The 64,402-nt window shown below is 37.4% G+C and overlaps 1 protein-coding gene across 1 annotated transcript; it reads right to left on the bottom strand.

Moving 5' to 3' along the window:
* Positions 1 to 11,250: 11,250 nt before the first annotated feature.
* On the bottom strand, positions 11,251 to 51,711 carry ppm1bb (protein phosphatase, Mg2+/Mn2+ dependent, 1Bb). Its single transcript, XM_073828154.1, has 6 exons — positions 51,363 to 51,711; positions 26,989 to 27,834; positions 24,217 to 24,334; positions 23,616 to 23,727; positions 21,411 to 21,468; positions 11,251 to 13,421 (listed from the first exon to the last, which is right to left on the bottom strand). Exons 2-6 carry the CDS (start codon positions 27,817 to 27,819, stop codon positions 13,392 to 13,394), a joined length of 1,149 nt encoding a protein of 382 aa, XP_073684255.1. The 5' UTR covers positions 27,820 to 27,834; positions 51,363 to 51,711; the 3' UTR covers positions 11,251 to 13,391.
* Positions 51,712 to 64,402: the final 12,691 nt, after the last annotated feature.

The raw sequence follows: 64,402 nt of genomic DNA, 5'->3' as shown, positions 1-64,402 counted from the left end.
GATTGGCCAAACAATGTGCGTGACTGACTACCAAGATAGCAAAAAACTTTTAGGAAGTGAAGTACACCAGGCCTTAGAGTTTCCAAACACACGACTGTGGTGAAGTAAAGTGTGTGTGGATTTGTTGGGCCGGCCTCCGTAAGTGATAATCCACTCCTCTCAGCAGCAAATGAGGTACAAAGAACGAAAGAGAGAGTGAACCGGAGAGAGGGTGGCCTCAAGCAGTGATTACTCTATTTAATTCAACATGGTTTCTGAGGCATGAAACATGCTCAGCCCATAAATGACTTCCTCCTCTTCTCTCCTGTCTCCTCTACAGCCTGGTGTAGCCTGCGGACTGAGGCTCCTGCACCTGATCGTATCTGCCTCTCTCTCCTCACTTACAAAAGAGAAGCCATAATATGGAGATAGATATTAGGAGCACATTGGTCTGGTTCCCCAGGCTAGAGCACATCTGTGAAGGAGAGTATAAATACATTTTACACAATAGCATGTTCACTGATACTATGGGGTGACTGTAGCATGGCTTTTCAAAGTTCATGAGACCGAGGATCCTCAAATAACCCCTGTCTTAAATAAAATCAGCTATGAATTTTCAAGTCTACAATTGTTGCTTGTGAAGTTATTTTAAAATGTTAATTATTCAATTAATTTAAAAGCTTGATTAACAATATAACTTCATTCTAAAATTTATATATTAAATCAACTTTAAACAAACAGTAAAATATTAAATTAATGTAATCAAATATTTATTTACTTATGGAAAATATGTAAATTATATTTTTTTTTACAAAATAAAATAATACAGGAAAATATACACACTTAAAATAACTTATAATTATAAAGTTATATTAACTTATTATAAAGTTATTATATTAAATCAATATTTTTTTAAATGAATAATTTATAAGATTAATGTAATATAATAAATATATCAGTTATTATTTATGTAATTAGTATATTGAAAATTGTGTTAAATATGGTAAAATATACAAATATTTAGTTAAAACACCTTACATATATTTTCAGATAATGATACATTTATTATTAATGAAATATATGTAAGGTTTTAACTAAATATTTCTTGTATATATTATATAAACAGATAATTTAGTATACACACACACACACACATACATATATATATATATATATATATATTAATAATAATGTGTGTGTGTGTGTGTGTGTGTGTGTGTGTGTTTGTGTGTGTATACATCTTACATATTTATTATTTTTTTGCATATATACATAAAGTATTTTTAAAATAAGTAATGTAATAGAAATATACATTTACTTATGGAAAATATGTAAATGAAATGAAGTATTGAGGAAAATACACACACACACTTAATATAACTTATTGGAATTTATTATTTATTTTTATAATATTTATTATAATATTATCAAATCATTATATTAAATCAGTATCTTTTAAAGTAATTAATTAATGTAGTTAAAATAATTATAAAGTATAAATATTATAAATTATATAATTATATAAATATTATAAATAGTAGTTTTAGTAATTAATGTAATATAATAAATGGATCAGATACCATGTAATCAGTATATTGAAAATAAAAACACAAGAAATATAACACCTACATATATTTTATTATAATAATACATTAATTACTATATATTTACTTAAAACTATACACACACACAAATTATATATATATATATATATATATATATATATGTGACCCTGGACCACAAAACCAGTCTTAAGTCGCTGGGGTATATTTGTAGCAATAGCCAAAAATACATTGCATGGGTCAAAATTTTAGATTTTTCTTTTATGCCAAAAATCATTAAGAAATTAAGTAAAGTTCATGTTCCATGAAGATTTTTTGTAAAATTCCTACTGTAAACATATCAAAATGTAATTTTTGATTTGTAATATGCATTGTTAAGAACCTAATTTGTACAACAAGGTGAGTAGTAGAGTTCACGGAATGGATATCTGGATGCGTTGACTGGAGAGAACTAATGGGGTTTCTTCCTTCGCAGGAACAACGGGAGGTTGACATGCAATGCCACCCTGGTTGTGGCGATGGACCAGATGGCTTATGGCACACACACACACGCTCGAGGAATGGAATGGGCTTACGGCTCGATCACCCTTGACGACTGGAACAGGAAGACAACTGGAAGAGACGAGATACAGGTGAGTAGCGACAGGTAAGTATCTTTGAGTAGAATTCGTATTTGATAGCCTTAGCTGAGGATAGCGTTCGCTGGAGATAGCTTGCGCTAGAGTCCGCTTCGTTGAAACGAGCCCGGACAATGACTGTAGTGTGTTTTTGAAGGTGGAGTGTTGTTTGAAGACAGGTGCTGGTGATTTGCAGTCAGGTGCTCGTGATCGTTGGTGTGTGATTGCGTGAAGAACCTGGCCAATCCGTGACATATCACCCCCCTTCTGGAAAGGTGCGACCTCGCGACTGAAAAGATACAACAGAGGAGGGAGGGTGGGGGTTCAGGCGGCGGGTATAGTGCAGGTGAAGAACAGGTAATGGTCAGGATTGTAAAGCCAGGTTGGAATAGAAGGAGGAAAGAGCCAGATAGGAGCCAGATGGCGGTCCAGAGCCCAGCCAGGATGAGGCCCCAGGGCGGAGTCGAGGGAGGGAGGAGCCATGGTGGAGAGATGGTCAACGACACCCTGGGGACGAGCGAAGGAGACGAAGCCACTGGTAGAGGTGACCCAGGTGAGGCCGAGCAGACGGAGAGCCAGGGTGACACTGAGGAACCGGAGGGCCAAGGTGAAGCAGATGGCTCAGGGGACAGAGGCAGAGCTGGGGCTCCGGAAGACCGCAGTGAAGCCGGAGCGACCGAGGATTTAGGCGGAGCTGGAGGGAAGGAGGAGCCTGACAGAGCCGGAGGGACAGAGTGACGAGGTGAAGCCGGAGGAATGAGTCCCGAGGCAGCGGATGGTCAACGACTGACCAAGGCGGAGCCGGAGAGACGAGGGAGCCCGGTGGAGCTGGTGGGATGACGGGCCACGGTGGAGATGAGGGAGCCAGGAGCCAAGGCGGAGCCGAAGGGTCGGAGGACCGAGGTGGAGTCCAGGACTCGGAGGATGTAGGCAGAGACTGGGGAACAACACGCCTAGGCGGAGCTGGAGCCTGGATGTCCCACGATGGATCCACACTCCTAGATGGCGCTGCCTGAGGGTGAGCTGTGGGACTGACAGGCGACAGCCGAGACAGGGGTGAAGGACTGGCTGGTTTGAGCGGAGGCGGGAGAGGGAGGCTGGGTGGGAACTTCGGAGACATTGGAGAACTGGACGGAACCAGCAGAAATTCTGGACGGCTGGACGGGACCAGTGGAGATTCTGGACGGCTGGACGGGACCAGCGGAGATTCAGGAGAACTGGATGAGACCAGCGGAGATTCTGGACGGCTGGGCGGAACTATCGGAGACTCTGGAAGACTGGACGGGACCAGCGGAGATTCGAAGAACTGGATGAGACTGGCGGAGATTCTGGACGGCTGGACGGAACCAGCAGGGACTCAGGACGGCTGGACGGAACCAGCGGGGACTCAGGAGGGTTGGAAATTATCTCCCCAAACCAGTCTATTAAATCCACTTCGAATATCTCCAGTAGTTCTTTATGATATCATCCAAAGCGCAGTTGCAGCTCACCTTCAGTGTTAGGAGTGTGGGTGGGGCTTCCCTCTAAGCCCTCAATCTCCACAAGAACTCCCACGGTGATGCACATTGTAGCCGGCTCACACACCTGGTCAGTCGCGATGTCCTCTGTTGCTGTAATCGCGGCAGATCTTGGCTCTGCGGCTGCGGTGGGCTCTGACTGGTGCTCCGTGCTGCAGGGTGATAAAAGCTGGCTGGGCTCTGGATCGGGGTTGCACATGCTGTTAACTGTATCGGTCCGGGCTTCTGTTTTGGAAGCAGACGGACAACAAAGGTGAGTACAGGTAAGTGAGTTTATTTACAACAGCAGTGCAGATTACGTGGATTGGGTTGGTGATTCAGGTGAGTAGTAGAGTTCACGGAATGGATATCTGGATGCGTTGACTGGAGAGAACTAATGGGGTTTCTTCCTTCGCAGGAACAACGGGAGGTTGACATGCAATGCCACCCTGGTTGTGGCGATGGACCAGATGGCTTATGGCACACACACACGCTCGAGGAATGGAATGGGCTTACGGCTCGATCACCCTTGACGACTGGAACAGGAAGACAACTGGAAGAGACGAGATACAGGTGAGTAGCGACAGGTAAGTATCTTTGAGTAGAATTCGTATTTGATAGCCTTAGCTGAGGATAGCGTTCGCTGGAGATAGCTTGCGCTAGAGTCCGCTTCGTTGAAACAAGCCCGGACAATGACTGTAGTGTGTGGTGTGCTTTTGAAGGTGGAGTGTTGATTGAAGACAGGTGCTGGTGATTTGCAGTCAGGTGCTCGTGATCGTTGGTGTGTGATTGCGTGAAGAACCTGGCCAATCCGTGACAGTGTGTGTATACATATATATAATTAATGTATAAATTAATTTGTAAATAAACACACACACACACACACACACAATACTTCTATTAAATATTAATTAACATATAAGATATAATTAATATATAATACAATTAATATAATATATATATATAATGTTTAAAATAATTAAGTATTAATTCATATATAACATAATTCATATATAATATATATATACTGTATAAAATTAATTTGTAATTAAATTTATGCACACACACATAAATTTAATTACAAATTAATTTAATAGATTATTTATATTAATAAAAATTAAACCGATATGAATTAGCTATATTATAGTTTCAAGTATATTCTTTTAATTACATATAATAATATATAAATTACAAATACATAAACACACACACACACTTCATATATACTGATACTTTTTTTTCTCCTTACATTTCTTGCAGACCCCCTAGTGGATCCCTGGGCCCCAATTAGGACTCCAGAACTACAGAGACTTGTTGCAGTGAGCACTGGGATGTCCTGATCTAGTTTAACGTGCCACAGAGCGGTTACGCCACATACAATGTGTGTCTTTACACAGCAGACGCATGTTACATCATACATAGATTCTCACGCCCTATTAATTGCGAAAAAATTGCTGACAAACCAGACGAGCCGAGCAGAGGCGCATGTGAATGGGCAGGCCTGTAATTGGAGCCTGGTGTATGTGAGCGGCTTATCCTACCCTTACAAACACACGGTCCTGCCCTGACCTCACAGGGGCTCCGAGGTGTCATGTTCTGATCCGCTCTCACCGGCATTCCTGCTCTTTTCACTTGACTTGACAGTGTTTTGTGGTGAATCGCATAATTAACACAGGGATCTACAGAATTCAGTGACTAAACATAATTACTTCTCCCCTCCTATCCTCTCTTAATTCCTTCCTGCGGCCAGGGGTTTCGGCCTGGCTGGACAAACACAATGGGCTGTCATGTCAGGACAGCGCCGGCTGGTGGGCCGTTGGCTGAAAGGGAGGGTGCATTCAACTCCAATAGACGCTGCATGCTGAGACTCAGGGATATCCACTGACACAGGTGACAGCTCAGAGAGCGAGAAACAGAGAAAGACGTAGCGGGGGAGAGGCGTAATTAACGTCACTTGACAAATACAGAGTCAGATGAGACTGAGAGAAAGTTTATCACACAAGTACATTAGCCCTACAACACCTGCTGCTCGCAAGAGCTGTGGTCTTCCACATAACTACATAAAATAAACTCACTGCAACACTTGCCTTCATCCGAACGTGCAGCATTATGCTCCCGAACAATGATGTCTGAGAATTCACACAGCAACTGTGTCTCAACAGGTAGGAACAAATCCTGCAGGAATGAAGAAAAGGTGGGGAAGAATACATGCGGGTTGCTGAATGTGGTTAATTAGAGCTGAATTACCTGGCTCTCGCTCCCCTGCTCTGTCCTCTCATTTCCTCTGTAATCCCACCAATCGGGCGGCGGTTAAGCTTCGGCCCCCAGGACGTACGGCTGTTCCTGCCCTGGGTGCATTCTTTCAACAGCTCATTTACTTCTGCAGTGTAACTAGGCTTTGGAAAAGGGGGTAATCCCTAACACCCCCCACGCCCACCCTCCCGATCGACCGCTCAGACCCCCACTGCTAACTCTATACACTCATGAGCTAAGGTATTTTAGCAGGCCGTTACAAACAATGATGCTAGCCTTATATATTGGATGTTTGAAAGAGCACAAGTCACCAATGGAGAGGCGAGCTAAACATTTAAGGGACTTTATAGCTACCCAGTTATTCAATCTGCTACACCGATTACCTGTTTGTTTGTTCCATACATTTTCTATGTGGTTTAGACAGCATTAATTAGCAAAACAACATATTCAGTAGTACATTAACCATGCAACTGAGTATCTCCAATATGGCCGCGCATCTGGGTAACTGACCAAACCGTGACGTAAGTGCAAACCCTCTATAATGCCTCTATAATAAGGCATCTGTGTATACATATCTATGCTGTCTACACTGGACACGACAAAACGACCGTGGCAAATCATTTGTGACCCTGAACCACAAAACCAGTCTGGAATCTGATGGTGCAAAGAAATCAAGAGAAAATTTTGTCTTTTGTCACATCCTGACGCATTTTTTTTGTCCGTTATATTACCTGCCATCTTGTGTTTTTAAATGCAAAAGCTTTTTAGTTAAAGAAGCGTTCACACAGAACAGATTGTTACATTCCACTCATTGCTTTTCCATTGTTTTTATATGGAAACCTGCTAAATGGACCCTTTTGTCTTGAAACGGCATTCTAAAAATGCAGCACACAAATTAAAAGAGGCTCAACTTTTAGAAATGCATCCCTAGACCTTGTTTTTTTTTTTGTTTCATTAGCCAATGTCTTCTGTATTTAAAAGTAAATGTGTGTTCTGTGTAATTGGCCTTTTAGGCTGGCAAATGTTATCAAAGAGCATCATGTTGTATGGGGATAAAAAAAAAAACTCTTCAACCCCCACATCTGGTTCAGTTAACTCTTATACAGTTGAAGTCAAAAGTTTACATACAACTTGCAGAATCTGCGAAATGTTAATTAATTTAACAAAATAAGAGGGATCATAGAAAATGCATGTTATTTTTTATTTAGTACTGACATGAATAAGATATTTCACATAAAAGACATTTACATATAGTCCACAAAAAAAAAAAAAATACTTGAATTTATAAAAACGACCCTGTTCAAAAGTTTAAACTTGATTCTTAATACTGTGTTTTTACCTGAATGATCCACAGCAGTATTTATGTTTTGTTTTCTTTCTTTCTTTTTTTTTTTTTTTTTTAGCATTTTTGTGTATATAAACCCTTTCCAACAATGACTGTATGATTTTGAGATCCATCTTTTCACACTGAGGACAACTGAGGGACTCATATGCAACTATTACAGAAGGTTCAAACACTCACTGATGCTTCAGAAGGAAACACAATGCATTAAGGGCTGGGGGTGAAAACTTTTGAACAGAATGAAGATGTGTACATTTTCCTTATTTTGCTTACATATCATACTAAATATCACATTTTTTTTTTCCATTTAGTACTGCCTTTCAGAAGCTACAGAAGATACATGTTTTCCAGAAGACAAAATCAGTTAAATTTACCCTGATCTTCAAATTCTAAAAGTTTTCACCCCTGGTTCTTAATGCACGTTTGAACCTTCTGTAATAGTTGCATATGAGTCCCTCAGTTGTCCTCAGTGTGAAAAGATGGATCTCAAAATCATAGTCATTGTTGGAAAGGGTTCAAATACACAAAAATGCTGAAAAACCACAGAATTTGTGGGACCTGCAGGATTTCAACACAGTGTTAAGAATCAAGTGTATGTAAACTTTTGAACGGGGTCATTTTTATAAATTCAACTATTATTTCTCTTGTGGACTATATGTAAACGTCTTTTATGTGAAATATCTTATTCAAGTCAGTGATAAATAAAAAGTAACATGCATTTTGTATGATCCCTCTTATTTTGCAAAAATAATTAACATTTTGGAGATTCTGCGAACATACAAAATACCTTTTTTTAACTTGCAGAGGCAAAAACATTAAGGTGCACAAATGACAACATTTTCCTTCTGATGTGAACTATCCCTTTAAATCTATGTCTCCGGTACTTCCTGTTTTGCTCCACACCAGGCATTTTACAATTGTTATTTTTACATACAGCTCAATCAACAGGTGTTTCTACTAAACTAGCATCCCCAAAACCCTTCTCAGACCATTTAACCACCTTCCTTAAACTCCCAATCCACAAACCTGAGAGGCTGTGCACAATCCAGTCAAGTTCCCCACTGCTTCATCCTGATGAGTGTGGATTACCTTAATCCACACGTTTGGCATCCTGATCCAAGAAAACAATACTGTGTAACCGTGCAGGGACACTTTTTTAGATGGGGGTGGGTCAACTCTGGATCATTAAGGGGATTTAGACTTTGCAGTGGGAGACATTGTAATGAGGTACAGATGTAAAAAAAAAAAAAAAAAAAAAAAAAAAATAGCCAGTTCAGGATGTCACTGCTGTTGATTAGCAGAAAGGGTGAGAGGTGATGACCCCTCGACACTCTGCAGTCAGGTGAGCGTGTGCAGTCAGCCGTGGTGTAATGCACACTGTTCCTCATCTTTTCTCACTGCATTCACACAGACAACTAGAGTAAAGTGACATACATCCTCTCAATGAAACAGGATCTTTTCCGTTTCAAAAAGACAACGGTTTTTCTCCAAGAGGAAATACACTGCTGCCTCTAAAGCTAAACCACAGTTTCTTGTTCTATAATAAAATCAACAAATGTTAACAACTTTGGGGAAAGGAAAGACTGAAGACTGAAAAAACTCACCGCATGCTTTCTTATTCAGCATTCACATCTACTCTAATGAAAGTTTGACTCATTGAACTCAGTTATCACGCCCTCTTGTGTCAATCCACTGACATAACCGTTCACACCTCTAAAAGGGTATAGAACATCTTAGTTGTTGTTCAATCCACCTTATTTTTAACCTGTTTGCCCTAGTCTTAGCAGCTTCCAGTTGTTTTGCAGCTTGATACTGCAAAAAGGTATTTGTTATATCATTTCAAACACAGTGGTTTGTACCACAAAGAGTTTTTAGAGGGAACCTTTAAAGGTCAAGGGTTGGGTTCCAGGAATAAAAAATGCCACTCATATTCCCCATTTGGGAACTGATTTATATTTATTAACTTAAAAACCTTTGAAGACAGTCCTACTGTGAGCAATGAGGTTAATCGATGGTATCTGCTTTTATTGAAGCCACCAGCCTGCATTATTTTAACATTATTAGATGGCTGTTCAAACTGCTTAAATGTGTGTGTGCGTATGTAGTTAAGGTCAAAAGTTTACATACACCTTGCAGAATCTGCAAAATGTTAATTATTTTATCAAAATGAACACAGTTGTGTTTCTTAGTGACAGTTGTTCGAGTCCTGTGTTTGTTCTGAACTGCCAGCTGTTCTTCAGAAAAATCCTTCAGGTCCCATAAATTCTTTGGGTTTTTAGCATTGTTGTGTATTCAAACCCTTTCCAACAGTGACTGTATTATACTAAGGGACAATTATATGCAGCTATTACAAAACGTTAAAACACTCACTGATGCACCAGAAGGAAACACAACGAATTAAACTTGAAATTTGAAGATCAGGGTAAATGCAACTTATTTTGTCTTCTGGAAAACATGTAGGCATCGTCTAAGTATCTTTAGAAAAGCAGAACTAAATGAAAAAATATGATATTTAGGCAAAATAAGAAAGTACACATCTTCATTCTGTTCAAAAGTTTTCACCCCCAGCTCTTAATGCATGGTTTTTCCTTCTGAAGCATCAGTGTTTGAACCTTCTGTACTAGTTGATTATGAGTCCCTCCGTGTAAAAAGACGGAACTCAAAATCATACAGTCATTGTTGGAAAGTCATTGTGGATCATTCAGGTAAGAACAGTATTAAGAATCAAGCATATGTAAAATTTTGAACGCGGTCATTTTTAAAAATTAAACTATTACTTTTTCTTGTGGACTACATGTATTTTATGTGAAATGTCCTATTCAGGCCAGTACTAAATAAAAAAATAACATGCATTTTGTACACTCCCTCTAATTTTGGTAAAATAATTAACATTTTGCAGATGCACCTATTTGTAATAAACTTAAGCTGTATGGTTTCCATTTACTACAATCAATATCTTTCATTAAATCAAAAGTTTCATATGTTTCAATCCTTTTGATTGTCATTTGCAATGTTCCATGGGAATTTAGCTCTTTTCACCATTAAAGGAATAGTTCACCCAAAAATTTAAATTCTGTCATTAACTACGCACTCTCGTGTCGTTTCAAACCCGTAAGACTTTCGTTTATCTTCGGGAAAACAAATTAAGATATTTTTGATGAAATCAGAGCTTTTCGACCCTGCATTAACAGCAGCAACTGTACTACCACATTCAAGGTCCGGAGAAGTAGTAAAGCCATTGATAAAATAGTTCACGTGATGTCAGTGGTTCAACCGTAACGTCACGAAGCTATGAGAATACTTTGTGCGCAAAGAAAAAAAAAAATAGCGACTTTATTCAACAATTTCATCTCTTCTGTGTCAGTCCGAACATCAGAACAGCAGCACCACACGCATATGTTATGGTACTCTCATGAACAAGACAAAATTGTTGAAAAAAGTTATTTTTCCTTTCTTTGCTTATTTTTGTATTTTCGTAGTGCCATAACACTACGATTAAACCACTGATGTCACATGGACTATTTTAACAATGTCCTTACTACCTTTCATTGGAACCTTTATGTTCCAAAGATGATGATCTTATGGGTTTGAAACAACATGAGGATGACAAATTAATGGCAGAATTTTCATTTTTGGGTGAATCTCTTTAAGCACAGACTTGCACCTGAAAAACAAAAATAGTACTTATTTTAGTATATTTTAAGCACTTTCTTGCTTAAAAATCAACATTTGTAATGTTGTATAAAACATCCCTACGGGGAGAAAAAAAAAAGAATGGGAAAAAAAATTACTACTGGAAGTGGACGGTTTCACCGTTGTTCTCTACAGAGTCAGACACAAATAAATCAGAAGTCTCACACTTCCACAGAAAATAGCTTTAACACATATGGAGTCCTCCTGAATGGAGATGATGAATAATTTCACCTACTCAGATGTGAATCCTTCATTCCCCTCCTGGAACATTGTGAGATAACATTTTAAAACACAAGCAAGTCATCGTGTTAACATCAAACTTTAGCAATCCTTTATTGAGGAGAACAGATCATATTCACTGTTTGCTACTGAAACATCACAACATCATACTGGGGACGTTCATTACATAGGCTCGTCGGGTGGTTAGAGAGAATCAGAGAGAAATAGAGGAAGGACGTGAGAGTAAGAGAATTCGATCACACTCTCCAAAAACACACGGGACAGTAGTTTCCCCCTCTGGCGAAACCCTCTCTTCTTAAGCCAACAGGCTTGGAATAAATAAAATACTTTGTCTCAATTATTCTATGCATCAATAATTGTCGATATACACAACGCAAATGAATGTCCTTGAGCACTCACCGCACAAAATATATCTCTTCACCATCTCGACTGGAAACGGACTCAATCTACTCATCTTAAAATGAAGCTTTCCAGCATATGGCTACAAGTTATGTGTACCAGAAGAGGGGAAAACTGCAAAAATATATATACATACATAAACAATCATCATCTCATAAAATTCAATTAAACACTCATTTTAAAGCTACACACCAGAGCAGGTGAAGTCGATGAATAAACGAAAAAGGGAGGAAGAAAAGAAGGCCTCCAGAGCATGTCTGTGTCCGATCATCACACAGCGCAGAAAAAAAAAAAACAGAAAAAAAACCTCACATGTGAAGTAAAATGGAGTAAGAATGTGAATGTATATGATGAGGCTAATCAAATAAATGCACATATGAAAGTGTTACGCATGAGCATGTACAAATGGGTGCGTGAAGGTATACGTATTTGTGTATCAGTGTGAATAAGGGGTACATTCATTCATAGCCGACTGTCCTGTAAGTACACCCTTACAGCATGGTTCACCTTTTACAGGCACGGTTCAAAAACAATCCTACATTAAGGATTACAAAAAAATAAAAAAATAAATCAGAACCACTCATAATGAATATTCAAGTACCTATCAGCCAGTCTGAGGAGAGAGCGTCCCCTCCCACTCTTTCACTCCGCTGTTAAAGGAGAAAAAATATATATAGCTATATACACATACATATTTCTGCAGTTTCACTTTAGAAATACTCTACCTTCTCATAGTTTCTCTTTCATATAGTTTTTTTTAGTTTTTATGTTTTTCGTAATCAAATGTGAGTGCAATCAAACAATACCAATTACGCCATATAATCTGTAGTAATAAAAAAAAACTTAAAAATGCTCAGTCAAAATAATAGAGGGGGAAACTATTTGAAATTTGACCATTTTGTTAGAGAAAACCACAAACCAGAAGGCAAGCTGATGGGAGAAACTCAGTGGGGAGAGCAGGGGACAAAGAGTGCTGTGAAAACAAGGAAACGGAGGAGTTCAGTTTTTTACGTACTGTCTTTGAGGCGACTTTAAGGAAGTCACCGTGACAAGCTCCTCCATTTTCAAATTCAGAGCGGGTTTGCCATATAATCTCCTGCCGTCAAGATTGAGTCCCAAGAGCGTCCTTATATATATTTTTTTGTTTTTTAATTTATGTTTAACAGCAAGCACCAAAATGAATGACACTAGAAGAAAGTTGCCTCTGCCCCAAAAGAGAAAAAGAAAAATCCACAACAGATACATTACATTTCTGTGGCTGCTGTCCAGCTGGTGGGATAGAGCCTGTAAGAGTCGCAGGGTTAAAGTAGAGGGCGGCAGAAACGGTGAACGAGAACTGAGATCATGCCTCCAAAAAGCTGCACATGCGTGGTGTGAAGGGGTTCAAAGAGAGCCGCGGCTGAACGAGGGTCCCGGTCCCTCTTAGAGCTCGCTGGCCCTGCCCTCCTCCAGCTGAGTTCAGAGTTCACGCCTCCAAATTAGCATCCAGCAACTTCTGCTCGAGCAGTCGCGTCACTGCTCGTAATTGACACAGATTTCAGGAGGGAAGGGGGTGGGTGAGGGGGGAAGTAAAAATGAATCTCTCTACCATACAATGCAGTTCTAAAAAAAAATAATCATAATAAAGAAACATAACATTTCTGTAGTTTTCTCATCTTTTAAAAAACAAGCGTATGTATTTCCCAGACTCGTTGTTTAACATTTCCTATGACGCTCTCCGAATTGAAACCAAAAAAAGTGTGAGCAAGGGTTTTCTTGTGTGAATTGAGGACATTCTCGTGTGGATTCAGAAGCCGTTGGCTGCTCGGGGCTACCAGGGGTCGTCCAGGTCACCTCCGCTCTGTGACAGGGAGAAAACAAGAAAGGAAAAGAAATGAGCAAACAGAGAAAAATTAAAAAGAGGGTAAAACACTCGCTAGCGAGAACTGGGGATGGAAAAGAAACACAAGACAAGAAAAGGAGAGAAAGGATGATTTCCTCATTTTTGAATTCTAGAACAGAAAATGAAGCACGGACTGGGTTTGACATAGTTCTGATAGGGAAAAAAAATTAAGTTTGGGGTCAGTAAGATTATTTTTATATTTATTAATTTTTTTTGGTCCACCAAAGCTTTTTTCCCCTCCAAAGGCTTGCGCCTTTGGACACCAAACTTCCATTGATGTTTTGACTTAGAAGAGGTCTTAGTATTCAAGTTTCATAACTTAAAATGCCCTCATCATCAATAAAAAAAAAAGCATTTATGTTATAAACTTTTAAAAATGGCTCTTTTGGATCCGAGGTACGCGGTGAAATCACCTAGGTGCAGACGTTTGCATAAACACTGCCTCCAGAGCAAGGCATTGACAAATAGTCATCTTCTCACTAAAGGCTCCATTCACTGGCGTTCAATTACTGACAATTCTTTACGCTGAATGAGAGTGTCGCGACGCATCAAAAGCAAATAGAAATTAAAATCACTGCCGCTATCTTGTCCACACTGGATACAGTATACAGCTGCGCGTTTACTTTCTGAGACAGTCCACACACTCTAAAAAAATCCTAGGTTATTATTTTTTTTTTTTTTAACCCAAATGCTGGGTTGAGCCTTTTGGGTTATTTTTTTTAGTGTTTGAGTAGTTTTTGTGTTACCCAGCTCCTGGGTCAAATGCAACAACCCAATGTTTGGGTAGTTTTTGTATTACTCAGATCCTGGGTCAGACATACCCAGCGGTTGAGTTATTGCAGAGATTTTGCGTCGAGAGAGCAGTTCTAAGTGCCATCGAATTGATGCATTTCTTCGGTAAAAGCAGGTTTGTGTACATTTTATTTTATATATAAAATAATTACCGTGCAGTTTTTTAGAGTACAAGCTTGAGTCTGTTGTCAAATGGAGTGAAAGAATGTTTGCTTTGACATGTTTGGTTTAAAAAGCTTGTTCGTGTCTTTGTATAGATATTAGAGGGGTCCCAGCGTAATGGCATCCCAGATCGTGTCTGAGGATCGTTCAGAGGATTTTGTTTTGTAAACGAGGCACAGTGTCATGGAGAGTACAGAAAAAAACATTTGTTTGAAGATGAAGCAGTACTAGTTTCTGAATGTAGCTGCATCACAAATGGTAAGTAAATTATTTCATAATGCTTTGTCTTGATATCGCAGTTTTATTTTGATCATGTTGTCAAAATACTTGCGAGGGGGGGGGGGGTTCGATACCGTTTCCTATGCAATTATGTCAGCCAATCATAACAGTGGCCGATTACTGATAATATTTATTTCTGCCGATTTAAATAAGATAGGACAGTTACTTGACAGGAAGCGAGGTGAGAGAGAGCAGGGGAGGGGATCGGGAAAGGTCCGTGAGGCAGGAATTAGGACACCTGGAGCGCAACAGCGCTATGTTGGTGCACTGCCCATCAGGCAATTGCTTTTTATGCAACACCATAATTACATAATTTACTGCACATTTTGTGGCAGTTTCAAAGTGAAATGTCCAGAGAGTGGCGCTAAAACATATTCAATATGTGACCCTGGCACGTTTTTATTATGTTGGTACAAGCACGTATTGCTGAGTTTTTATTACGCTGCTAGAGGTACATATTGCAGCTGTTTAAAATTTAAATATCCAGGAAGTGTCAAGAAGGTTAATGCTCAATTGCGTTGGAAATATCCCCTACCTTAACCCTAACCGAGTGTTAACAAATGCAAAAGTGATATGAAAACACATTTGTTGATGCAGTTGTGCAATTTTAACTTCCTTATGCAGATTTGAGCGGTTTTGTCGAAACGTAGTTTCAATGGGTTCGTACCGGAGATCTTCATCTCTCAAGTGTAAAGCCTCATCACATGAGCTACCAAGCAAACCTATTGAATTTGAAAACTTATGCATATAAAGCTGTATGTGAGACGACATACTCAAAAGTATCCGTTTTCAAATCACGCAGGATGTTAAAATTGTTTGAAAGGCATAACATAATATTCTGTAAGTAATTGTGTGAAAATTAGGCTTTAATAACCAAAACTCTGTGTGTAAATCATATTTGTGTAAAAACTGCCTCTAGGTGTTCATTTCAACTGGAAACTGCAGTGATGTGCGCATATAGATACATTTTTTTCCGTTTTGCAGAAATGTATATAGAGGCACAAATTTCTAGGAGCATTACAACGTTTTTTTGCCATTGAGAGTTGAAAAATGCTCAACTTTGGGTAAAATTATACTTTTTAGTCAGCCATCCAATTACAGTGAAGTAGGGGCAGAACACATTCTACACCAACCAACTGCCACATCCTGCATCTACAATGCAGCTACAACAGCAACAGATGACAAGCACAATAACAGAACAAAATCATTTACAACAAGAGGCAGAGCAAGTACTTTGCGTCAACATTTTTATATTCATAAATAAACTACCTGCAAAAACAGATACTAGTACCACTTTTTGCTGATATTCCATGTCTTACCAGCCAAGTGGCTGAACTGAAAAAGAAAAGAAAAACACTGCTCCTTATACTATGTTTACACTAGTGCGTTTTCATTTTAAAAGTCATAACCTTAGCTACAGTTACACCGGTTGTTTATACTACTCTGGAGAGTTTCAAAAATGCTACAGATTCCGTTTTTTTTTTGAAAACTCTTGGGTTGCATTTTAGTGTAAACGGAACAAAATTTTGAAAACTTATGGCATGGATGCCCACATTTGATCTGCGTATCCTTGACAACCATGTAAACAATAACATTATGAATGGTCATGAGTTTTCGGTTGTGTAGTGTGGATGAAGATAGCATCTGAAACGCAACAAAACAAAAACATACTAGTGTAAACAGGGCTTCAGCAATGTTCACAGCTAGGAGTTTTTAGCTGGCTAAAAACACTTTGGTGGACACGCAGCCTTATTCAACAAGGATGCAATATTTCACAATATTACAGTATTTTTGATTAAATAAATGCAGTCTTAGTGAGCACAAGAGACCTTTCATGTTTTTCAAAAACATCAAATACAGACCCCAAACTTTTAAACAGTAGTGTATAGGGCTGGGTAAAAAATATCGATTCTCCGATTTTATTCGATCTTCAGTTTAACGCAACGATATCGATTCGGGAAATCCCCGAATCGATTCTTAATGCACGTGCTTCACGTAAGAGGATATGAATATTCCCCTCTCGTCCTGAAGGTGTCACTAGTGTTCCTGCTGAGAGAGGTTTCTCAACTGCTGGTGATCTAATCACAGCGCAAAGGAGCTGCCAGATCAGATCAGAACATGTTGATCAGCTGCTTTTTTTGCTGAAAAATCTGGTGATCAAAAATGATTAGGCTGTAGTTAAGAACTGTTAGTTTTATGGACAGTTAGAATGTTTTGTATATGCAGACAAGGGCTTTATGATGGGCCTGTTTTGAATTTAGAAAAATGTTTTATTTCTTAAACATGTTTGAAGTTCTTAATAGATTTCACTGTTGCACATTTAGTCTTTTTATTTTTTTACAGTAATTAGCATTTTGCAGTTTGTTTACATGGTGTACAATGGATGCACATATTTATGACTTCTTGTTACAGTGTTCATTTAAAATAAAAGTTGTTTAAAATAAACAACTGTGTGCACCCTATTATTAATGTAGATGTGTATTTCAGTAATAAACTTAAGTAGGGGAGTTTCAGTTACCAGCATTTATATCAAAATATGGATCCCATGTCTGCAAAACTAACATTTTAAATGAAATATTGATAGCTAATCGATATCGAATCGAATCGAAATCGAATCGAATCGAAACCATAAAAATAAGAATCGAATCGAATTGCCAAATTGGTCACAATACCCAGCCCTAGTAGTGTAGGTGCCTCTGAACCTACAGGTGACGCCAAAGTAGACAGTGGGCCAAAACGACCCAATAAAATTAAAACAGCAAAAACCAAACTGGGAGCATTTACATTAATTGTTATTAAAAAAAATAAATAAATAAAATAAATAAATAAATGGGTGAGAAAGACCTGTAAAGCCTGGCCAACATTCTTATTGATTTAAATTGCATTCCCAATCTAAAACCTGCTGTTAAATGATTAGGGCACATTTGAAGCTCACTTACCTCAAGCCTCAAACTTCCACTAACAAGCTTATGAGTGAGAACATAAGCCATATCTGATTATGAAAGGTAGTTATGAGTGAACAAGTTCTTGCAAGAGCTATAAAAAGCACTCATGAGACTATGAGTATTCTGTGTGGCGTGTCATCTCATATTAATAATGAATGGGAGAAAAGACAAATATCAATAGTTGAATTTGATTTATTTTGAACTTCAGCGTGAAACAAAATTAATACAAACCTTTGCCCAGGAAAAAAAAAAAAAAAAAAAAAAATTGGAAATAAGTCTGCAAATACTGCTCTATGGACAATTAAGCTTTCTGATTGTGCTGAGCCTGTATATTAGTAACATTAGTTTAATATAACAATGGCAGCATTATGCATGCACTTACGCTAACTGTTAAGAGGATTATACAGTTTGTGTTACGCATTAACTTCCAAATCAACAAAGTAATCAGCTTCAAATGGCTTGATAAATCCGCCAAAGAAAACACAAAACAAAAGCAGTTTGGAACATCAGATATTTTCGATATAACAGAACCCAAAAGGACAGAATTGAGCTTGCTTTCCAGAAACTCGGGTCATAGGAATGAGATAAGAAGCCCTGTGCAAATACTGCAGTGTATAAACATTCAAGAATGATCATGTAGCAGCGTTGCCTAATGTGTAGATTGCATCAAGTTTTTCTAAAGGTAAAGCAGTCTGTATTGTCTCCTTCAATGAATGACTTTTACATTTGCAAGTCATTGACTGATTGGATCAGCACAACAGGCGACAAGAGAATTTTGCAAGAACAAATGATTGTGTAAGCGTCTGTAATCTCATACGGTCCATACTTATAAAGCCAGTGCATTTCCATTTTGTGCTTCTTCCTCAAGGACACACCTGGATAGTAGTTAACTGTGACACAGGACAATCATATTCGAGAGGTCAGCTCATATTATAAACCAATATGAAAGAGATATGGAGAGAGAGGAAGATACACACACAGCATTGAGTTCCCTTTTAAATGGTGAAAGAATTGCTTTTGATCAGTTAATCATCTCACATTTCAAACATTTGATTCACACACACACACACACAAGCACACTACATAAAGAGCATGATAGAAGCTGTACCTGATGTTTACTACAGTACGTTAATATCCTATAACTATGATCAGCCACGAGACAACCCAGGATACGGAGTACACATGCATCGCATGGCACGAGAGCAAACAGTTGTGTGTATTCTTGGCACGGCCCAGATTGTCCACTTAGACCATTGCTATTTTAAACGTTTAACCACTTACATGGGTAAACTCTTTGGGTGTGAAATGGTGATGATCAAATCATTTGGGGGTGTGTGATAGTATTTAAATCTTCCTAAAGGGACAGTTCACCAAAAATGAATTATTTACTCACCTTCATGTCATTCCAAACATGTATGACTTACTTATGCACAACACAAAAAAAGATATTTTGAACAATGTTTTTTATCTATAGCAACTAAAGTCTTTGATTGTACAAAATAAAGCTAAAGCGAACTAAACAAAACCCCCCAAAAAAAAACAAAAGAAAAAAAGATAAGCAAAAGACAAAAGAAAATAAAAAACAAGACAAAAACTCAAAACAAAAGAATAAAAAAACTAAACAAACCCTAAAAAAAAAAATTATCTATGCAACTAAAGTTGATTTTACAAAATAAAGCTAAAACAAAACCTAAAATACAAAAGAACATATAAAAATAAGAAACAAGACAACAAAAAAAGAAAAGAAAAAAAGAGAAGTGTTTTTCATCTTTGCAACTAAACAAAACCTAAAAGAACTAAAGAAAGAAAAGATAAAACGAAACCAAACAAGACAAACTGAAAACAAAAAACAAACAACAAGCAAGACAAAAGAAAAAAAAACAAACACAAAACAAAAGAATAAAAAACTAAACAAAACCTGAAAAACAAAACAAATGAAAAAAGATAAATCTAGGCAACTAAAGTCTTTGATCGTACAAAATAAAGCTAAACAAAACTAAACAAAACCTAAAAAAACAAGATGATAAAACAACAAAAAAGACAAACTCAAAACAAAAAACAAGACAAAAAAGACAAACAAAACAAAAGAAAAAAAAAAAAAAAGTTTTTCATCTTTGCAACTAAAGTCCTTGATTGTACAAAATAAACCAAACAAAACCTAAAACAAAAGAAAATAGATCACAAAACAAAACAACTGAAAGACAAAAGAAAATAAAAACAAGAAAAAGAGACAAACAAAAGACAAGAAATCAAGACAAAAACAAAAAAGAAAAAAAAACTAGACAAAAGAAAGAAAAAAAAACCCTTAGATCTTCCGAAATATCTCTGTGTTTAATAGAAGAAAGTCATTTAAGTCTAGAACGTCAAGAGGGTGAGTAGACGACAATTTTCATGTCTAGGTGAACTATCCCTTCAACACTTCATTAGATTACACCTCCATGTCTCATTTTAAAAACACTAGGCTAAGTGCAGAGATATGAGAAAGTGCTTACTGCAGACAGAGCTGGGATATGCCAAGGTTAACCTCACTTGCAGTTGCAGAGCAGGTTTTTAGTGATAAGAATTCTGCGCAAAACTTCGCCTGTATTCGACTTCTACTGTTTGCCGAGCTCACAAACACAAAATATACACCCAAAGTGCTATTACGAATTCATAAAAACCTGCACTGGAAGTGCTCTAAGGAGGAAGATTGCCAAAAGCAACCTAGCAATCTGAGCCAGAGAGCAGGTCTGGGGAAAGGGGGTTCGATAGCAGGGCTGGGTTTAGGGGGGTTACTAAATAGGGTCATGCAGTGGGGGCGCCAGAGAGCTTGTCCAGAGACGGTGACGTAGCGGCTTCGTCCTGTCCCTCCTCAGAGGTGACGGGTTCAGTGGCCGGGGACGGCGGGGGCGAGGGAGGTTCCTCCTTGGGGTCGGTCCGTGACGCGCCGCCTGTCCCGCAGGACAGTCGATAAGTGCAGAGCGCCTGCTCCAGCACTTGGCGGTATTCGCCTCGGTGACTGATCCGGAACTGTCGCAGCGCCTCCAGCAGGTGGGCGGTGGCGGAGCTGCCCTCCTCTTCCTCCTCACCGCCGGCTGCTCCTCCCTGGCTGTCCTGGTGCAAGACGCCAGTGTCAGTGGACAGAGCAGGTTAAGAGACCCTGCTAAGAGCGGGCCACCTGGCCATGAGCTTACACTGCCTTTTCATTTAGAAAGCAGCACGATTGAGGAGCGATAAAGTAAGCGGTGGCGAATGTGTGTTCGTCTGTGTGTGCGCGCGAGGGTACAAAAGATGCAGGTGCTTGTCACACACGTCTCTTCTCGCAAGTCTTAAAGCAATAAAGTCGCTGAAGTAAGCATTACCAAGATGCGGACATACAAATACAAACCGTCACAGAGTGGCACAAGCACAGACGGACAAACAAAGCCAAGGCCTGCACAAAAAGCCTTGCATTTACATCTTAAATGCAGAGGCACTGCTTTTAAAGATAGTAGGGTTTGGATGTTACATCTGCCCTATTTATAAAGCCATCTCTGAGTACCAGTTATGCTTCCCTAAGTAGGACATTTGCTAATCACTTGCTAAATGTATCACTCTCAAATGATCGAGGGAGTAAATGTATGCATGGTAGCGTCACCTAGACCTACATTAAGTCAAAATATTTGCAGGTGTTATACATTTAAAGTACTGTATGATGATGAGTAAATGGATGGACTTAAGTCTAAGCAAGAAGACTCAAGTGACCTTTTGTTCTGTTCTTATGAGATCAAAACAGCGAGGAAACACTCACCCCGTCTTCTTCTCTGTGTGGGTTTAGCCTGTTGTAAACGGCCTCAATTACACTACGTCTGGAAGAGGAGAGAAGACAGATTAGACAGAACTCTTAAAACCACAGATGTTCAAAATGGCTCAAATCAGCATTATTTTGTTTTACACATTATAAAGGAGGGTAATAATTAAGCACTGCAATTAACTCTCTATACCTATGTATTGATATTTCTAGCTGTATATATATTCTTGCACCAAGAATCAATATTTTTATGTTAATTTTCACCTAAATACTTATATAATTTAATATATCACTTTATCTACACATTATATAGCAGGGGTAATTACTTCTTGAATCCCAAAATATATATTTTTTTTTCACCTGTGCTGTATATTCTTACACCTGGAATCAATATTCTCAGTTAACTTTCACATTCATATTTATATAATCTAATATTACGTATTATATAATAACAACATTATAAAAAAAGATACATTACCAGTCAAAAGTTTTTGACCAGTAAGATTTTTAATGTTTTTTTTTTTTTTTTAAAGAAGTCTCTTCTGCTCACCAAGCCTGCATTTATTTGATTCAAAGTACAGCAAAAACAGTAAAATCTTAAATATTTTTACTATTTAAAATAAATGTTTTCTATTTGAATATATTTTAAAATTCCTTTTTTTCCTGTGATTTCAAAGCTGAATTTTAGCATCATTAATCCAGTCACATGAACCTCCAGTAATCATTGTAATTTTCTGATTTGCTGCTCAAAAAACATTATTATTATTATTATTATTATTATTATTATTATTATGTTGAAAACAGCTAAGCTTAAATTTGAGCTGATCTTTGGATATTTCTATTCGAAGAATCATGAAAAAATATTTACTCAACAGTTTATAATATTTATAATGACAATAAAAAAAAATGTTTTTTGAACAGCAAATCAGCATATTAGAATGATTTCTGAAGGATCACAGGAATAAATAACATTTTATATTATATATTCATGGGTCAAAGACGAAAAAGGGGTTTAGGCATAAAAACAGTGAGTGTAATCCTGCTTTAAATTGTTGTTTTTCCCCCCAAAAATTAAAAAGTTTTCCGCTTTATTTAATTGCATTTTGTTTTTGTGCGCAAAAAATAAATATCATACATTTCTCCCTAATTTACAGAAGACACGCAATAAAATGCCATTCAGTGTAACAATCTTGTCAGGCATATGTACAACACAAATCTATTTATAACATATTAAAAGAGAAATTACTTTCAACCCAAATACTAATTAGTTGTAATTTTACATTTGTAAAAATTGCCTTTTTTTTTTTTAAACACAATAAAATTTAATATGCTCCCTTATTCTTATACATTTCAATACGTACAAGTCAAAATAAGCATGTTGTTAGAATTTTTACATAATATTGTGTTACACTGAATGACAATGTAACATTATTTCAACCAAATTTTGACATTTATTCTCCAAAAACTATTCTTCGAAACCTTAAAAGTAGACACTTTACTTACATATATTGTGCTTTCTATTGACAAAATTTAGTAAATGACGTTTTGACATTTATATATTCGAATAGAAAAGAGTTATTTTAAATAGGAAACATTACAAATTCAATTAAATACATTAAAAATCTTACTGTTCAAAAACTTTTGACTGGTAGTGTATCATTTTCATATCTAAATAATAAAAAAATGTGGACGATACCAGAATGTTATGTTATGACCATTAATTGAGATTAAACAAAAGAAAAAAAAAGAAGGGGGGAAAAAAACTCTATACAATTGTGTCTAAATAAATGACAAATAAAATGGAGTGAATTTAGGCATCACAACAGTGTCTAACAGTGTACAGTATGAAAAATGGAAAATTTGCACGCACAACTAAATACCTAATATTAATCAATACATGACTAATATTAACAGAAGTTGACAGTAAAAAAAGGTATTGGATCAATATCACCTACCCCTGAACATCAATGCACAATAATGTTTATTTTCAAAGAAAATTTTAACAACAAATTATTACAGCTTTAAATATTCAACACTAAATAAATCACTTGTTTTTAGCATGACCCAGATATCAAAAGAATATTGCACTGCCATGTGTCTGCGGTTTACCACTCCTGATACAATAGTAGGGCAATTATAAAAATGGCTCTGATCAGCATAAATGTTATATGAAAATGTAAATGTAACTTAATTTTGAACCCCTACTTGCTAGCGAGACCACCTCCCGGTGGCAGGTTGGGGATGCTCTCAGGGCGAAGGTTGTGCATGACATGGCTTAGATCTGGGATGCCTTCCTCCCCTGACTTCTCCATGATTTCTGCAGAGAGAGACAACCACATTACACATGTGGGGCAACAAACTGCTAATGGAAGCCTGGAGCGTTTCCTCCGCCGTGACTGCTGCCGTGAAACCTTAGAACGATGTAGGCACAGGATCAACCATCCCACTTAGAGAGACAGTGTGAGAAAAATAACATCCAGCCAGAGGAAGAACGCCAAACAGGTTTCATCACAGCTGTCCTAACTACATGTCAAATGGAAAAACACTAGAATTGTTTTCAGAATTAATACATTCCCAATCCAGGAAAAGACCCTACGAGCCTCCAGATATTTTAGAACATGCCAGAATGTTGAAAGAGAAGAACCAGAGGGAGAAGAGGAGATCTGCAATCCAAACAGTAATTTCGAACCCCATGACCGACGCTAAGGTCTGGTATTAGAACTTCTTGAATTACAAGATGTGCATTTCCATCACACTAGTATAATGCAGAAAACTGGCTGACAAATTAACAAGTGCAACCTCTTACCTTCAACACGAGCCTCCAGGAACTTGTCCAACTCGGCCTCTCTCTTAACAGCCTCCTCTGATACCTTCGGTGCATTGGGGAAACATACTAGAACAACACTCATGTTGTCACGGCTTCCCTGGTTAATAAAAAAAAGTAGATGGTACATTAAAAAAAAAGAACAGTTCACTAGGCAAAAATCCAACCTGTCATGCAAGTGTTTATAACGCCACACGCTTCTACTGTAAACCACCATAAATCTAGACCGCCTCCGATTTCGCCAATATTTACGTCGGATGGAAATTTGTGACATCTATTCATACTTGGACACTAAGCAGAACCTCACTGAGAAAAATCTTCCAAGTGGAAGGAGGGAAAAAAGCTTAGTTTCCAATGTATATATGAGCCATACATCATGAAAAAGCATGAAGGAGGTTACAGACTAATAACGGAAAGCCCTGACATCAACTTGAGCAAATCCATGCCAGATACAAGAGCTGTGACGTCACTCACAAGCTCCCTGGTTCTGTCTGAGCATCTGGAGAGCTGGTGTCTACACAGGCAAGAGGGCTTGTGTGCGTTTTAGGTGGGTTTTGGAGAATTTAGATTGTTGAATAGCACGAGACCATCAATGAACACTTAAAGGCCGTGTGGAAAAGGGAGTAGGGATTGTTTTTATAGAATCACAAGTTACACACAGCAGGTCTGTCTAATGAGACCAGCAGGATTATAACGATTACGTAAAGACTCAATGATTCAGCTTCATAATTGGCTGTGCAACTAAAGTAAAACAGAGCAAAGAGATTTACAAGGTAGCCTTTGGGACAAAACCCAAGATTTAAAAGAAAGTTTGACTTAATGTCATTTACACAGTTTGCGTTTTAATGCACAGTCTAATTTAAAAACATGACCCTGGTGAAGTGTATTTTAAATTGGTCAGTGGATCTAAAATTAACAATATTCTAAAAAAATATTGTAGTTTGAATCATAATTAGGCTTTTCTTGAAATATTCTTCTAGAAGAGGGTAATAAACTAATAATAAACTAACCATTAGCCAAAACGAACCAAACTTTTTTAATTTTTGAAGTCACACAGTCCGTGATGGACAGATCGTTAACGGCTGGTCAATGTGGTAATATAGTACATCGGGCAGGACAAATGCTCACCTATCATTCAGACCTCAAATGTGGTTTTTCATCTGAAAGATGTATGTAGTAGAAACTCTTCATGGCAGCTCAATCTATGTTAGCCATAAAAATGTGCGCTATACAAATGTGTGCGAAGTGTGAAAGCTGAACAGTAGTGCGCTTACTGCACGAGGCGCCAGTGCGGTCACTTGCTCTTAAAATACACATTTTTGGTCATACTGATAAAAGTAATACATCTTTCGAATCTGTAAAGACTGTTTATTTGTGTGCACTCACAGTAACAACGAAACGTTGCACTAAAATAATGAAAGCAGATGCGCTTTCTGCCATCTCTTGAGCGTGAAACTTCGAAACTCCATATAAACTTGCCATACAGACATGAAAAACATCTATAGAGAGTGAAATGTTTACTTTTAAATTAACCAATTTAAATAGAAAACTAATAGTCTCGGATGCATGTTTCATACGGATTACATAATCGAAGCACATCCACTACTGTGGCTTCTAAGCACTAGGTTATCAATAAATTATTAAAACGTTAATGCAGTCTTCTTGCAGTTTTTTTATTGTATCTGCCGGTGCGCCATGGCAAGCTTTTCTGCATGCGCTTGAGCGCTTATTAGACTATGTATTCAATTATTTACATGGTTTATTAATAAATGTGTGACTAATAGCTGACTAACGCTTAAAATGAACGACTACTAGTTGACCTGAAAAGTCTTTAGTTGAGGGTAGCCCTATATGTTACATCACAAATAAAATCAAGATTACTAGAGTGACAGAAGCCCTTCTTCGCCATGCAGATTTGTAGTCATTTGGCTTCTGAATGTTTAATAAACTACTAAATTAAGATTTCCTGATAATTTACTCACCTCCATGTCATACAAAATGTTCATGTCTTTCTTTCTTGAGTCAAAAAGAAGTTTTTGAGGAAAACACTCCAGGATTTTTCTCCATATGGTGGACTTCATTGGGGATCAAAGGGTTAAAGGTCCAAATTGCAGTTTCAATGCAGCTTCAAAGGTCCCAGGCAAGGAATAAGGAAACAAAAAACAACAACAACAAAAAAATCGATATACTTTAACCAAAAATGCTCATCTTGTACTAGCTTTGCATCTACAACTTTACACATCACGCAATCACATAATCATTTGTGTATTCCAGTTCAAAAAGGTAGTAGGGCAAAAAACTAATTTCTCCTTCAATTTCAAAGTCGTTCAACATTGTTTCACCTTTTTTTTGTAAAGGGCGTTTGTGTTTCTTTGCACATTCAAACCCCTGGGTCGGTATTTCCCCCTACTTAATGCATGACCTTTCCTACATGAATTCGTAATGCAGGAAATCGAGCAAGTGCAAGACGAGCATGTGTTTAAAAAAATATACACATTTTTTATTTTTAGAAAATTTTTGCTAGATAAGACCCATATTTCTCAGCTGGGATCATGTAGAACACTTTGACACTGCACTGAAACTGCAATTTTGACCTTTAACCCGTTGATCCCCATGGAGACAAATCCTGAAATGTGTTCCTGAAAAACCTTAATTTCTTTTCAACTGAAGAAAGAAAGACATGAACATCTTGGAAGACATAGAGGTGAGTAAATTATCAGGAAATTTAAATTTCAAATGCTCTGATCTCCTCACCTTATGTAAACAGGTGTCCACCACAGAGTTGCAGACCTTCTCCAAGTCATCCCACACCTCTAGCCGAGAGCGCACAAAATCACACAGCTCCTCGTTGCTCATCACATCCCAGATGCCATCGCAGGCAAGCACCACAAACTCATCCTCTTCTGAAACGCGTGGGATTTCAAACACCTCCGGTTCCGGAGATACCAGCTGCTCAGTGGGGCCCTTCCCATCCACACACTTGTAGTCATAGTCCCCTAGGGCGCGTGACACAGCAAGCGAACCATTCACCCTTTGGATCATCACAGAACCTCCTGCGTTTTGAATGCGCTCTTTTTCACGTGGGTTGCACGGCTTGTGGTCTTGCGTGGAGAACCGTACCTGTCCGGCACGGCTGAGAACGGCACGGGAGTCTCCGCAGTTGATGAAATAGAGGTGCTCGGGGGACGCCAGCACGCCGACCGCCGTGGAGCCGCTACGGTCCATGCCGTTACGTAGATCAGAGAAGTTGCGCATGTACTCGTCGATCTTCAGGAAGCCGGAACGAATGCCGCTTTTAACACCCTCCACGGAGTCGGGTCCTGAACGGAAGTCCTCGCTGCTGGTTATGATGTGCTCCAGCAGGTGTTTGGAGCAATAGTTGGCTACGCGGGAGCCAGCGTGACCGTCGTACACTGCGAAGAAGGACCAGTCATCTAGGCCATGTGGTAGACCCACGACGGCTGTGTGCGCATCCTCCATCTCTACCCGCCAGCCCTGCATGCTGCTCAGGCCAAAGCGCAGACCGTTGCCCGCTCCGTGAGCATTATGTTTCTCCGTCTTCGGTTTGTCCAAGAAGGCCCCCATGGCTCAGGACACCGTCTGCAAAAGAAAGAAGGATACAAAGTTGCTTTATGTGACATGTGTACATATTACAACAATAACAAAGTGCATTTTGAGAAGTTAAAGGGATAATTCAACTCAAAATGAAAGCTCTCTCATCATTTACTCATCCTTATGTCATTCCATAACCATAAGGCTTTGGTTAATTAAACAACAAATTAAATGAAACCTGAGAAGTTTCTGTCCCTTCACTGAAAATCTGGGTGTCCAAAACTTAGAAGATCCAAAAAAAGTAATAAAATGAAACCATAACAATAGAGCAGTTTAATCCAAGATCATATCTCTTCACAAAACGTATGATATTTTTATAACCTTTTTGGATCTTTTAAGATTTGGCTACCTGGTTTGGAACAACACAAAGCTAAAGTAAACTACAATTTTTATTTTTTGGTGAACTAACCCTGTAACAAAAGTATGTTGTTATAACAAAGCGCAACAGGCCATTTAAATCAACACACACTGGGTTGGTCTTCCAGGACATTAGCCAAATAAACACTTCAACAATGTTCTTTTTGCATTACACAAAGTCATAAATTGCTCACAAAAATAGTGTGTGTATAAATGTACGAGATGAGAATGAAGGCTGTGAAAGTGACAACCGCCTACTGAGTTACTGACAGATCTTGATGTGATCTAAAGGCTACCGTAACAGCAGATATGAAGATAATAACTAACAAACTGTCAAAAGCTCATCAAAAAGCAATTTAGTTTTTCAGACAAGCTTCAGCAATTGTTCATCAAGACTGATTAAAAACAAACACAAGAGCATTAGAAGACTAGATCAGTCATAAATAACTGAGTAGGCAGCAATTAAAAAACAGTGTATATTGGAAAACATTTAGGATGATGCTAAATGAGAAATTCTTTGTAGAAGTGTCATAATGCATACAAATTTACTGTTTTAGTCTAATTAATATTTTGTTATCAATAAACACAAACACTACCATTCAAAAGTTTTTGAAGTCTGTTTTATGCGCACCACAAAATACAAAAATTAAAACATTTCTCTATATAATAGAATTCAGTCTTTGGACAGCAAAGCTGTATTTTCAGAAACCATTACTCTAGTCTTTAGTGTCATGTGTCATGTGCAATGAGTTGTAAGCAAGACTAAGATTTCAGTGAAGGGGTGGCTCAGAGATAGAGCATGAATGAAAGCTTTCTGTCAAAATCTCCTCACAGCATTATAGGAGAAGCAGTACCTAAATGAAAGTGCAAGGATGTCAAAAAAGGCTTCTGGACAAATAGGCTACACAGACCGATGGGGTGTGTCCGGATGGTAACTCAAGCTCCTGCATCACCTTTCATCTCAAGTGTCATCTCTTCCATGAACCACGCTTGAAAAGAAAAACACGAACTGGTTTTGGCTATCTCTACCTCATCCTCAGGACGAGCACGCACACAGACATCAAATGGACGCATGTACCGTACAACTGCCGAATGCACGCAAAACGCTCTCTAAAAGGAGTTTAGCAGAACTTACAAGGCCAGAGGAAAAATGTATTATTGATCACTACTAAGACAGAAGGCAAAATTTATTTTTCATGAGCCCGATTCCCCATCTGAATGCAGGATTAGAAAGTGTGGAGCAGCTTTAAGCTGCTTTGGCCAAACCTCAACCTTAAGACCATTACATGACTCCAGGAATAGCCACTGAAATGTATTACAAGCCCAAATAAGCCATTAGACAAATGCAATGGGAGCTGCCTCGTAAGCTATGCGATCACCGCCTGGGACCTTGACCTAGCAAACCCTAAAAAAGCCAGCAGGCTACTAACCAACAGTAAGTCAAGGTTTGCCAAACGATATTACAAGCAGGGGTCATGGGATAGGCCAAATTACGGTTTCTCTCATTCTCTCAACGTGTTCCTCTTCGCAGGTCTGTTTATGCACCGTGAGAAGGGGAACTGGCAGCGGTCAGCGAGGCCCAGATCCAGTGAAATTTCCAGCATTCAGAGGATCATGGGCTCGTCCAAACCAGAGCATGTGGCACATCGGGGTCTAAACTAGAGTTACCCAGAAGGGTGGTGCTCCCAGCCAGCTTTTTCGCTCACAACTCCACACACGACAGGCATGGAAGGCATGTGACCAAAAAAGGCGGTCGGGAGCTGGAGAGTGTGTTAGTGTGTGTGTGGTTGGATGAGGGCACAGGTTGTTGTGCAGTGTCATGGCTTGGCTGGCCAGGCTGTCGGCTTGGCCGGTCCTCCCCCTCTGAGCATGGCTCTATTTATATCCCTTCAAACCCAGATTGGGTTACTTGCTTCTGAAAGTGGGCAGGGGCGAAGTGCCGCATCCTTATGGCTGTCATTCATGTGGGGATTCTTCCCAACATTCACGTTTAGACGTCCTTGTCAGATTCTCTTCTTTCCGAGGCCTTGAGGCTGGGATGATCTCTGTCAGGAGTAAATGGGCTGATCCATCATGCAGCGCTCGCTTTGATCAAACCCTGCCATTAGCATGGCAGATACACTCGAGAGGAAGCTTTGTTAATGCTTCAGCTTCAAAACAAGCGCACAAGACCAGGTGCAGTATACGCACGAACGTATCAGATCAAACGCTAATAAACAGGCACAACAGCAGGAAATGAGGGGGGTTTGGTAAGGTGGCTTGATGTGTACGTGAAGAAGGGAGGGTTGAAACCGGACAGCAGAGTTTAGCTTTTTCCCCTCACCAGAAACTAAGAGGCAAGAATAAAGACGTATATCTAGTACATCTTAAAGAAAGAAAGACATTTTCAATTGAAATGTAGTTACATATAGACACTGATGCACTAATCCTGGCTGGAAGCGCTATGGATTAATCACAGGTTATATTTAGGATTTATTTATATCCGTTTCCCAATACAGTTTTGAAAGACAGGTTGTATATTCATTGAGAGTGACCCTTTCAGAGGAACACACTTTTTCCTGGTGGAGCAAAAATGACTGAATAAATCTTAGAAAACTGCATTTTTACATTAGAGATGAATCTACACCACCACATAAGTAATTATATATTACTTGAGTTTAATAAAAACATGTCTACTGCAAATCAAGAGCAAGAATAGATCTTTTCCTTTCCAGGCTGGTTGCAAAAAGCAGACAAATGTATAGCACGACCAATTCATGAAAACAAATGACTCTTATGAACAGATTCTCTTCAAGTCCCCTTGAAAAGAAACTTGCCATTTTTTTGGCTTTTAGTATGAATATATTAGCCTTAAGGTTATCTATAAGTGTTTCAAACGATGACAAAATTTTCATTTACAAGATATAAACATTCAATACTTACAGTCTTTAACTTCCACCAAAATTAATCAATGATTTTGATGACATTACCCTGCACTTCAGATTCTCATCAAACTTTCTGTCCAATTAAATGCTCTCTAGGGGTGCTTTCACACCTTGCCTGTCGTTTTGGAACCTAGTGCGTTTCCCCACCCTTAGCTCGGTTCAATTGGGCATATGTGAACACGGCAATCGCGCTCGGATCCTTGCCAAAACGATCAGTCTGAGATCGCCTAAACAAGGTGGTCTCGGCTCTATTGAAAAAAAAAAAAATTTATTTGATCCAACGGACCAGGCTATATCACAACGTATAATGGCTAATTTAAGATCTGTGAAAAACAGTAGCTTTGTTGTTTTGCTAATACCTCTTAAAATGAACCTGTGAATGTCTGTGTGTGGGCATGTCTTCACGATTCAAAATCAAAGCGCGCCTTTTCATTTTATAACGCCATCTTATTGCTCTCTTATTGCAGTAGGTGCATTTAGGTGCAATAGTGTTGTTGTTCCATCCTGATGGATGACAGGACAGCTGAGCGGAATCTCAGAAAATAAACTGTGGAACTTTGACCAATGAGAGGACAGTTTACTTGCGCATGTTAAAACATTGAGTCCGTTTAGAAACTTTGCTGTGTGAAAGCAAACCGCGTAATAATTTTAATCCCCATTTCAAAACAAAGCAATCGGTCCATAGGTGTGAAAGCACCCTAGAATTTGAAGCATCCCAACCCTTTTCACTATAAATACACGCTGACGCTGCAGCTGAAATTGGTTACTTGTTTATGGAATGTTTCTGAGTGTAAACAGGCTTTCCATGGGTGCGAAAGAAGTCTGGTTTCGCATAGTTTCACACGAACCGCCACAGCATGCGCATAATGCTCTGGTCCAGAGACGCAATAGCACATAGCAGATCATATGCACTAATCTGTGCAGAGTATAAAATGTATCAGACCCATTTGAATTCTACACAGAATGGTATATTTCATAGTGATATGGGTGAGCTTGTAGTTGTCATACTCTGTCAAATGCAGCTTTATTGAGTTCAGCTCTAGCCCAAGCTATGATATAAACAAAACGCTATTGGCTACTTTAAAAAGGGGGCGGGACTGCTGGATATATCCCACCCAGTCGTCCTGTTTCAGTTGAACTTACGTCAACACAGAATACTGCCGCATGTTTCAAAGCACTTCAGTGGACCTTTAAGTTAATGGTTTTAATCAGTCCGTTGAATCTTACCCAAAATGAACTCTTTGAATCATTCAGAGTTGTTACTGAATCAACACTGACTTTCAACTAAAAACAGGAAGATAGGACGGGACAGATCCAGCAGTCCCGCCCGCTTTTTTAAAAATAGCCAATAGCATTTATATCACAGCTTAGGCCAGAGACGTTGAACTCGGTAAAGCTGCATTTGCATATGATCTCAAATCTCATTCATATCACTATAAAATATAGCATTCCGCATAGAATACAAATGGGTCTAATAGGTTCTGTGGTCTGCCATTTGTGCTATCGCGTCTCTGGACCAAAGAAGACTGTGCACGCTGCTGTCTTCATTTGCCCCAATGAAAAGCATATTTACACTGCCTGAATCGTTCCCTATCCCCTACATAGTGTACTACGTACTAGGGCTGTGCAATATGGACAAAATAATCATGTTGCGATTTTTTGAACAAATATTGCGATTGCGATTTTATTTGCGATTTTTTTTTTTTTTTTTTTTTTTTGCTTTTTCAAACAAGCTACATACATACATTCTAAATGTATTCAGTGCACAAGAAGTGCATAACAAAACATTTTACCATGAAATAACATAGTATTAAGTTTAATAAACAAAACTGTAGTAAAATTGTCTTTACAACAGACAACATAAAATAAATAAGCCATTTTACTTTTTTCCCCCGGTACTTTAGCCTACTTTGTGCAATAACGAATACATTCACTTCATTGGAAAAATAAGTCCAAAACTCTATTTTAACATTTTGAGGGTTCAAAAAACTTTTGCTTTTAATTGTTATGTGTTTTAGTTTTTCTGATAATGAAAAAGCATAAACATTTATTTATTTTTAATCAAATGAAAAATAAACCCTTTTAATTTTTGTCAAACAAACAGAAATTTACTGTTAAAATCAATGCATGGAAGAAAAATTATATTCAGTTTAAAACGTTTAAATAATAATTAAGTGGTTAATCTTGTTGTAATATATTTTTTTTAATCATATATATTTTTATGTAAATTATTTAAATAGGAATATATAAACACATACATTATACTGTACAAAAGTAATACAGGACTAATATTGTTCTATTACATGTTAAACCGTACTTTTATTTTGACAGGTTGCAGTGAAGTTCCTGTGTGTACATGATGCTAGTTTTCTCAAATGAAACGGTAAAAGTGAAACTCACAGCAGCGATTTGGCGATTGAGTTTATCTGTTCATGTGAGATGCAAATGCCAAAAATTAGCGGGAGCATCACGTGTGCTTCAGTGTGCGTGTAGTAAAGAAATAAAAACGCGTCCATTCATACATGCAGAAGCAAACGGAACATGCAGGATTCATATTAAAACGGTCTTTTTGCATTTCAGTTTTCACAGACACTAGTCCATATCGCGATTTGAATTAAGTGACAGACCAACTTTTGATTTATGAATCCAAAAATCGACGAATTACGTGGCATTCCGCGCTATAGTAAATTAGGTTTTTATGAATGGAGTCCGCGATCCAGTCCGTGTTTTCTTGGAGGAGACATTGTAATCACGCGACCATGAAGAGACAGAAATGACATGCCTTCGTGTAAATAAGATAAATAACATAAGGCAATTTAGTTTGTTTAATAAAAGAACTATGTATGGACCTGTTCTATAGGAAAGATAACCTTAAAGGACTTCTATTGTGATCTGGCGCTATATCGAAAATAAAATGAACTTGACGTTCAAGGGGGCGGGGGTGCTGTTGGGGGGATAGATAAAATCGCAGCCTTGTGCGGTTTAGAAATCGCATGTGCTTAAATCGCGATTTTTTTGCGATTGCGATTAATTGCACAGCCCTACTACGTACAGTACAGTACAGAAAATACTAACTCTGTGAACATGCGACCAGTTTTAGCCACAGCTTCAGCATGTATTCATAGTTTAGTGGGCGTGACACACTGAATTCTAGAAAGCATTTGATTGGACGAAAAGTTTGATGAGAATCTGAAGTGCGGGGTGATGTCATCAAAATTGTTAATCGATATTGGTGGAAGTGAGAGACTAAGTTTTGAATGCTTATATCTTGTAAATGCAAATTGTTATTGTTTTGGAGCACACTAGCTTACAGATAACTTTAAAGTCAACATATTCATACTAAAAGTTTAATTTCATGGGGACTTTAAAGGTTAGAGTTGGGTAATCTGTGGTTTCAATTGGACTCAAACAACTCAACAGAAAGATGTTTGTGGCACACAAAGAGCTTTTACTCTGTCTACTAAAGACACATAAAAACTAAAATCTGTATAATTACTGGTTGTGTATATGACATGGAAATAAGGGCACGCTTTGCATATTAAATAAATAATTCCATATGCATTAAAATAAACAGAACCATGTCGGAAATGCTGTAGTACACAAAAAGGATCCATAGGGATAACTTCTGCTATAGCAACAGTGTAAACCAAGAACTTAAAAGAGAAGCATGTTCAAACAGGACACACATGATTTACTGCTGTAGCAACACTTAGGATTAGGATGTTGAAAATGTTGTAGTGATGTATTCTGATGCTGGGGGGGGGGGGGTATTTTTTCTTAGCCTAATTAGACCAAGTGTATGAACAAGTACATGGGCATTTTAATAAGGTCCAAATTGATGTCATAACCCCCAAGCTCGTTGAGGCACAATAATGACTTCTACCCCCGTTTTCTTTACAAGACTCCTACTTAAAAATAAAGTAAACAATGTGGCGTCACCAAGCAACTCCAGTGCTGCGCTCTAAATAGGGGGCTTAGCTTCATTCAGTGACCTAACTGCAAGCTCTGCATCTTCTCGGGACATGAGATGACCTCCACGCATTTCCGTTTTAGCTCAGCATGAAGAAAACAGGCTTTGAGCTTAACCTCTGGTATAGAGTCAGCTACTGATAGGATTTTGTCTAAACCATTCAGCTTTCTGTTTCGATATGATAAACAATGCTTTATTGAATGGTAGATATCCTATTTATGGTGTCTTGAAATTACACAAATGAGTCAGTATATATACACACAGATAAGCCCATTTGCCACCAAAATGAAGTTGACAACAGTATTTGCCAATCCACTGTCAATATACAGTGGTATTCCTGTTATATAACTGGCATAAAGTCAGACTCAATTTAAAACCTGTTCACACCTACAGTGATAACTATAAAGACAACAGCAGTGATATTAAATCAGCACCCAGACCAATGCACAACAACATTGTTTTTAAGTGTGTACTGCATTTATGTCAGAATCTGATCGGCCCATTGATTTTATCATTCATTAGCCAGAAAAAATATATATATATCACTCTGAAAGTGATTCCAACAATATTGTTCTCTATTCAAACAGAACTAGAATATTTATTAAAACTTTAGAGTTGTTACAATTGTCTTCCTTGGTTAGACGTGACCTCTATAACTCTTGGATAGTTCAGCCAAAAATGAAAATTCTGTCATTAATTACTCACTCTCAGGTCGTTCCAAACCCACAAGACCTTTGTTCATCTTCGGAACACAAATTAAGATATTTTTGATAAAATCTAGGACTGGGCGATAATTCGATAACGATAATTATCACAATATAGTTTTTTTTTTCCCGATAAAACGATAATGACAGTTCGATAAGTGCTCGATAATGTTTACGCACTATGCGTAACGCTGTGCAGGCATTTTGCAGCCTGCACTTCTGGAAGGCCACATGCAGTATTTAGTTTACAGCCACAGGGCTCTAGTGCAACCATTTCACTCGCATTTGCGACTAAAAATTAGTACGTGCGACTGTAAAAAAATATTTAGGAGCACCATGTGCGACTGACCCGATCAGCATATTTGTGTTTGCGCTCAGCGGAGATTTAAAGGTTTCTACGTGTTTTTGCAACCTTGAGTAATGCATCACAGACAGATCTCACGAATCCTTTCATAAAGTATAGAGAGTGTGTAAATAAGAGACTGACTGTGCAGTAAAGAGAACGTCGTTGTTTATAATAGAGCTTTGTGATATCGCAAACTAAGATGAGTGACAGCTTTTAATAATTTTAAGGTGGTTTGTAAATGAGATATTGATCTAATACAGCAGTTAAATAAACAAGAAGTTATTATTAAGTGACTTACATTGACTGACTACAACACTACTACTATATTTCGTCATCAAAAGTAATCTGAAACAAGTCACAACTGCGCGCATCTCCATTCAAACACAGCGGTGTTTTCGTTTATGAATGAACGTGCATTTTTAAACGAATCTAGTGAAATGATTCAATTTCCCATTCATAAAGACAGTCACTCAATTTATTCCCGAATGAATCATCCGTTCAAACAAATCAAATGACTGATATGATTCAGTAATTAAATCAGTGTCTTGCCGCCACCTGCTGGCAGATCTGTTCAGTTATATAAATCTTTAATATTTCTGTTTTCAAAAGTTTATATTATAGATTTTACATTAATCTCAACATGAATTTATGATTTTGATTGCACTCACCTCATTAAACCTCATTGAACATATGAAAAGGTAAAAAACAAAATTCCCCTGTAAATCACTTTGAAGAGTCAAATATCACCTCGTAATAGGAAGGCTAATTTTTTTTTAATAAGAGTTTCGATTATAGTTTAGAATGTGCTCCTAAAATTTTGACTGCTCCTAAATTTAAGTTAGGAACACAAGTGCTCCTAACAAGAAAAGTAAGTGTAGAGCCCTGAGCCATTATTTTTTATTTTATTTATATTGTCAGACAGCTAAAACATTTTACAAAATGTGTTAAATCAGCTGCACAAAGGGATTGGCATGCTGAAAAGATTTGTCTATTCTTATTTTTGTTGAATGATAAATATACTTAATCACTTTAACTCTGCATTTACAGTCAGAGCCATGTTACAAGTGTTGTATCATTTTACAGTTCTTATTTTTTATAAAAACGTTTTATATATTCTACCTCAATTGATTATTGTTAGGAAAGTATTTGTCCTGTTCTGACAATAAACCATAAATAATAATTAACTGTCGAGAGTAAAAATCTGCCTTTAAAATTGATAGATATAATTATAAAGATTTGACATTTATCGTGATAATTATCGATATCGACTGATATGAAAAAAAAAATTATCGTGATAATTTTTTTTGCCATATCGCCCAGCTCTAATAGAATCCAAGAGCTTTTGGACCCTGCATTGACAGCAACGGAACTGACATGTTCAAGACCCAGAAAGATAGTAAGGACATTGTTAAAATAATCATTTTAACAGGGATCCACACAAATGGGAATTCTGCTTGAGGACAAAAGCTTTCACCATATTGGCCAACAGAAAGTTGCTTGGTTTATACACCGCTGCACTATTAAAAATAGACAATGGACTTTTTTGCCTGCCAAATTTTGCTAATGTGACTACACCTTTGACAGGCTAGAATGAGGAATGAGACAAAAGAATACTAGACTAACACCCTTAAAATTAATTATTGGAAATGTATAACGCAGTCTTCTGTATGGCGTGTTGTACAGAGGTTCTAGCCACTTCATGTTCAACTAAAATAACATTTCAAATTAGGGATGTTAACCGATGACCGTTTGACCGGTGGTTGACCGTATCAACGTTAACCGGTCAAAGTTGTCGGTAGTCGGTTAAAAAAAAAAGTGCCGGTGCGTCTTTTACGCATTCAGAAGGTGCCTGTTTTATCCATTGGTTTTATCATGTTGCAGTCTATTAGGCAACATTCCGCATAAGATGGGCTTAGATTTGGAAATACATTACATCTACATTTCAGTGGTAACCGATAAGGTGATGATGATCATCATCTTTCTTTATTATGGTTAGCACTACCGAAACTAAAGCGGCGTCTCTTCGGAGCTGTCATTTTCTTAAATGAGCCGTGGCAATGTTTCAAATGAGCTTCTAACCTAGACAAACGCCTTTATTTTCAAAGCGATCACCTTGTACCCAAACTATTTGAAACTAAGGAGCCATTTGTCCTACGATTACATACAACAAGCTCTTCGGCGCCGCGTTTGCGGGACTCATGTTTCGCACCGTAGGGGATTTTAAAAAAGTGACGTGAGTGGCGGCATAGATATATATACATAGATACCGCATTGGACCGCTCCAAGCACGTAGATGCGTCCGCCATATTGGAACGGTCCACTTGACGTCATTCACCATACTGTAGGTTCGCAGACCAACGGCTGTGCAGGACTGTGGCTTTTCGAATTTTCAGTGATTACTATGAGATCTATGGGTGAATGACGTCAAGTAGACCGCAGTGAAATGGGCCCATATAAACAGTCGCTAATGAGGCATCTACGTATATATATCTATGAGTGGCGGTGTGTGTGTGTGTGTGTGTGTGCGGGAGGCAGAGCGGCAGATAGAGGCCGCGATCACACCGAACGCGTTTTTGCAGTTGGAGGCGCCTCTTTTGAATGGTTTTCTGTTGGCAGTGAGCGTTCTACGCGCTGCTTATGCGCCCCAGGCGCCTCGCGTTTTCACCGCCTGCTGCGCCTCGCGTTTATGCAGGAGCGCTCTGAGCGCGTGAAGTTGAAAAAAAAAAATCAACTCTGAGCGGAAAAACGCCCAACGTCATTCGCGTTCTTTTCCATTGTCCAATCGAATGAATGGAGAGGCGGGCCTTCTGTTGTGGTGACGGAATTTTACGGTTGCTTAAAAAGTCCGGAGACTGCAAGAAATAGAGGAGAAACCTTTTGTGTCTATCGTGGGTAACCCGGAGCTGTATTTTTTAGGGTTTCTAATATGACAGTTTACTTAACAGCATAAAACTAAGATTTTAGAGTGCTCGCGTTATAATCCTTTGATTTGACTGACAGGACAGCTGTTTTGGTCGTTGCTTATCAACATAAAAAAAACGCAGCACGCTCTTTTATTAAAAGTCACCAAAAAAAAGGCAGTGCTGTGCGCCTCGCGTTTTTAGAACTAAAAGACGCGTTCGGTGTGATCGCGGCCAGATGCGACAGAGTTGCGAAATTGCAGGCGCGGCTCGAAATGGCTGTTATTTCAAATAGCGTACCATATTTTAAACTAATCGGTTAACCGGTTTCAACCGGCTAATGAGGCTCGGTGGTCGGTCAAGAAATTTTTTAGTTTTCGCCATCCCTATTTCAAATACAAATTCATTTTGACTAGGGGTGAGCCAAAATATTGTTAGGGCAATATATTGTTGTCCCTCTCCTTGGGATATGGGAATCGATACGCTGGCACCAAATATTGATATTTTAATTACTAAAATAAGGTGTTCTAAATTAGTACTGTCAAACGTATAATCGCATCCAAAATAAAACCATGCGTGTACATATATATATATACACACACACACACACACACACTTATATATGCATAATAAATATGCACAGTACACATTATATAAACAAACTTTTATTTTCGATGTGATTATCAATACCACATAGATTTCCCTGCTCCCAGCGTAGCTACTTCATAGCTCCCCAAGGTGGAGCTAATCACATAAATGAGGGAAACGTGAACATAAAAGTTAACTAGCCTAAGAAAGAGAGATTTAACAGGATGTCGGACAGCAGTACGAGTAAACTAAAAGATGCCCCAGCCACATTTAAGATGAAAGTCTGGACCCAGTTCAACTTTTATACCATTAATAGTACAAACAAAAAATCGACAAAGAGTATGTGATATGCAAGAACTGCCTGGTAAAAGTAAAGTACACGGGCAATATCATGAACATGCAAAACCAACCTGATCATTTAAGTTTTGCGACACTCAATCGCCGTTTACGGATACCATAGGAATTAGGGATGCACCGAAATGAAAATTCTTGGCCGAAACCGAAAAAGAGGAAACCAAGGCCAAAAACCGAAACACTGAAAGAATTACGCCAATTATTAGTACCATTGCATTTATGGCTATGACTGTGTACTAATCTTACTAAAATCAAGGCATTGCAATTGCATCAATTAATATTAAAGTTTCAAAGAATAAATTTATTATATTAATTTAAACAATTCTTATCAATCAAGTATTATATAACTTAAATAGCATATACATATATTTTACTGCCTTTGTTTAAATTGTTTAATTGTCTAAATTTTTATAACACATTATCTTGTGGATCCATCAGTTCACATTTACAACTCTACATGTTTCTCTTCCAGCAGGAGCCGCTGTCAGAATGGTAGTACACAAAGCAGTGCAGCAAATGATTTTGAAATGTGCAGCGCTCATATTTATTCAATGGATAGCCTTTCGTTTCATCGCAATTCTTGTCTTTCAGTCTCCACATTTAAGACCACCTGAAGTCATAATTAAGACTTTCTTAACCCCTAATAACACTGCAGTCACCAATGAAAATTAAGAGCTTTATTTAAGACTTTCAAAAACAAACCTTACGCAAAATAAATTTCTTTATTTTTTTCCCACCATGTTCGGGGCACAAGAAAAATATTAGGGGACTAAATTAATATCAGCATATGAAGTATAATCGTCTCTCATTGTCTCTGAGAGAATGTGCACGTCAGATGCTAAAATCACTGTCAGTTTTTACTTTCACTTTAACATATTGCGCAGTTTTCACGTTGCTTGTGTGATATCCATTGGCTCACCTCCATGCTTTAAAACATAAATATTTATGAAAATACAGTATATAGAAAAGACATATCTTTAAAATATTGCGACGTAACACCAACGTAAAGCCATTGTTTTTCACTCACTGAAAGCTACATCTGTCTGCGCGCAATGCGCCGATCTCTGCTCTCATCACTGGCTGCACTCACGACTGCAGACACCCCTTATTGAAATTTCTGCATTACAAGTTTTGCACATCGCTATCTGTGGGTCTTTCTCAGATATACGTCCACACCGCAGACGTGCTGCTTCAGACGAACACGCGCAGGCTGCGGATTCTGTTTGCCTCAACATACTGTTTCGGCCGTGTTGTTTCGGTGATAAAAATCTTTCGGCCGAAAACCGAAAATTTTTGGTGGCCAAATATTCGGTGCATCCCTAATAGGAATGAATGAGAAGTGCTGATATTCTTTTGTTTTATGCCTGTGATAGTTATGAGTGAAACATCACGTCATTATTGTCCATCAAACAGTGCCACCTCGAGGAATAAAGGTGAATTGCACATATCGAATCATGAGATATTTACATATTTCTTAAAGTGAAAGCAGACTAATAGCACAAAACATGTACCTGCTTGTCATTAAAGGGATAGTTCACCCAAAAATGTTAATTCAGTCATTATTTACTCACTCTCATGTTGTCCCAAACCAGTGTTAATTACTTTCTTGTGCTGAACACAAAGAATGTGGCAACTGTTTGGTTACCCACATTCTTCAAAATAACATTTGTGTTCAACAAAAGAAAGAAACTCGGTTAAGTTTTTGCACAATTTTTAGCAGTTTGGGCTTGAGTAAAGAGAAAAAACCTGCACTTATCCTTTTCACAGGCATTTTGTTTTAATAATTAAGACAGATATCGTGGTGTATCATTATAAGATTGTCTAGCAATATATTATCGCAAAATTGCTGTATCTTGATATTATCGGCATCATGAGCCTTCCACCCCTAATTCTGGCTGTAATGCACTATATGTATTTATGGGCAGATTATGTAGGAACAAAGTGAGATATGTCTTCGTTTGTTTCTCAAGTCGGCTAACACACGAACCGGTTCTGACAGAGGTTCACAGATAGCGCAGGAGAACCGTTACAAAGAGGTGTTCCTGTGGTTAAAGTGCTACAGAGCACCCAGATCATTCAGGGCACTCCCTTAGCTAAAGGAAGATGTGTTGCATCACCAAGGCACCAAAACAAAAGAAGAGCAACGAGGCCCTGTATGGAGAGAGCTATATCTGTCCAGCTAGCCTCAGCTGAGTAAACACAGAGTTTGGAGAACGACAACCAACCCCTCTTCTATCACTCACACCATATGTGGCCTCTGCTCTTCTGGAGGCAGGATGAAAGATGCGACACCGGGTTCCTCTCCCCATGCACACATGTAAAGCGCAGAAGAGCTCTCACATCTACTGTACGAATTATCCGCCCCCTCACAGACGCACTGTAACTCCCACACCACCCTATCACAGTTGGAACCGCAAACTCTCGCCATCTTTCCCCTCGAAACTGTTGTCACTGGCCAGTCATTCGTATCAAAACCACACGGCGAAACCTGAAGCACAGGCCTGTACAGCAAAAACTGAGCCAAAATACATTGTATCAGAGTAAGAGGGAAGTGGATTTTGGCAGGCTTACACAACCACTGAGGGTGTGAGCTGACAGTCTGCTCGCTAAAAGGTCTGTGAGAGGAGAATGAGAGGGCAAAAAAGAGGGTAAAGTTCAAAATTAATGACATTTCGCTACCTGAAACTCTTTCGTACAAAGAATCACACAACTAGAGACTACAAGCAAATCCCGAGACTCAAGAGGAGAGCATCATCTTATGGGAATTGTAGGTCTCTGCAGGAGCACAGCATGTGAACGAAAAAAGTATACAGAGGTACACCAAATATGCAATACTGTGTCCTGCTGATGTTACAGGAAGGCAACAAGTATTCTAGTAGATGCTAGAGACATTTGAGCTAAAGTTCAACGCAAACTATGCACCTGTGACTCAAAAAACATCCAAGTCGTGACATTTTAGTCCCAAAATGACAATACTTAAAGCAGAAGTTCACTTTTCTTTTGCAATTGTATATTCACTACATGTGCTTTTCATTTTTATTGTTTTCACTGACCTCAGTACTGCTAGTCTCACATAGAAAGATTTCTGACTATTGGCATATGCCAAGCTCAAATTCACTCCTGGAAATTGCGCAGAAGCCAATCAGATTTGTAGCGGTGAGTTCTTGCCATTTTTGTGTGCAATATGCATCAGACGATCTGTAGGCGTGATGCCTGAGGGTTAGACTACAGTTAGATCAGAAACAGAACCTTAGCAGCAGCGCAATCGATTAAACAATACAATGCTTGTCTTTTACTTCACTAAAATGGCTTTGATATTGGTCTCAAACTGGTAAGTGAGCCAAAACCATTTAGTAAAACGGCAGCGCAAACTGAAGTGCCTTTTGGGATACATACTGATTTTGTGATGTGAACAAACATTGCCGATCCTCTAAGTAGTTTAACATTGAACTTATGACATTCCCAAGTTCCCTCAAAACGATGCACCTTGTGAATCTTTCAAACAAGCTTGTAGCAGACGCTCGTTTCCGTCTCACCACAATGGTGGTGCTCAGGCACGCAAAGGAGAAGTTCCTATGTGAACCAAATAGTTTGCTGGGGAAAAAAAAAAGACAACGTGAAGAGAAAAGGCAGACAACTTTGTGCTGTTAGAAAGAAGAGAAACTTTGTTGCACGATAGATGAGATCATTTAAGATCCTCATAAAGGAGCCAGTGAGATGCCATCGCAAAGTCACCCAAAACCAGTGGTACTTTCCTTCTGTTAGTGCACAGATTCTACTTACTTCAAGATTAAACATAAGTGTATAAAGTCAATTTTTTACTACTGTCGAAAAATAAAAAAAATTTGCACCCATGTAGGTTACGTACGTTCGTCTCAGAGCAGATTGGTTTACAGTAAATGCTGCTCCACACAAACAGTTATCTTTTAACATTACATGTGTGGAGCGTCTCAAACTTCATTTCTGCATATTGTTGTGAGTTTGGGTTTATTGTAACGTTCATCTGAGAATAAAACGTGCACATGCACATAAGGTAAAACATTCATAAACCTACACAAACAGGAGAATACATCAATATCTTTCTAAATATGCTAACTGTTCGTCACAATTTGAAAATAAAAGCTCAAAGCCTCACTCTAAGTTTACATGTTTTGATGTCCACATATTCAAGAAATTACAGTGGCTGTAGCATTTGTGTTGTAAAGAAATGGCCAAATATATAAAAAAATAAGTGGGTATTTAGTTAAATGTTTTTTAAGCAATATTAAACAAGGATTAGATTGTACTTTGCAGTCATTTGTTATAATGCGTAATGTATGTTAGCTCCATTGTTCATAATAAATTAACAGTTTTGTACAACAAAACTATGATTAGTTGCTTTTGATACTTCATTTATTACATCATTGTTATTATATATGCATGTTAAGTAATTTTAAAGGCTAGTATCTGCTTGGGTCTATTTTTATTACCACAAACAATTATTTATAATTATCCGATTAATCGTCAGGATAATCAATAGTTAACTCCATTATTAAAATCATTAGTGAGAGCCCTATTGCAAATTCAGTTTATGTGAATATACAATAAGCAATGGAAAGCAGCATTTAACAAAATACGTTTTTATCAAAAAATTTTCATGCTACACAGAGAATTACGTGACTGTTTTCTGGTGATAAGGTAAGTGTCACATGGACAGCTTAAACTAACCGAAAGAAACAAAATGAAATCTACTTAACCTACCTTTTTTTTTTTTTACATTCCAATAATGTTGCCTAATTATATATTATATTATATATATATATATATATATATATATATATATTTATATAGGAGCAATCAGTATATTACCCAACCCTGTATCACTGGTTGTAAATTTCAAGCAAATCCATCATAGAGGTTATAACAAATCTGCTGTGATTACAAAAGTATTTAATGATTAAAAGGTTCACACTCTTAAGATGAAAAACTCTAGTCTTATATACGTACAACAGAAAATCTTTTTTTTTGCAAAGATTAATGTGATGCTTTATGCAAAAATGAAAATTCTGTCATTAACTCAGTGTCTGTGGAAGACAAAAGATATTTTGAACAATGTTAGCAACCTAACAGGTGACCACAGTATGATAAAAAAAAAAAACTGGAAATATCTGTTTATGTGCCAGAGAAACATGAGGGTGAGTTTTAATTTTTGGGTGAACTATCCATTTAATGTGTATACATTTGGAAAAAGTGTCCAAGTGAAAGTGAAGAGACAGTATTTTAGTAACTCATGTAACTTCTGAATCAAGATCTAACGAAAACTGTCCATACAGCTGGCATCAGTCAGTCAACCACGCAAACCTGTTGTTACAGCACTAAACAAACGTCCACTATCATACAACCTACTTAAGACAAAGCAGAACTGCTACTTTCAATAAAAGTTTTATCAGCTGGGATATACACTATAGTTCCTTTGTTATGAAACTAAACGAACTGCATAAGAAATGATTATTGATTTTAAATATGGTTAGGCTACTTAACATCCATTAGTGAATTTACAATCAATGCATATCAAAGACAAGGTGCTTGAGTGTGCTTTTCATAGCTACCCGAGCTATTGCTTTTACTGATCCACCCATAAAGCCAACTCAGAAATATTCCACAGTCTCTGGTATCAAAACACAGCTGGCAGATTCCATTAAGATGCAAAGCAATGGACCTACCAGCCATCTGAAATACAATGAGCAAAGACGAAGTTTTTACCCTGAAACTGTAACATAGGATAAACTGCGGAACACTAGAGGGCTTTTCACACTGTGCTTAACCCTGGGTTATCTGCGTTCTAAACACCGCTTTTAACCCCGGGTAAAGACGCGTTTCACACCTGTAATTTGAAAGCGGTGTTAGCACCGCATTTTACCTGGGGTTATTAAACCCTGCTCCGGAGCAGGGTTAGCACCGCAATTGCGGTGTTAACCCCGCAATGCGGTGCTAAGTTTGTTCAGTGTGAAACGGAGCGGTGTTTGTTTGTTGCTGCTGGACGCTTACCAACAGACAGCTAATCCGAAATCAGCGAGCATTACGTCAAGTCACTAACAGGAAACGCGCGTGATGTAAACAGCAGCCGATGAGAAGTAAGTAAACGTTAACGTCAAGAACTTCAAAAGTAAGAAATGTCAAAAGGAGGAAAGCGTGTGAACTGGAGTGATGAGGAGACTGTATTGTTTTTACAACAAAAACATATTCAAGACAAATTCGACAGCACGGTCACAAACAACCGAGTGTTTAAAGAACTGACTGAGAAATTAGCTGAGCCTGGGTATCATTGAATGCCCGGTCAGCTAGAGGACAAACTGCAAAAAGCCAAAAAAGATTATAAAGCTGTGAAAGATCATAATGCCTGCTCTGGGGCAGAACGACAGACCTGTCCATTTTTTGATATTTTGGACCCAATTCTTAAAGATCGTCCAAGTGTCGAACCATACTTGTTGACACTGCTGCCGACTTGGGTCCCGAGGAGGAGACAGAAGAACCTGATGACACACTAGTCTCTCGAAACTTAAAAGAAATTCAAATAAATGTTCATATACTTTGCTCCTTTGTTTCTTTGTCTTGTTATTTTGTCTTTTGTTTTTTTACCTTTGTGCGCCTCATGAGGCTAAAAACGGCTAAAGACCTATGCGGCGACATTTTTTTTAAACTGGTAGCATAACTGGAAGTGGAAGGTTTGCCTGCACCTTGCCGTACGTCCAATCAGGTACAGTAACACAGCAAATATGCAAATTAGAACGTAAACCCGGGGTTTAGGAATGTGTGCAGTGTGAAACGTCTGTTAATGAATACCCAGGATTAACCGCTAACCCCAGGTTTAATATAAGCAGTGTGAAACATGATTACAGATAACCCAGGATTCCGTTTATCTGGGGTTTAGGATAACCCTGGGTTAACAATTTCAAGTGTGAAAAGCCCTAAGGATACAGTGACAAATACTTGTGTCTTAATTTAAAACAAAGGTGAAGTTTACTTCCAGAACAAAAATTTACAGATAATTTACTCACCCCTTGTCATCCAAGATGTTCATGTATTTCTTTCTTCAGTCGTAATAAAATTATGTTTCTTGATGAAAACATTTCAGGAATTTATAGTGGACTTCTATGGTGCCTACGAGTTTGAACTTCCAAAATGCAGTTTCAAAGGGCTCCAAACGATCCCAGCCGAGGAAGAAGGGTCTCATCTAGTGAAATGATTGGTTATTTTCTAATTTTTTTTAAAGAGTATATACTTTTTAACCAACTTTGCAAACTCCCATCTCATTCAGAAAACCTCTGACATCGCTGTTTACCTTTTTTGTAAAGGGTGTTTGACCTTCTTTGTACGCTCACTTTGTAAACACTGGGTCAGTACTTCTGCAGCAATGTAGGACGTTTTTGAAGTTGGAGGAGAAAATGAGATTGGATATACCCTAATTGAACCATAGTACACATGCAAATCACAAAGCTAGACAAGACGAGCATTTGACGTTAAAATGTTTATAAATTGCACATTTTGTTAGAAAATAACCAATCGTTTCACTAGATAAGACCCTTCCTCCTTGGCTGGATTCATTTAGAGCCCTTTGAAGCTGCATTTAAACTGCATTGTGGATGTTCAAACTTGGGGCACCACAGAAGTCCAGTATATGAAGAACATTCCTGTAATGTTTTCCTCAAGAAACAAATTTCTTTACAACCAAAGAAAGAAAGACATGAACATCTTGGAGGACAAGGGGGTGAATAAATTATATTATCTCTCGGATTTAAATCAAAAATATTTTAATTTGTGTTCCGAACAAAGGTCTTATGGGTTTGGAACGACATGAGAGTGAGTAATTCCTGACACAATTTTCATCTACACTACCATTAAAAGTTTGCTTTTGAAACCATTTATTGAACAAAAATACAGAAATATTACAATAAAACAAAAAACGGTTTTCTATTTTAAAAAGTAAATTTATTCCAATCATGGCAAAGCTTTTTTTATTTTCAGTGTCACATAATCATTGACAAATCATTCTAATATGCTGATTTGGTGCTCAAAAAATATTTCTCATTACCAATGTTGAAAACAGCTGTGCTGCTTAATATTTTGTATATTGTAAAAAGGCTGCACTGTTGGCTTTGATCAACTTAAAAAAAATACTAGCTCTTAACTTTTAAATGGTATTGGTAGCGAATGCATTTTTTAAGCTAGGCCTAACTAAAGCTCCTATTTACGTCAGACGTTCAGCACAAACACTAGCGTGCACGCCCTCTCACACACCCACACACAGGGAAGTGGTCAGGAAAGAGTTAATCCTGAGTCATTCTGAACACCACCCTGCCAAACCCATAAAACATACAAATACTCTCAGAGTATAGGAAACATCTTCCATGTATTCACACTGTCGTGGTCTTCACGCACCACCTATTCGGCCCTCTTGACATTAATCCCTTGACTTTAGTCTGTGAGCTGGAGAGCTGGTTCAGTGGCGACAGCACGATGACAGCGAGAAGAGGGTGATCCACAGGACCTGATTGTGACCCATATGCATATTAAGAGCATGCCAAGAAAATTAAGACTGTCATGATGATGCACATTGAAACAGAATTTTAAATGGTAATCTACATAATAACCTCATCATCAGGACATCACCTAAAAGATGTATACAACAATTCTTAGCTGTTAAACATCTTTTTCCACCACTTTTCTCTTCTGTCATGTAATGACACCAATCAAAGTGATTTTAGCCACTTAAAGCGATAATTCCTACAAAAATTCTGTCACCATTTACTCACCCTCATGGCATTGCAAACCCGTATGACTTTGTTTCTGTTTACAGAAAACAAAAGAAGAAATTTTAAAGAACTGTTTTCGTCCATACAATGAAAGTCAATGGGGGGCAAAAAGACTTCTGGTATAGTCACAAACAGTTCTTCAAAACCTTCTTTAGAAGAAAGTGAGTCATACAGGTTTGTAACAAAATAAAGGCTAAGTAAATGACAGAATTTTCATTTTCACATTAACGAACTTTCACAAGAGTGCCCAAATATTTTCCCACAGTGTTTGCCATTTCATCGCCATCACTTGAGATCTGCATGGCAGTCTTGTGCTTCGCTTTCTGCCAATAGCTCTGTGCCTGTCACAGATCTGGACGGACTTTAAGGAAGCCACTGAGCAAACAAAGGGGTCCCCTCATCTGCTTTTATTACACTGCCAATCCTCCGAACTCCCTGCTCGTGCAAATCCAACATTTAGCAATCAGCATCAGATGAACAACTGCAAACTCAGCACTCTCTCTGAACAGCAGGCTGGGTCAAAGTTTCACACAGTGTTCAATCATGATAAAGAAAAAAGCGTTAACTGCTGTCGTCATCTGGTCATGTCTACAGTCCACAGCCGCACCGATCGGGTTAACAAATGATGACCAAAGCCCTTTATCTACAGTATAATCAGACCTCTAATCTTGCTGCAGACAAACTCACAGTCAAAGTTTGAGTTACTCTAACATAAAAACTTTCTTTACTTTATCTTTTGATCAATTCAATGCACCCTTGCTGAATAAAAGCATTTTTAAGAATTAAAAAACTGACCATAAACTTTTGAATCTAAGTGTATCTGAGAACATAATGATATTTTAAAATTAAATCCTAGACATCATTTGAAATATCACTAGCAAGAGAGAGACACCACTCAACTATACATTTTGAAGTATGTATCCATAACACTATGGATACGAAGGATTTGTGTATATAACATTTAAAAGCTGAAATTATAAGATTTGACAAATTCGTAATCAGAAATGACACTTTCACAAACTGTACCAGAGATAAAGTGAACATGAATATGCATAAAAAAATGAGGTAATGGAAAAACATAAGACTTTTTGGCCATCATTCAACTTTTGAAGCCAGATACACTACCAGTCAAAAAGTTTTTGAACAGTATGTTTTTTCTTAAGTCTCACCAAACCTGCATTTATTTAATCCAAAGTACAGCAAAAGCAGTAATAATGTGAAATATTTTCACTATTTAAAATAACACTTATTTGAATATTTTTAAGTACTTTATTCCTATGATCAAAGCATCATTACTCAAGTCTTCAGTGTCACAATATCCTTCAGAAATCATTCTAATATGCTGATTTGCTGTTCAAGAAACATTTTTTAATATACTATCAATATTTAAAACAGTTGAGTACATTGTGTTCTGTATTCTTTGATGAGTAGAAAGATCCAGCATTTATCTGAAATAAAATGCTTTTGTACATTATAAACTATACCATTAATAAGCTTTTATGAAAACTACATACTTTTATTAAGCAAGGTTTTAAATTGATCAAGTGATGATATATTATGTTACAAATATTTCCATTTAAGATCAATGCTGTTCTTCTGAACTTTCTAGTCATCAGAGAAACCTGAAAAAAAGAATGTACTATTCTACTGTTTTCAACATAATGATAATAATTAATGTTTTTTGAGCAGCAAATCAGAACAGCATGATTTCTGAAGGTCCATGTAACTGGAGTAATGACGCTAAAAAATCAGCTTTGAAACCACAAGAATAAATAACACTTTAAACATATTAAAATGGAAAACAGTTATTTTAAATAGTACACATTTTAATATTTGACTGTTTTTGCTGTACTTTGGATCAAATAAATGCAGACTTGGTGAGCAAAACTTATACTCACCTACTCCAAATGTCACTTAGCAGACATCTTACAACACTTTATCTGAAGTACTGATCACATTATGTTGCATTAAAGCAAAAACGAGCTTTGTAAATAATATAAATCTATATTATAAATTAGGAGGCCTTGCAAGAGCTCAAAGCGACACAATTTCAGCATGAATTTCAGGCCGTCCTTGCAAACACCCAGTAAGGTAAAAGTAACCAACTATGCTCAGCATGAAACCAAGGGTAAATGTGAGCCAGCACACTGTAGGTTAAAAGGACAAATGAAGCGTTAAATATGAGTGAGAAAAGCTTGAAACATGTCAGAGAAACAGAAGAGAACTGACAGGAGCGGAGGTGATTACATAATGCACTGAATTCTTACTAACAGTGAGCAGGAGCCGATGGGATTATTTCTGACGCTCGCTTGTTTGTCTGTCGCTGCTACTGGACAAACAAAAGCAATAAAACTCGGAACCTACACACAATAACAACAACAACAGTGTTTCTTTGTTGTATCCAAACGGAAAGTGGGCGGTAATGTCAGTCTTATATCGTAAGAGGCTCGCTTGTGTGTCAGCTTGCTCGTTACACAACAAGCCTCATACTTAGCAATGAAATCACGCGCAGGCTCGCGCTGGTTAGCTTAGCACTAGCTCTCGTCGAACAAACCCGAGGCCCACACGTCCCCATACTTACGTTTCCAGATATACTGCGGATGTCAGCGTTCGTTCCCACTTCGGTCTCTTGGTTGCGGGTATTTTCGGAGTCGGTATGCTTGTCGCTTCCTTTAAAAACAAACAATCAGGGTGACTTCACGTGAGAAGCGATCATTCCGTTCACGGTGATTCTCTGCTTTGATAGCGTGAATTTTTGCGCATGTTTGACGCCAACGCAGATGTCCCCGAACAAATCTCTCGACTTATTGACTCAATCTGTCTAAGTTTCGTATCAGTATGGGATCATGGTGTGGGATAAATCATTACATAGATCCGAATAATCAGCTTCTGTAGGGAGGCCAAGATATCCTTCGATTCAGAGTCTTGTGCGTCTTGATGGAGGGGAGGGATACTTTCTTCAAGTGGCTCGATGATTGGCCAAAGCTCTACAAGGCGTGTTTGCTAATTGGATTATTCTGCTGACAGCTAAGACTACAGAAGGCCAATCCCACCATTTGATTGGCCCTCGTCTTGTCATTTACCGTCATGACGCTTCAACAGTAGTTTACATTAAGCACAAAACTCATCGCTTAGTTTGTCATGCTGAGTGCTGTTTCCATTCATGTTGATGGTGTTTTTAATTACAGTAATAAGCCAAAATTAGCTTTGATTTAATTTAATCGACTTAATTTTAATTTAACGCTTGGTTAGTAATATGTAATTTATTAGTGTATTTATTTTAGGTACGAGGTAAGGTATGGAGTTTGTTTATATATATATATATATATATATATATATATATATATATATATATATATATATATATATATATATATTAATACGTTTTTGTGCTCATCAAGGTTGAATTTATTTGATCAAAAATACATAAAAACAGTAATATTGTGAAATATTATTGCAATTCAAATATCTGTTTTATATTTTAATGTATTTTATATTTTTATTCAATTTAATTTAATTTACTTTTTTTATTTAGCGCTTGGTTAGTAATATGTATTGTATTTGTGTATTTATTTAAGGTATGGAGGTATGTAAGGTTTGTTTATATATATATATATATATATATATATATATATATATATAAATAATTTTTTTTTTAAAATAGGTTTTTGTGCTCATCAAGGCTGCATTTATTTGAACAAAAATACAGAAAAACAGTAATAGTATGAAATATTATTGCAATTTAAAATATCTATTAATAGTTTTCTATTTTAATATATCTTATAAATATTTAATTTAATTTAATTTAACGCTTGGTTAGAAATATGTAATGTATTAGTGTATTTATTTAAGGTACAGAGATATGGAGTTTGTTTTGTTTAATTTTTTTTTAATTTTTTAAATACGTTTTTGTTCTCATCAAGGCTGAATTTATTTGATCGAAAATACAGAAAAACAGTAATATTGTGAAATATTATTGCAATATAAAATAAATTTTCTATTTTTATATAATTATAAATAATTATACTAAACTTTTATTTAACGTAAATTATATGAGCAGAATCACGTCTTCAACATCACATGATCCTTCAGAAATCATTCTAATATGCTGATTTATTAATGTTGGTAATGTTAATGTAATAATTTTTTTTTTTGAAAATGTGATACTTTTTTTTAGGATTCTTTAAGGAATTAAAAGTTAAAAAGAACAGCATTTATTCTAAATCGAAATGTACTGGGAGTCAGTAAATTTTTTATCTTGCTTTTTTTAAGAAATGCATATTTTAATTCAGCAAGGATGTGTTAAATAAATAAAACTGATAGTAAAGATTTACTTTAGAAAATATGTCTATTTGAATGTTTTTTGTTTTTTTTTATTCAGGTTCCAAAAAATATATAAAGCATCACAACTGTTTACAACATTGATTATAAATCAGCATATAAGAATGATTTCTGAAGGATCATGTGACACTGAAGACTGTAGTAATGATGCTGAAAATTCAGCTTTGCATCACAGGAATAAATTATATTTTAAAGTATATTAAAATAGAAAACAATTGTTTTAAATTGTAATAATATTTCACAATATTACTTATTTTGTATTTTTGATTAAATAAAAGCAGCCTTAGTGAGCATAAGAAACACACTTTTAAACGACAGAGTATATATACTGAATCTTTTTTCGCTTTTTCTTGTTGATTATCATTCTTTACAAAGGCAAAGGCATTTGTCTATGGCAAATGTATAAGTAAATTAAATGTAGCTGGAAGTAAATTGACATTATAGGAAGTAGAGCACAGTGAATACATTGTTTTTCTTTTTTTTTTAATTAATCTTTGTTGATTTTCAACAGCCTCAGACTTATCTATACAAATATGAAATCAAAATAAACAAATCCTCCTCACAAGGCACATTTGTTTTTCATCGCACAGATTTGATAGACTTTTTAAATACACAGTCTATGTGTATATAGAACAAAATTTGATCAAACATGTCTAAAGATATCACATTTTCTTTTAGTAAAGCATTGATTCTCTCAAATGGAAGCATTTTGAACATATTCTCAAACAAATCAAAGAGGGTTTATTCTTGGTCCAACAAAGTAAAATGCATGTTGGGCCAATAAATAGCAGCTTTAGAGCTAAATGAATGCCATATGGTTTAAGTGTCAGATTGCTGTATGTCAATCCTAGAACAAAGAGCCTTGAGTCCAAGGTATAACCAAATACAGTGTCTAATCTCCTTTTGATCTTGCTCCAGAACCCATGCATTCTCATGCATTGCCTCAGTGCTCCAAGCTTTAACTGTCCACTTCTCTGTCTACAGTGTCCGCATTAAACTGTGGCTAATCAACCAGAGACACAGAAACACAGATGCCTTTGTGTCTTGAGAGCTGAAGGTTAACAGTAATAGCTGTCCCAATGCTGTTTTATGAATCTTTTATCAAGTTCTGTGAGAACAGACCACCATTGGCTGCTTGACAGCACCATCAAGTGGTCACCAGCAGGCGTTCGTTTTTTAACTGTAAAACTGATTTTCTACCTCAGTATTCTTATTGTGTTTCGATAACCAGACAAGCAAAACATACTCACTTTCAATGTTTTTCAGAAACACGACTTGTAATCTTTTGTCATTTTGCTTCTCAAGTAACTGTATCTTGTTTATGTATTTGTACTGAAAAGCAAATCTTTTTTTTTTTTTTGCAGTGTTAGTACTTAACTCTGCACAGGCTAGACAAAGGAAAATACCCAGAGCCTGGTTACATCTATGAGTCAAAACCTAGGTTGTTATAACTGCAAATGATGCAACAAACTATTAAAAATAACAAGCTGCAGAGTTCGATTACTAGCCGCTTATAAAAGCTGAGTGCACGTTCCAACACTCCCATTTCTCTCATGGAAGTGCAGCTCTGAGGCAGACTTAGATCATTATTACTGGTGACATCATGCAGCTGTTGCTGACTGGACAGTTTTGCCTGGAAGCAACATCATGTTTAAATATTTGTGAATGTCTGCATTAATGCATCTAGTATGCATGATTAATTATGCATTACTCTGTGTGTGTGCGTGTACACTGAGATGGTGTGTACAGGCAGTCAAATCCTATTCTAACTTTTTTCTGGCATGTTTTACAATAAAAATACCATTTCAGTTTTTCTATTTAAAATTCCACCCTTAAAGGAATATCTAATTCAAAAATAAAAATTTCTGAAAATGTACTTACCCTCAGGCCATCCAAGATGTGGATGAGTTTGTTTCTTCATGGAAACAGATGTGGAAAAATTTGGCATTACATCACTTGCTCACCAATGGATCCTCAGGAGTGAATGGGTGCCGTCAGAATGAGAGTCCGAACAGATATTAACGTCTTGTGAAAAGAAAAGTGTTAATGGGCCATTCTACAAAATTGGTACAAACTATCTCACAACCAAAAAAGCATGTTTAAAAAGCATTTATTCAAATCTTAGATGTTTACTAATATCCTTTTATTATCTATTGAAACCCACAATAATGTTTAAAAGGTTACTATATATAAAATCATCATTTATTGGGTACTTTTAATTGGGAGGTGGCTGTCCCGAACCCTAACCCCTTAAATTTCAACCTATGTAAATGATATTGAAATATTTGTTTCCCACTCTTTTTCTTCTTTTTGATTCTTTCAAAAATTGAAGTTCCAAAAAAAAAGGATTTTATTTTTTCTTAGTAAATTATGAAACTTTATGTAAAAAAAAATGTGTCCTGCATTTTCCATGTCACCACCGAACCAGTGTATGTTTTAGTCCATTGGCTGGGACTAATTTTAACTACACCCCTACATTTATGATCTCCAAATATTTGTGTCCCTTTCTCTCAAAGCTACGTGGTGAGTAGATACAGTCTAGGAGAAGTCCACTTCCAGAACAAAAAATTACAGATAATTTACTCACCCTTTTGTCATCCAAGATGTTTGTGGCTTTCTTTCTTCAGTCGATAAGAAATTATGTTTGAGGGGGAAAAAACTCTACATAATGGATGTCAATGGTGCCCTCAAGTTTGAATGTCCAAAATGCAGTTTAAATGCAACTTCAAATGGCTCTAAACGATCCCAAACGAATGACAATTTCTATACTTTTTAACCTCAAACGCTTATCTTGTCTAAGTATGCGTGAATTCTGTGTTTTTTTTCTTGGCCAATATACAGTTAGGGTATGTCGAAAAACTCCCATCTCATTTTCTTCCCTAACTCAAAATTGTTCTAAATCGCTGCAGTAGTACCGACCCAGTGTTTACAATGTGAACATGCAAAGTAGATTAAACGCCCTTTACAAAAAAAAAAAAAAAGGCAAAACAGCAATGTAGTTTTGATGTTGAAGAAGAAAACGAGACAGGAATTTTTCGACATACCCTAACTGTATTGACAGTATTGAAGCGGAAAAAAAAACAGAGTTCATGCAGACTTAGACAAGATGGGTGTTTGCGGTTTAAAAGTATAGAAATTGTCTATTTGTTTTGAAAATGACCGATCGTTTTGACCCTTCTTCATTGGCTAGGATCGTTTAGAGCCATTTGAAGCTGCATTTAAACTGCATTTTGAAAGTTCAAACTTGGATGCACCATTGAAATCCATTATAAGGAGATAATTCCTGAAATGTTTTCCTCAAGAAACATAATTTCTCATCAACTAAAGAAAAAAAGACATGAACATCTTGGATGATGAATGGGGTTGTGCACATTATCTGTAATTTTTTGTTCTGGAAGTGGACTTCTCCTTTAAAAGTAAAGGGCTTGAAAAGTTTCTTCACAGCGATGCCATAGAAGAACCATTTTTGAACTGAACCATTCAGTCAAAGGTTCTTTAAAGAACCATCTCTTTTGTACCTTTTTATAACCTGAAGAACCTTCTTTCACCACACAAAAACCTTTTGTGAAACAGACTTAGACAAAAGTTGATCATACTGATTTCAAAGTTAAGGAAATCAGTATGATCAACTTTTTGCCTTTTACAAAGAAAAATTTTATTCAAAACACAACAAATCATAAATTATTATAAATTATATTTGAAATATTGTTAAAAATGTAATTGTTTTTGAAAAAAAAATGTTAATACAATAGCAAAAATATATATTTACAATGTAGATGTAAGCAAAATTAATTTTAATAGGTCAATATAACCCCTCTAATTAAATTATTACTACTGTGTTTCAGTAGTGACAAATTTGAGGAGAGGACAAATATTCCAAAACTTTCTGAAAATACAATATGAGAATTAACTGCACAATTACTAGAAATGTGTACTTTGGGTATTAAATTTGCATACATACAAATTTTTTTGGGGAAAAGACACTTTTTTCCGCAAGACATTTCCAACTCTGTCTTTGGATCCAATTCTGTAGAATGGACCATATAAAAAACAAATCCATCATTAAAGCGTTTGTCTTCTGATTCTGACAAGACAACTTTTTTTTTTTACTGGAGCAAGCAATATTATGCATAGAGGACTCAAATGTGATATGTGTAATATTTACAGTCAAGCCCGAAATTATTCACACCCCTGGCAAATTCTGACTTAAAGTTACTTTTATTCAACCAGCAAGTTTTTTTGACCGGAAATGACACAGGCTTCACCCAAAAGATAATAAGACGATGTACAAGAGGCATCATTGTGGAAAAAAATATTTCAGAGCTTTTATTTACATTTGAACAAAAGTGGCATGTCCAAAATTATTCCTACCCTTTGCAAACTGTCACAGTCTATGGGAAAATCCAAAGTTCTGTTCCATTCCAAATAGTCCAAGCTGTTCTAAAGCATCCTAATTACCCTGATTCATTGGGAACAGCTGTTTTAATCAACTCAACAGGTGAAAAACAGCAGCTCTTTGCTGTTGGTTTGTGGACAGTCATGGCAAAGACAAAAGACAAAGGAGCTCACTGGGGACATGTGGCTGCTCAAAAGTTAGGAAAGGGCTATAAGACCATATCTAAATGGTGGTGAAGAAATGGTTAGCAGACATAACATTAACGTTTTGCAGTGGCCCAGCCAGAGTCCTGACATTAAATCTAATTGAGAATCTGTGGAGGGAGCTAAAGATCAGGGTGAAAGAGTTGGAGCTCATCGCTAAAGATGAATGGGCAAAAATACCAGTGGAGACATGCAAAAAGCTGGTCAGCAATTATAGGAAATGTTTGATTGCTGTAATAGCCAATAGAGGCTTTTCTATTGATTATTGAGAAGGGTATGAATAATTTTGGACATGCCACTTTTTGTTCAAATATAAATAAAAGATGAGTAATATTTTTTCCACAATGATGCCTCTTGTACATCGTCTTATTATCTTTTGGGAGAAGCCTGTGTCATTTCCAGTCAAAAAAACTTGCTGGTTGAATAAAAGTAACTTTAAGTCAGAATTTGCCAGGGGTGTGAATAATTTCAGGCTTGACTGTATGTGATAAATTCCTATCTTGGATGGCCTGCGGTAAGTACATTTTAAGCAAATTTGTATTTTTGGGAGACCTATTACTTTCATTCATTGTGTTACTTGCCTTTTCTCATAATTGTTTGTGAACTTTACTAGCAATTTCTGAGTGAAAACTGTTTCTACACTTATACTTTTTTTTTAACACAAGATACTTCAAACACTCCATTTGACCCTTACTTTTCCTTCACAGTCTGACTTAATTCTTTGTGAATTTTGAATGCTTTGAGGGGATTCACTTCACATTAAGCACGCCGTCCACACAGCGTTAAATATTGAGTGAACGTGTCGTTTGTTTTTATAATTTCTCTTGCCACAGGTGCTGTTGGCAGCCCGAGCTCGGAGACCTCGAGAGGTAACTGCATTTTGATGAGCCGTCAAATGAGTGAACAAAGCAGGCTGGAGGCTTCAGTCTATTTCATCACTTGTGACACAGAGCATGCACGGATAGTCAACACTTTGTTTCTGGCCACATCTGAATGTTTTCTGCCATGCCAGGCTGTTTTCTTCTCTTTCCTTGTGAAAGCCTTTTTCTCAGTCACCCTTGTGCCATATCTTCTCTTCACTGTGCCAAACCGAAAATGAAATTGCTTGTTTGTGGAGTGGCAGGAAGAAAACAACAACTCAATTCAGAGGTATAAAGGTCCAGGTCAGTCTTCTTTCCTTTAACGTGAGGATGAATGGATGGCAGTCTGCTGAAATATGGAAGGGGCATGTTCTGTATTACTTCTTGTTCTTAATTCACATGTTTTCCAGATCCCCTTTCCCCCTCAAACATTTTAGCGGCACCACAGAGTATAAAAGCAAATTCATCTTTTATTCAGCGCAGGTTGAATATTCAGACTGTGAGATGTTAAAGCAGCAGAGGTCAGTGTTTAGCAGGCAAGTACTGAAACAGAGTATGAACCAGGGTTCATGGAAGCACATTAAAATGTTTCGCATTTTGAACAAGATGCCGACCAAAGCCATAGCCAATAGACCCTGCTGCATATGCATTAGGTTCTGTGCGACAAAAGCTCAGGGCTCTTATTCACCACCCTGTGGATTGTCTTCAGGCGAGGCCCTCGGTGTAAAGGCCTTGTTCTCGGGTGTGCTGGTGGGGCCCAGACACACTTAATGGTGTGAATCAGTGGAGCAGTGATGTGATGAGCTTATGGTTGATCTCACTTCTTACCCTTTGGCATCTCCAGTCTCTTTGAGGCATGTACTGTACTGTATGATGAACATATTTTACCATTGAATACAGATGGAACAATTAACAGATAGTTTCGGCTATTGTCATTTAAATTAGTATAAAATAGTTCTTGTAAAATAATTAACTGAGTCATAAAGAAGAATATAATGCTCATTACAGCCATTTTTGTCCTATTTCTATTTATGGTGAACTGTGAAGAAATGTGGATAATCATGTAAACCTAAATTGCACAAGCAAATGCTGGGGGGAAATATTATTTAGTACTGACCTGAATGAGATATTTCACATAAAAGATGTTTACATGTAGTCCACAAAGAGAAAATAATAGTTGAATTTATAAAAAATGACGCTGTTCAAAAGTTTTCATACACTTGATTCTTAATACTGTGTTGTTACCTGAATGATCCACAGCTGTGTTTTTTGTTTAGTGATAGTTGTTCATGAATCCCTTGTTTGTCTTGAACAGTTAAACTGCCTGCTGTTCTTCAGAAAAAGCCTTCAGGTTCCAAAAAAATTATTTGGTTTCCCAGCATTTTTGTGTATTTCAACCCTTTCTAACAATGACTGTATGATTTTGAGATCTTTTCATACTGAGGACAACTGAGGGACTCATATGCAATCGGGATCAGGGTAAATATACCTTTTGTCCTCTGGGAAACATGTAAGGGCAGTACTAAATGAAAAAAAAAAAGATATTTAGGCAAAATATGAAAAATGTAGACCTACACATTTCCATTCTTTTCAAAAGTTTTCACCCCCCAGCTCTGTAGAAGTAAAGTCAAGAATGTAGACGATTTGGATAATTTAGAGGCCTTTGCATATCAAATATCATTAGGCCTTATAAAGTTAACTTTTCAGTTGATTATTAATGAATTTTGAAGTAATAATTGTAACTTTGTGTTGACGTATTCATACATACGATTTAGTATTGTGTCCTAATACTGTACTTCCCTCTTAAATATGTACTCAAAAGCATGCACATGTGTCCCAGCAAAGCAGGCCTAGCTCCACAGGGAGTCTGGGTGGGCCTGCCCAGCCTAATTATGATCCTGGCCCACGCTGGCAACCACCACCCACCCGCTGTCTCAATTGTCCAGCCCACCCTGAGAGTCCTATGGCCCACCTTACTGCTGAAACCAGGCCTCCAGCAAGGTTTTGGTACATAATGGGCACATTCCACAATTTAGCTTAATTAACAATTAAAATAATAGATCAGTCTCTTTATTTATAATCAGTTGAATTTATACTAAATTGTAATTAGACAAAAAAATTCTTATAATTCTTAAATATTGTGACATACTTTAGGAACATAATTAAAGAAGTTGTTCAGTTCCAGAATGAAAAAAAAAAAAAAATCCTCATAATTTACTCACCCCCATTTGATCCTAGATGTTCATGTCTTTCTTTCTTCAGTTGAAAAGAAATGAAGGTTTTTCAGGGAAAACTTTACAGGATTTTTCTTCATATAGTGGACTTCAATGGGGATCAGTGGGTTGAAGGTCCAAACTGCAGTTTCAATGCAGCCAAGGAATAAGACTGTTATCTAGCAAAACTGTAAATTTTTAAGAAAAATACAAATTTATATACTTTTTAACCACAAATGCTTGTCTTGCACTAGCTCAACATCATGCATTTTTGACGTAGATGGAAGTACTGACCCAGTGTTTGCAAAATGAACGTGCAAAGAAAGTCAAACACACTTTACAAAAAAAGGTAAAACAACAATGTTGGACAATTTTTAAGTTGGAGGAGAAAATGAGATGGAGGTTTTTCACCTATTCCTACCTTTTTGAACCGAAGTACACAGATGAAAAATTAACCATGCGTGACTTTTCCAACATGATTACATAATGCGTGGAGCATCTTCACATGCGCATCACAGAGCTAGTGCAAAAAGAGTATTTGTGGTTAAAAATAAGTATATAAATTTGTATTTTTCTTAGAAAATGACTATCGTTTCGCTAGATAAGACCCTTATTCATCAGCTGGGATTATTTAGAGCCCTTTAAAGCTGCACTGAAACTGCAGTTTGGACCTTCAAAACCATTAAAGTCCACTATATGGAGAAAAATTTATCTTCGACTGAAGAAAGAAAGACATGAATGACATGGGGGTAAGTACATTATCAGGAAATTTTCATTCTGAAAGTGAACTTCTCCTTTAATAATAATGAGTAATGAGTAATAATCTCATTCCATTTTCCTAGTTTTTACCCAAATTGTATGAAGACGAAACAGCATTTTCTGAAGGTCAGGCACCTCCTTTCACAGATCATTAGCTGAAAAGCCAGCCCTTGTAATACTTTCTCTAAGTCAGCCACTTATTTAGTGTAATGGGATGTGAAGGCCTATTTGTTTTCATGGTTGCCACCGACAGTTTTTTTGTTCACTTCTGCCCCCTGGAGGAGTATGCCTGAATAGCAACCATTATTGTGAAGGCAGAGACTCATCTGAGCATTTCACCTCACATGAGCACATCTAGTCTTTTAGCGATGTTAATCGGGATAAAGGGATAGTCAACCCAAAAATGAAAAATATGTCATTACCAACATTCTTCAAAATGTCTTCTATAAGATAGAATGTCATACAGGTTCTAAATGACATGAGGGTTCATGCCGTTCCAAACTTTATGACCTACTATCTTCTTAAAAATAGAAGATATTTTGAAGAATGTTGGTATCAGTTTCTGTAGCCTTGCATGGTCATGGAAGTGAATAGGAACTGCAACTGTGTGGTTGCCAAGATTTTTTGTGTGTGTGTGTGTGTGTGTGTGTGTGTGTGTTCTACAGAGGATAGAAGGTCATACACTTTTGGAACAAAATAAGTAGGCTGACATGTATATCGTATACATTTATACAACTCGTATATTTTGATGATTATTGCTGCTGAAAATGGTCAATTATTGTCATGTTTTGGGCTGTACTATTCGGTCAGACTGAGAAAAACATTTGAAGTACTATAGACTGCCAAAAGTTACAACAAATCAAGGAGAACAGTGCAAAAACTGTCTGAGGAACAAAAGGCATTTGTGGTTGGCCAAACGGAACGAGGATTTCCAGGGCAAGAATCTTGACAACATTTGTGTTTGTTGTTATCATTTCCAGTCAGGTAGGTGAAATATTAGGCTAATATCTTAATTAATACTGTTTGTACATACCTTTACCACCTATTAACTTTAGTTTGTCAAAAATATTTCCTGCTTACTAAGGCCTTCTCTATATGATTTAGCAGCTTCCACATGTTTTTTTCCGTGGTTTAGACAGCATAAATTAGCAGCACAATATATTCAGTAACTGTGCAGTCCATGCTGTTGTTTACATCTAAGTATCTCCAACATGGCCGTGCATCCAGGTAAGTGACCAAATCGTGACTTAAGTGCAAACCCTATATACTTTAAACGCATGTCTCTTTGCTTATTTTTCAAACAATTTGCTAATATTTGCATTACATAAGCTGTTTTAGGGCATCTAAACGACCGCAAAAATCTTTATTAAGCAGATAAATTCTGCCAATCTCCCCTGTTCCTGTCTGTCGTAACCCTTCTGCATGGCCGTCTTAACACTTCTGTGTGACTGTGACTCAGACAGTAATGGGAAAATGTTTTGAGCATTTCACACACTCATAGAGCCAAGCGTTGCGTTCTCAGGCGGCGTAGCCATTAGCCTGGCTGCCGACCAGCAGACCTGTCACCCTTGTTTAATGTGCCTCACTGGGCGTGTTTGTGTGGGGGAGTTTGTGTGCAGACACAGCGATGGGCATTTCTGAAGAGGAGTCCGGGCTTAAGCGGCATGCGAACTCACAGGCTGAGGGTTAATAGCATCTGTGCCTATTCTGCCACCTCCAGACGTCAGGAGCACGCACCGTCACCCACTCAGCTCAGAGGGTCGTGTACAGAGCGCTGGATGCCGCTCTTTGACAATGTCAGCCCCGATTTAAATGAAATTCTGCATGCGCTAATTGAGTGATCTCTAACCATCCACTCAAACCACCTGGGCAGAGCTCCAGCGGTCCGCTCATCTTCCTCGGCGGTGGAGCTCTGGCATGTCCTACTTTACTGTTTAATGACCCTCTGATAGAGCAGGACCGTGCCAAGCAGCAAACAAAAGCGAGAGCTTTAAAACCCAGCATGACCCAGATGATGCCCCTCTCTGTGCCCGCTTTCATTGTTCTGACAGGAGAAAGAAGCCGGGTTTCATTTGCATAATAAATGGCAATGAAACAGCACAAGAGTGTGCCGCTCCTCACCGTAAAACAGTGCCTGTTACAGCAGCATGCAAATGATCTCCATCATAATCCCATCATCATTCAAAGATTCGCTTGAGTTGATGGGAACTACATAAACACAAATACACTTCCATATCTGATATGAGAAATGATCCATATGTTGAGAAACTTTAAATCTGCATCTATAATGCAAAATTATTCTCTCCACAGAGATAAAAGTACATATCTTTGTTATTTATATGTGACCCTGGACCACAAAACCAGTCATAAGTAGTCACAGGTATATTTGTAGCAATAGCCAACAAAACATTATGGGTCAAAATTATCGATTTTTCTTTTATGCCAAAAATCACTAGGCGTATCTAGTAAAGATCATGTTCCACAAAGATATTTTGTAAATTTCCTACTGTAAATATATCAAAACTTAACTTTTGACTAGTAATATGCATTGCTAAGAACTTAATTTGGACAACTTTAAAGGTGATTTTCTCAATATTTAGATTTTTCTGCACCCTCAGATCGCAGATTTTCAAATAGTAATCTCGACAAAGTATTATCCTAACATTCATTATTGTTTCAGCTTTCAGATGATGTATAAATCTCAATTTAAAAAATTGACCCTTATGACTGGTTTTCAGATTTTCAAATAGTAATCTCGACAAAGTATTATCCTAACATTCATTATTGTTTCAGCTTTCAGATGATGTATAAATCTCAATTTAAAAAAATTGACCCTTATGACTGGTTTT

The sequence above is a fragment of the Garra rufa genome, chromosome 22 (genome assembly GCF_049309525.1).
Source record: "Garra rufa chromosome 22, GarRuf1.0, whole genome shotgun sequence".
Lineage (NCBI taxonomy): Eukaryota > Metazoa > Chordata > Actinopteri > Cypriniformes > Cyprinidae > Garra > Garra rufa.
Note: the sequence above shows the minus strand (reverse complement) of the source record. Positions and strands in the feature narration are given on the sequence as shown.

Bases quoted from the DNA above. Each gene is read 5' to 3' on its own strand.
- ppm1bb (XM_073828154.1), bottom strand. From the start codon at position 27,819: ATGGGGGCCTTCTTGGACAAACCGAAGACGGAGAAACATAATGCTCAC. The intron at 24,335-26,988 runs GTGAGGAGATCA...TTTATTAACCAG, and splicing joins TGGACACCTGTTTACATAAG to GGAAGCCGTGACAACATGAG. The intron at 23,728-24,216 runs GTAAGAGGTTGC...CTCTCTCTGCAG, and splicing joins CCTGGAGGCTCGTGTTGAAG to AAATCATGGAGAAGTCAGGG.